Here is a 72,089-nt window from a genome sequence, read left to right as displayed (position 1 = left end):
AAAGATATGTTTGTAAAAGATTATATCGAAGAATTCTTCAAGTTGACTATTTGGTCTGGTCATAGAGAATTGTCAAAGGAAAAGATAACTCGATACATTAATGGTTTGAGATTCAATATTCAAGATGACATTGGGATGCTAAATATTTCTTTAGTTGAGGATTCTTATTAGTATGCTCTGAAGGTAGAAGATAAGTCGAAGAGGAAAAGTCAAGGTAATGCTAGAGGGAAGGAGAAGTAGGATAGCTCGATACAAGCTAAACTAAGTGTTGATGGTGAACTTAAATTTATTAGAAGGATAGGTGGAGGTGTGTTCAAAGATAATTGTTTCAAATGTGGGAAGGAAGGGCATATATCCTTTGAATGTCCACTCAATAGGACAACTAATCTTTTGAATGAGGATGTGGTTCAAGACAGTCAGATCAAACAAGGAGAAAGTTTGTTGGCTCGACAAGTATTGGATGGTGAGAGGATATTGTATTTTTTTTAGAGGACTTGTTGTAAGTTGGGTGGTAAATTCTGCAAGGTGATTGTGGATGGTGGTAGTACTAATAACCTTGTTGTTGAGGAGATGGTTCAAAAACTTGGTTTGGATAGAGTAAGACATCCTTATCCTTATGGGATTGGCTGGTTACAAGGTGAACATGCTTTGGAAGTGAGAGAGCAATGCCTTTTTTATTTCCAAATTGAGCAGTATAAGGATCAAGTGTTGTTTGATATTGCAGACATGAACAATTTTCATGTGTTACTTGGTAGACCTTAGTAGTATGATTGTAGGGTTGTGCATGATTGTGTCAAGAGTGTGTTTATTGTTGAGAAATGTGGCAGGAAGTTTTCCCTGATTCCTTTGCAATATGAATAGCTCGGTAGGAGGAACTTGAGTATTGGTAGCCAAGTTGAGTTAGCAGATTCTGAGAAGGTTGGAGATCAGCATGGAAAGAAAACCTATAGCACACTAAGGGTGGTTGTGAAGAAGCAAAAGAAGAACAAGGGAGAGAGTGTACAAGTTAAAGATTTGGAGGATATGTAGGTGAAGAACCAATTTGGGATTTATGTGTTGAATCTGAGAATTTGTTCTTCCAGCTACTAGAACATCTTTTTGAACCTAGGGTGTCTGATGCAAGAGCATCTTGGGCATTCTTGCAATCCTTCATGTTCAAGGAGTTTGGCTTTGGATTTGTGGACTCAGCCACCAAAGAAGTGGTGCTCAGTCACTATTGGGTATAGTTTTTGCCTGGGAGCTCAACATACTCTATGAGCTTGGCATACACTATGGAGCTCAACATGTTTTGGGAGCTCAACATACACTATGTTTCTCAGCATGGTCTTAGATCTTGGCATGGTCTATGGTGCTTGGTTTTCACTGCAAGCTTGACAATGCTTGGGAATTTACTGGTGATTGACTTGGTTTTGCTGACAGTCAGTTTGGTCTTGGTTCCTATGAGTGTCGAGTTATCAGTGAGCCAACTTTTGGCATTTGATTTCTATGTGGGTATTTAATTTAGTGTTGTAGCCAACTTGTGGCTCATCCTATATTTAATGTAAGGGATTTAATTTAGTTTGTAATAAATTGGGCTCACTTTTGGCTTGGTTTGGTATAATTAAGGGGTTTTGTGGAGTCTTTAGTCAAGAGAAGTAATGATCATCCAACTTTGTGAAGGGGATGAAGTGTGGATGTGGATTTTAAAGAGCTATGGCTATAGCTTGAGAACCAGAGGATTGTTTGGTAGACCTGAGGGTACAAGTGTGGATTCTTCTTGGTGTTCTTATCTAGTTGTGGATCTGGACTAGTTGAGATTGGGATTTGATTGTAAGTTGGATCTTGTTGACCTTGTAGAACTAATTTGTAGTTGTTTTTTGTATTTGGCCCTAACCCAAAAGACCTTACAACCAAGAATATTGCATGTAATAAATTACTCTATGAATAAAGAGTATTGAATTAGTATTAGATCTTTCATATTTGTTACATTGTTGTTGTGTTTCTATTGTGTGGTTATCTACTAGGGGCTAGGACATCTCCTTTGGGGATTCTCTTGTCTTGCATTGTATCAAAAAAACCATTGGTCAACCCACTCTTTTGATTCACATTCACCCCATAAAAGATGCATACAAGAAGAGAAAAAATATACAAGCTTTCTAGTATGAATAGCTAGTGACATTGCATTTGAACTTCTAAATGGATTAATGTCACTTGATCCTATAAGTAAATAAACATTTTACAAATTTTCAATATCAAGTTGTACGTATCAACCAAAAATATATAGTAGCCATACAATTACATGTATTACTTGATCTTATCATAAAGTTACACCATCGCACAATTGTTCCTACATTTTCTAATGTTGCATGACCTTTGTACTTTAACTTCTCTCTACTAAGAACTCTTTTCACACATGCTCTAGAACCATCATGATATCCCTTTCCATGTACTTCCTTAGTCGAATTCCAAAAATGTTGCACTCCACTTGTCACATGCATCGTACTCAACTAATAGAACATCCTTGCATTCTTGAATTGCATGGTGTAATTGCTAACCATATTTTGTGTTGATTATATCTTATATCTATTTCCCTTGAATTGAAAAAGAAAACTCTAAAACATCCTTGCACAAACTCCAATGAATTAATTTGATCATCATTGATAGAAAAGTGATACTCTCTTAAAACTTTTATGTCCTTCTCTATGTTATCATATACATGAATAAATATGTTATGTGTACAAAAATTGACACTTGTGTAGAGTGATAATACTTTTGTTACATTTCATTTTGAGGTTTTAGTGTATAGTTTTCAGAGAGGCCAACAATAAACACAATCATACCCAAGGAAAAAGTGTCCTTACACAACTTGAATTTCCCATCTATCCATCTAGCTCTATGAGTATGACATATGTACTCGTTAACTATTTTTTCTTGAATTTTTTCATAAAATCAGCTACAAAAAGATTATTTTTTACTAACTCACACCTCTTGAATTCTTTCCCATCTTTAACACCATATATAAATTACTTGTATTTTCCAAGAGAAACTAGTGTCTTACCAATTTCATGTGTGCTATGTAGATGTAGGTATCTATGCAACTTTTGCAAACCACCACATTCAAAGGAAAAACTTTTCAAACACATGGTCTTATAATAAATGCATCCATCATCTCATTTACATGGTACAATTACAATAAATTCTCTCACTAACTTAGGAGGTACTTGTAGACCAAATTTCTACAATATATTGTTAGTATACAAAGAACAACATATAATTATATAATAGTAAAAATCATAATGCATGGAAAACTTAACATGAACCCTACAACAACACTTTTTGCATGTATTATTTATCTTAACATAGAATGGTTTGGTTATCTCATAAAACCTTTGACTAATTTTATTTTGAGGGAATATTTGAAGAAACATTTCAAAATTTCTATTTGAGTCATATCCAAATATTGTTTTGCATGTGTTTCACATTTTGTTTTTTCAATTCATATTTTGATGACATATTTTTGTTTGGTGATGCCCTTGTGTTGTTACACCAAAAGTTTAATGTTCTTAGTGCATCAACAATAATCTTATCCTTACATAGGAATCTACCCTAGAATGACCAAAAGTATTGCTAGGATTCTCAATTTTCTTTTTCCTCTATAAGGCTTTGACTAATGTTGTTCTACTTATACTTAATGATTTACTTGTTTTTCTTATTATATAGGATTTTATCATTCCTTTGTTATTATGGTTGATGTGACTACATGTTGAGCAACACTAGCATCTTTGGTGCATGATATTGAACCAATGGATTGGTATACATTAGAGAGATTTCTAACAATGGTTTTTTCACTACTTTATTTAGACATTCTTAACCCCAAAATTCTTATTGTCTCTCTAAATTTTAGATTATTAAGAATGTCAATAACAAGTTGACATCTTCCACTTTGATATAATTTTTTAAAATAGTTATTCCAAATATTTTTAAGAATTCTTCTACAATTTATTTCTAACATTTTAACACACATTAGCTTCAAATCATATTTATCAATGTTGAAATTAGAACTTTTGTTTTCTATGAAATATTCTAGGAGATGTTAATGTAGGTGCTTGCTCAATATTTCCATTACTTGCATTATATGCATTCACCATTTCAAATTTAGATGCCACATTAGGTGCATTGGTTGAAGTAGGTGGATTTGTCATAATCATTTCAATTAGGGTATGTTGAACATTTTTTGTGAAATTAGGTGCATTTGTCACATCAATATCAATAGGTGCATGGTCATAATTTTTATTTTATGCATTAGGGGAAATGATCATGTCAATTTGAATGGTTATATTTTCATCACTTACATTATGTGCATTTGATGATGTATCTTGACGTAATCTCCTCATATACAAGCTCTTGTTTGTACCTTCTTTACCTCTCATTTTTCAATCGTTTGTCTCTTGTTTTTTCCCACTATACATCCAAATTTCCCTACAAAAAATAGCATGAACAAAATACACAATGAAATATTAAAAATAACAAATTTAAATCATTTTTATACTTTTAAGTAAAATTAAATAGTGAAAAACAAGATTAAATAATGTTGGATGACAAGATGCAAAAATAAAATAACACAAACATAAAAAAATAGACCAAATAAATCATTTCCAAGAAAAAAAAAGACTAAACATATGTAGACTTGTTGCAAAAAAATATGTAATAAAGAAATGGGACCTTGTGGGTAATAATGAATTAGTCTAATAGCCATTGAAAATATCATCTATTAACATTTTTCAATAATCCGATCAGAATTAGGAGTTAGAGAGAGATATATTAGGGGTTAGGAGTTAAATAGAGAAGGCTTAAGGGTTGTGTGTGTGTGTGTGTGTGTGTGTGTGTGTGTGTGTGAGAGAGAGAGAGAGAGAGAGAGAGAGAGAGAGAGGTGGGGGGGCTAGGGGTTTGAGAAAAGAGAGGGGAAGGGTTAGGAGTTAGAGAGATGTGTTAGGGATGGAGGCAAAGAGAGAGATAGAGACAAGGGTTAAGGATTAGGGGTTGGAGGGGGGGGGGGGGGGGGGGGGGGGGGGAAGAGAGAGAGAGAGAGAGAGAGAGAGAGAGAGGTTATGAGTTAGAGGGGAGTGGGTGTTAGGGCTTACTAAGGGAGAAAGAGAGAGGTTATGAATATATGTGAATGTATATACAAAATACAATTAAAATATATAATTATATATGAATTTAAGCTATCATTTTATTTTCTCAATTGGAATTTTCAAAAGAAATATATACTCATATATATATACACTAACATGAATTTAGTTATAAATATTTTGTTAACTTATAATAAATATAATTGAATCAAATTTTTCCTACAAAAATAACTCAATAGGGTTATTTGAAAATATAAAAAACCTAATTGGGTTATGGCTTGGTAATAGACTTGGTATTTGACATAAAGTCTTGCGAACTAATCTTCCCTCCAATTTCAATCCTTTCAATGTTTTTTCATCTTCTAAGATCAATTCTAATATTTCCCTTTATTAGGTTTCCAAACCATAAAATAGGTATCTTTGAAATCAACACCATAATCTATAGGTCTTCTTAGCTTTCTAAAAATATAAATTTTTACTTTTTTTAGACAAAATTAATGTTGTAAACTTCAATTAGTTTTACCATATATTTACAATCCTCATTGACCTATGTCTGAGCTTATATTAATAAATTTTAATATACTTAACCAAATTTAAAATAAGTTACATATTGTTATTCTACACTTTGTAAAAAAAATCATTTTTATTATTTTGATGCAAGTTATGCCCTACATACAGACATGTAGTGAAATTTTAGGGTACAGTCCCTTCAATAATTCATTAAAAAAATTACTAATAAAAAAATTACACAAAAATACACAACTTCTAGAGATCACTCTTAACTATCTCCCTACCAATGGGATTTGAAAAATATAGAATATAACTAGGTCTTTTGTGTTGTACATGAAAACAATGATGCTAGATTTTCTTTAAAAAAATAGGAACTATTTTTTGTGTGTACAAGGTTTGACCCACCTTATCTTATCCATTTTATAAAATCTCTAGTAGTTTAGAAAGTAGATTCATATATATATATATATATATATATATATATATATATATATATATATATATATATATATATATATATATATATATATATATATATATATATATATATATATATATATATATATATATATATATATATATATATATATATATATATATATATATATATATATATATATATATATATATATTACTCATCTTTTTATTTTGAGTGGATGACCCTCAAACATCTCGTCCAAGTTTAGGTTTACCTAATTTCATAAAAAGGGTATCCACTTATACCCCCTTTACATAAACCATCTTAGTGCATTTTTCTCGGTATAAAGTACCTAAAAGAACAAGAGTTAAATCTTCCACGGTCATGGATTTGAAATGAAACAACCCACTTGGCATCAATGAAACACTCATGCTTCTTTTCAACTTCCTCTTTTGGACACACCATTCTCATACCATGTCAATCAATGGTTTGAAGGAAATGAACCCTCCAACCAAATATAGCTACAAAGGCACTAAAATACTATCTACCACTCCATCTGGGAGAAAATTTTTAGGTCCCTCAAAACCTTGGCATATCATCAATTCCTCAAGTTGGGGACATTGGCTTGATTTTCCTACCAAGATCTCTTTCTATCCCTCCTCACCACTAGCTAACACCACCTTCCTCTGATTCTTATGAGAAATATTGGAGGATGCACCTAGAAAGACAAGATCATCTTTCAAGGAATCAACAAAAGGTTTAGAATGAGCAGAGTCAACCCCACTAATAAAGAAATTGGGCCCAAAAGCATCAAAGTCTACCTCACACTAACCCTTCTGCTTAGAAGTCAACACTAGGAATAAATCCAATCAAATAGAAGGTTCCAGATCAAAATTTAGTTTACCCTCATGGAACATGAAAGGCAAGGGAAAATTCAAATCCAAAATGGCCAAGAAACTTTTATTATAGAGAGCAATGTTATTTTTTATTGATAATACCTAGTATGTTGCATGTGCTTGTTGGTGTTAATTTTTTCACACAATGATTTCCATTGTGTGAGTCATGGTCTAGAGATATTATGGAACCTTAGTGATGATTCAATATTTCTAGAGGAGTCAATTAGTGCATCACATTATGTTTAGAATATATGGGATGTATTTTTTTCTCCATTAGGTCTATCTACAAAGGACTTCCTATTCCCAATTATGCATAGGTGTGGGATGGATTCTTGGTTTTGTATGCTTCTCTTCATGGAGAAACAAGTCATGTCTTATAGGGTTGTCAATTTTCTTCTCCAGTATGGTGACTAATTTGGGATATAGGTTAGATAGGAAATATTGTAGTAGTTGGCCATTGCATAAGTCTAGAGTAATAATATATTATAGATAGCTTGAAAAGTGAATGATCTTTCTCTTGTGTGATCTAGAAGGATCATTCCCATGAAAAATTATATTTTAGCGAGTTGATTGAAGGAGTTGGAGATAGAGATTGGTATACTAATGAGCTCCCATCATCATTTGACATTCTAGAGGTATTTAGGGTATTAGTTGGAGTGAGGTTTTTAGTTGGATTGAGGATGTTCTCATTCATGATAGTAGCATGTGTTAGGATGACTTGAAAGATTATGCATGTAGGGTATTTTGGGATCATAGATTCTACATCATTAGTGCATTTTTTTTTACAAAGCATGATGAGTTGCTTCACAACTTCAAACATGGTGTTCTTAGTGTTAGTATAGTTGAGTGAGCCGATGACAAAGCAATGTTCTTGGCTGATATGAGATCTATGCACTTAGTTGCAACATATAGGGGCAAATTTTTTGGGGGAAAGAAATGTTGAAAAAGGAGGATTACAATATCCTCAATTTTGGTAACTTCATTACTTATTTTAAAGTTATCCAAATAAAACTAAATAATAAAAGGATGAATTAAATTTTAATTAATTTAACTAAAAGTGACTTGAATAAAGATATATTATAAAGTCACTTTATTTTTTAAAACTTCTCCATCTTGTTAGGGAAGCAAAGCTAGGAAGAAATTTTTGGGAAGGTTGATGAAACTATTATAAAAGTAAGGTCTTGCAATTCATTTGGACATGTTCAAATATCATAGGAAATTTAAAGAAATTATCTAATACTTTCCATTAGATGGATTTGTTGAGATAAAAAAAAATATTCAAGAATTGATTGAAGTGTTGGACATAAACAAATTGATTGAAGTGTTGGAAAGAAACTAACTTCTTCTTCCAAGAGTAGATTTGCAATAGAATTTGCATTTGAATAAATAATTGTAAGTTTTGTGTTGATTTAATTTGAATTGAGAAAAATAATGTTCTCAATTTTGGTGAACTAATAACTAAATTACTTATTTTAAATTATCCAAATAAAACTAAATGATAAAATGATGAATTTTTTTTTATTAATTTAACCAAAAGTGATTTAAATAGAGATATATTATAAAGTCAATTTATTGTAAAAAACCTTCTCCTTTGTGTTGGGGAAGTGAATCTAGAAGGAAAAGTTTGGGAAGGTTGATGAAACTATTATAAAAGCAAGGTCATGCAATTTGTTTGGACATGTTCAAATATTATATGAAACTTAAAGATATTATCTAGTACTTTCCATTAGCTAGATTTCTTGAGATTTTTTTTTTTTTAATCAAGAATTGATTGAAGTATTGGACATAAAAAAAATTTGATTAAAGTGTAGGAAAGCAACCAACTTCTTCTAATAGTAGATTTGCAATGGCATAAATAATTGCAAGTTTTGTGTTGATTTAATTTGAGTTGAGAAAAATAAATATTTGATATATAGACGACATGTCTAATGTTTGTAGGGTTTTAATTTATTTTTAAAAATTTATTGATTAAATATGCTAGACCCAAATTCTATTGCGATGAAAGACAAAAGCCTACAACTCAACTGTAAATTGCGAGCCTCTTATCTTGGAGGTCTTAGATTCAAATCCACTCAATCTTAAAAAATAATAATAATAACTAATCTTAATGTTTAATAATCATTAAAAAAAATTCAATGTATAGATGACATGCATAATGTTTGGAGGATTTAAATTTATTTTTTAAAAATTATTAATTAAATATGCTAGACCCAAATTCTATTGTGATGAAAGGCAAGAGCCTACAAAGCAACTATAAATTGTGAGCCTTTTATCTTAGAGGTCATGGATTCAAACCCACTTGATCTTAATACATAACAATAATAACTAATCTTAATGTTTAATAATCATTAAAAAATAAAATTTATTAGGCATTTTAAGTAAAACTCATGAACAGGATAAAACAACTAGTGTATTAGTGTTGATAGCAAATATCCCACCACCTGAGTTTTGCGGGCTAGATAAAGTGTGCATAAATATGTATAATTAAGCCAATAGACTTATATGTGGGAGGTTGCTCCCAAATTTTACAATTTTCAGTTGGAAAAGTGTCAGCCCATGCCGTCAAAAGTTATTTTTGTTTATTTTAAGCTACTTTTCAATCTTTCTTTCTTTTTTAAATGCTTTTCATTTCTTTTTTATTTCGTTTAAATTCTTTTCTATTCTTATATGTCATATAATTTAATACTTTCTCTAATTGATTAATTGTAATTCACTTTTAACTTATTTTTTCCTTTTACGTGCTCAATCTTTTTAGATTGCTATGTCTTTAAAATTCCCTTCTAAGCTCACAATAAGGTTTATTAGATGTGCATGTTTTCTCAAATGTGTAGTTATTTGGAAAACTTACATTTTTTATAAGTGGTTTTATCAATTTTATTCAATTGTTTTTAGTCTTTAATTTCTTGTATGATCCACTCTTGTGTTTTCTCTATGGGAATTTCTTCTTCTTTCTATTTTGTACTATGATCTCTCTATTTTTGTTTCTCTTGGGACTATGTTTCCACATCTTTCCATGCCTAGATCATGTGTAACTGAGTTTACAAAAGGTTTGGTATACTTAGTATGAGTACTTGATTCATCCTTCGTTAAGGTATTTCTCATAAGTGGGCATTTCATCTATAACAACTATCTCATGTGGTATAGTTATATATTTGTGTATGCTATACACACCACTATAAGATCATTAAGATGGTTCTATGCATTTATATGCATTGCATGTATTACTGTATATAAGAGAACTAAGTTTAGTATGGTATTAATTCTTTAAGGAGCGAATTATTGTTAATTCATAGGCTTCTTCTTAGTCCCTTTAAGAGGTAATGACCAATAGAAAACTTCCTATTGTTTATGCATTCCTTCAAGGATAGCAATACACTTTATTCACGTTTTATCTCCCTTAGAAATGCTCTTTTTTTAAAGACATTTTTAAATAAATGGAACAAGTCATTATTACTTATGCAAACTGTTTACAAATAGTTTTTAATATATATTGAACTATTTGGTAGCATTAAAGTGATGACTATTGCTTGAGAGTGATTCACGTTTTGAGCTATTAAAAATGACATTACATATGCATAATTTCTTGTGTCACTCAAAAGTGATATTATCATCCTTTTCTTTACTTCAATAAAAAAAATATTGTTGTTGTTATTAAACTACTCAATGCTATTCAATGAATTTAATTTTTTTTTAAATTTTAATATTATCTCAACACACAAATTTATAGAAAAAATTTAAAATATTTTAATAAATCTTAATAGAAATATTTTATTTCTATCTAGATTTTAGTTTTAAATTTATTATTTAAAAAATATATCAATTTATAAATATATCTAAAGATATTTTATATCTATTTAGATTTTCATTTTAGATTTTTTGTAGAAATATTTTAATATATCTAGAAACTTATTCTATTTCTATCTAAATTTTAGTTTTAAATTTCTTATTTAAAAAAATGTATATTATCTAAAAGAATTTAAAAATATTTTATATGTATTTAGATTTTAGCTTTAGATTTATTCTAAAATTTAATGTTGATTAATTCAAAAAAATTATTTAAAAATATAATTATAAATTGTATAATGATTTGCATGTAAAGTTGAGAAAAGAAGAAAACTAGAAATTAAAAAAAAATGTTAATTTCGTTATTCTTATTCAAAATTAAAGAATATTTGTATACTTCAATTAAAATATATAATGAGTGTAATTGTTTAGAATCTTGATATACACAATGGTTAAGAATGAAAAATAGATAAACATCTCACAATTTAAATAAAATAATTGTCTTAGGAAAGGGAATAGTGTTAAACAAATGAACTTTCAAATAACTTTTAATGTTAGATTTTAATGTTAGGATTTATTAAGGCTTAACTTTAAGGTCAGTCTTCAAATTAGACAATAGATTATTAATTGTTATAATTAGAATAATAATTATGGGTACAATATAATTATTATAAGTGCTAGGGTTCAAATAGATTTGTAGGAGATATCTTTGATTATAATCTAATCATGATTAAGTTTTAAATTAGTTAGTTCAACTTCAAATAAAATTGGGTTAGAATACAATTAGTAATCAAAGATTTAATTAGAATTAAAGTTCCATTTAGATTAGAATTTAATATGTATTTTATTACGCCGAGAGGCGTTCTATACAATGGCAGTACAAATGCCCAACACAGGAATATGCCAAGATTCCTTGTCAATAAAAAAGAATTGGGAGCGGTTACAGACTTCCAAATTAAATATTAAAAAAGAATTTCTGAAATAATAGCTGGCCAAAATAATAGGAACCCAAATGGAGGCCAAAATAATAGGCCCGAAAAGTAGGGCCCGAAAAGTAGGACCCGAAAAAATAGGGCCTGAAAAAATAGGGGCGAAATAATTTCAATATGATTTTTTTTTTGTTAAATATAATTTTGCATGCACATTCATGCTTATTTTTTTCGGGGAGTGGGGGAATTTGAAACAAATTCGTGAAATGTGAAGAGACGTCTGTTGGGGGATATGAGGAGCCTCTCAGAAGTTATAAAACCAAGGCTCCTCATTTCATCTTCATTTTATGTTTTTGCAGGAAGGAAGAGGTGGAGGTTATTGGAGGATTAGATTGGAGTTTTTGAATAGGAGTAAATTGAAGTTTTGGAGTAACATTTTTGCAAGTGAGATTTCTATTTTTTATTTACATTTTCATTTAGATTTAGATGTAGATGTAAATTGAAATTCAAAATTAGTTATAATATTCTACTTTGATTTAGATTTCAATTTTAATTAATTTCATTTAGATTTAGAATTTTGTTCATAACTATTTAGGCTTGCATTTAATAGTTTAGTCTTGCATGTTTGATTTAGATTTAGATTTGTATTCAAAATCTATTTGATATATATATTTTATAATACTTTTCATTGTTAATGGTGCTTGATGGGAGTGTTTTAGGGGTGTCTTCTTTTCTATTTCTGAAATATTTTGGTCCAATATGTACTTTCCTAACCAGATCTATCCATTTTCTTCTGATTCATACATGGAGCTTCCTGACGCTATTAGCGCATTGCTGGGACTGAATGGGAATGGATTAAAGATAAATGACTGACTCTGGATCTGGATATACATTTGGAATTGGCTCTATTGCGGCTCCAATTTATAGGTTCCTTCCTGCTACCTATTCTATTGGTGGTTTAATCTGGTTAAGTGCGGATTGAGAGGTTTTGGCTCATTCCCACCGGTTTGTAATTTTGTCACGATGTCTAGTGTGTGGCATTCTGATGGGATTCTTCATTGGAAAATGGTGTGAATAATTATGTCAATACTGAACGACTTGTTCAATGTGATAATTGCTCTAGATATAGAATGTGGCCATGGTGATTTTCTTAGCAATACAATTGAAAAAAAGGGAAATCTGGTATTAACACAATGTTATAGGAAATCTTTGAGCATAAATGCTTATAAATACATTCAAATTTCTTTTGTAACTCATAATATCAATCTCACTTTTTCTTGTGCTCCTTTAGTCTAAGAAAGATAACAGATTGGAGTAACAAATTGCTTCTGTAACGGCAGTTGCAGGTGCAATTATTTTAGCAATTTTGGGCATTCTAACTGTTCCTGTGATGGGTACTTATGTTTTAGTTCTTAGATTATGTGATTTGGTTGTATTTAGAGTCTTTTTAATAATGTTTGAAACTACTATTAAATATAATAATAAAGATTAATTTAATGTTAAATATAACATGCTACAGCACTTATCAAAAATATCAAAAACACAATTGCTACAGCAAAACGAGAACGAAGAAAAAACTTCAATTTTTGTATTAATTCGTCTACTTAAAATATATTACAATTGCCATATTTTATATTGAGAAATGTCTCATATGGACTTTCACATGCTTATTTAACTACACTACAATCAAGACTAACTTTGTACTTAATCTAATTTTATTGAATGAGACTAGCCCAAGATTCCTATGTAACTGTTGTTATAACAAACATAGATAGTTGTAGAACTTGTGATTAATAATTTATAACTGCTTGATTCTCCATATTTCATGCATAAATTCATGATTCTAAAAACTCAAAGTTCAAATTGCATGTTACATTCTCTTCCTTATTCGGTGAATTGGTGCATGACTATTAGATTAAACAGTGCATGGAAGAGACAAAACACTGAAAGAAATTACTCTTTTCTTATTATTATTGTTGCTGCTATTTTTAATTTTTTTATAATTATTGTTACTCTTGATGTTGTTTTTAATTTTATTATTACAAATATTGATTATTAATATCTCTAAGTTCATCCAGAGGATAGTACTAAATCTAGAAAAACTTAGTAATAACAGTTTGAGATAACTGCAGAAAGTTTTTATTTTCACAAATATTCTCTTTCTTTTGAAAATCTGCTATTATTTTGGTAATGAATTGTAAAGTAGAAAGGAAAAACTTTTTGTAAATCTTTTTTGTTTACTGTTTCACTTGCAGTTTTTATTTTATATGAAAGTTTATTATTTTTTCAAATCTTAAAAATAAAGATTTTTATATATGTAATTTTATTTTATTATTAGAATAATAAGATTTTGGAGGTTGTAAAATATTGAAGTTTAGAAATTATTTTAGATTTTACAAATGAATTTTAACATAATATTTATATTAAAGAAAGAAAGGATAATAAAATTGTTACTTAAATCAAATATAAAAATTATAAAATTTTACCTAAATTTATTAATTGTATAAAAAACTATTAAAGATAATTAATTTCTATTAAATGTACTTGATTTTATATTATAGAAATACAAACAAAAATTATAAATTGGGACAAACTTTAGAAATGAAGTCAAATTTAAAGAGAGACAAATAACATGAGGTTATGTGTGTGTGTGTGTGTGTGTGTGTGTGTGTGTGTGTGTGTGTGTGTGTGTGTGTGTGTGTGAGAGAGAGAGAGAGAGAGAGAGAGAGAGAATTAACATGAGGTTACATGATACAGAGAAAGAGTGAGATAAATAACATGATGTAGTGTGTGTGTGTGTGTGTGTGTGTGTGTGTGTGTGTGTGTGTGTGTGTGTGTGTGTGAGAGAGAGAGAGAGAGAGAGAGAGGATAATCTTAGAGGGGGTAGAAGGAAAAGGGGAGAGGGGGAGAGATGAGTCATGGAGAGAAAAAGCATAAGAAGGGTCCAAAATAGATGGAGATGGAGATGGTGGAGAGAGAGAGGCCATGAGTGAGTGAGAGAGAGAGAGAGAGAGAAAGAGGAGGGGAAGAGGGTGAGAGACATAAGGTAGACATACATAGAGCATTTTAGAGATATATAAACATGAAGATGGTGTGTGTGTGTGTGTGTGTGTGTGTGTGTGTGTGTGAGAGAGAGAGAGAGAGAGAGATCACATGAGGTGATGTGGTAGAGAGAAAGAGTGAGACAAGGGGGAGAGAGTGAGAGACATGAGGTAGACATAGATAGATGTAGTGAAAAATAAGGAGGGAGAAAGAGCAGGGTGGGGGAGAGAGAGAGAGAGAGAGAGAGAGAGAGAGAGAGAGAGGATTAGAGGGGGCAGGAGATGTAGATATATAGAAGGGGAGTAGGGAGAGATGAGCTAAATAAGAAAAAGAATATATAAGGCCCAAAAGAGATGTAGACAATGATGGGGAGAGGAAGAGTATGACGGATAGTGATAGACAATGACAATAATTATGGAGGGAGAGATGTATATATGTAGAGAAAGAGATGGACAAAGAGAACAACGTAGGGGGAGTGGGGAGGGTATACATTATTGGTGGGGGGGAATTATAGAATGGGACATGTGAGAGAGAGTGTGATTACAATTAACCGTATCCCTAACCCTAACTCTAAATTATAATTAGAATTAGAATTTAGAGTAATAATATTTATTAATTATAATTTTATTAGCTATAATATGATTAGTAACCCAAAAATTATCTTAACAGTAATAATAACACAAACCCTAACTCTAACTCTAACTCTAACTAGATAATTCTAATTTTAACCCTAACCCTAACCTTAACCCTAACCCTAACTCTAACTCTAACTCTATCTCTAACTTTAATTATCCCCCTAACCCTAACCTTAACCCTTTATAATCCTAAATCTAATGCTAATTCTAACCCTAACCCTAATTCTAATCCTAATCCTAGCCTTAACTCTTACCCTAACCCTAAATCTAATCATGTAACTTTAACCTTAACCCTAATCTAACCCTGATCACAACTCTATCTCTAACTTTAACTCTAACTCTAACTTGAACCCTAACTCTAACTCTAATTCTAACTCTAACTCTTATATGAACACTAACACTAACACTACCTCTAATTTTAACTCTAACTCTAATTGTAACCCTAACCCTAATGCTAATCCTGACCATAACCCTAACACTAACCCTAACCCTAACCCTAATGCTAACCCTAATCATAACCCTAACACTAATCGTAACCCTATTTCTAACACTAATTCTAATCCTAACCTTAATTCTAACCCTAAATATAACCCTAACTCTAACTCTAATTCCAACCCTTAATTGAACTCTAATTCTAACTCTATCTCTAACCCTAACACTAACTCTTATTCTAACCCTAACATTAACCCTAACTATATTTGTAACCCTAATTCTAACCCTCACCCTAATTCTTACCTTATCCTAACCCTAACTCTATCTCTATTCCTAACTATATTTCTAACCCTAATTCTAACCCTAACCCTAATCCCAACTCTAACTGTAATTTTAAACCTAACCCTAATCCTAACTCTAACTCTAACCCTAACTGTAACTCTAACCCTAACAAGAACCCTAATTCTAATTCAAACCCTATCCCTTACGCTAATTTTCATCCTAATGCTAACCCTAACTTTAACTCTAACCCTAAGCCTAACCTTAACACTAACCCTAACCTTAATTCTAACCTTAACCCTAACCTTAACTCTAACACTAACCCTAACCCTAACTTTAACACTAAACCATAAACATTAATTTGTCCCTAACTCTAACCCTAAATCTAACTCTACCATAATTGGACTCTAACCATAACCCTAACCCTAACTTTAATCTTGGCTTAAAACTTTTCCCTAACCATAACTCTAGAACCTTAACCCTTACTCAAGCCCTAACCATAACCCTGGCCCTACTATAACCCTAACCCTAACCATAACCATAAGTCTAACCCTAACCTTAACCATGAGCATAACTCTAACCCTAAACTTAACCATAAACATAACTCTATGCCTAACTCTAACCCTAAATCTAACTCTACCATAACTAGACTCTAACCCTAACCCTAGCCCTAACTTTAATCCTAACTAAAACCCTAACCCTAATCCTAAACCTAACCTTAACCCTGACTCAAACCCTAACCCTATCCCTACAATAACCCTAACTCAAGCCCTATAATAACCCTAACCCTAACCCTAACCTTAACCATGAGCATAACTCTAACCCTAAATCTAACACTACCATAATTGGACTCTAACCCTAACCCTAACCCTTACTTTAATCTTGACTCAAACCCTAACCTTCACTCTAACCTTAACCTTGACTCAAACCCTAACCCTAGCCTTACTATAACACTAATCCTAACCATAACCATAACTCTAACCCTAACCTTAACTATGACCATAACTCTAACCCTAACCTTAACCATAAACATAACTCTAATCCAAACCTTAACCATAACCATAACTCTAACCCTAACCTTAACCATAAACATAACTCTAACCCAAACCTTAACCATAACTCTAACAATAACCATAACCATAACTCTAACCCTAACCTTAGCCATAACTCAAACCCTAACCCTAACTCCAGCCCTAACCCTAATGCTAACCCTAACCCTTATTCTATCCCTAAGGTTAACATTAATTGTAATGGTAACTTTGTCCCTAACCATATATCTATGTTTGACTATAACATTTTACATTACAATATGCCAAAAAGAAAATTACTTTTTTTAAACCATAATCCTACCCCTAACTCTAACCCTAAATATAACCCTAACTGTAAATCTAACTCTACCATAATTAGACTCTAATCCTAACCCTAATCCTTAGTTTAACCTTCACTAAAACCGTAACCTAACCCTAACTCTAACCTTAACCTTGACTCAAAACTCTAACTCTAACCTTAACCCTTACTTTAATCTAGATGAAAACCATAGCCCTAACCCTAACCTTAACCCCAACTCAAACCCTTACCCTAACCTTAACCCTGATGTAACTCTATATACAACCCTAACTCTAAATATAAACCTAACCTTAACCATCATCCTAAAACTAACCCTTTCTCTAACTCTAACCGTAAATCTAATTTTAACCCTAACCCTAAGCCTAATTTAAACCCTAATTATAACCCTAATTTAAACTCTAACTCTAGCCCTTATTCAAGCTCCAATTCTAACTCTACCTCTAACTCAAACCCTAACTCTAATTCTAATCCTAACCCTAACTATATGTTTAACCTAAACCCTTATTCTTACCCTCGCCCTTTCCTTAACCCTAACCCTAACTCTAATTCTAACCCTAACTATATTTGTAACCCAAATTCTAACCCTAATCCTAACATTAACTCTAACTCTAATTATAAACCTAACCTTAACTATAACCCTAACAAGATTCATAATCCTAAAAATAACCCTAGCCCTAACCCTAATGCTAATCCTGACTCTAATTGTAACTCTATTCCTAACCGTAACTCTAACCCTATCCATAACTCAAACCCTAACAATAGCCCCAACCCTAACACTAACCCTAACCCTAACTATAACTCTACTCTTCAATATAACATTTTACGTAACAATATGCTTAAAATAAAACTAAATTAAAGTGATGCAAATAAACACCATATATAGAATTAAAAAATAAAATATTCAAGAATAATTTTATAGTAAGTTTATACAATTGTATTTTAAAAGAAATAAATAATTCATCGCTTACCTTAAAAAATAGAAAAAAATTTAAAAATACTTTTCCTATTGCGCCGCGATTGCCACTAGCTTATATATACCTCTATATATATTACGCCGAGAGTAATCGTTCTCGAGGCACCTATTTTCATTTTTCATAAATCCCAACTGTGATTAAAATAACCTTGAGATTAAATGATTAAGTTTTAAATTAATTAGTTCAACTTCAAATAAAATTGGGTTAGAATACAATTAGTAATCAGAGATTTAATTAGAATTAGAGTTCCATTTAGATTAGAATTTAATATGTATTTTATATTTACATTCTTATATATGAGGAAATTGTATTACCTTTATCACTCATCGTTGTATGTATAAAAGCATACGACTGCTAGTGTAATAAAGTTTTGAAGCCATTATTTTCAGTTCGTCTTACCATCAACAATATGTTATGCCTGGAAAAAACAATAAAGATTGACGTTGCTTAATATTTGTCGTGGCGAGCCATGAGGAGCTGTGAAGCCATAGCGAGTGTTGGCAATACATATTCTCTGCGTTGTCTTCTGGGAGTGAATGGTATGCATTTACAGGTACAGTGGTATTCGGGTTTATAGTTAAAACATTATGGTCTGCCAAAAAATCTCCAGGTTTATCAAGGAACGGTGATTGAAGAACTCTGTTCTGTACCTGGCTAGGGAACAGAACTCAGAGTGAATGATGATTCTTTAATGTTCACATCTGGCTATCTGTTGTGATTCTGTTTAAGTAATTAACATAGTAATACAGATCTATGTTCAAAGTCAATTGCTTTTGCCATGCCTGAATAGTTGATGATTTAAAAGTCTTGTTCTTTTAGCATTGTGAATCCACTCATGCTATTATCAAACTTGTTCACTTTTAAAACGACGTCATACTCTTCCAAAATGAAACCCCACAATCATATCTCATGACAAGTGTTTGACGGAATGCATTATAGATAACCAATGAAAACTTGGTGAAGACTTGCAGGGATCTTACAAATATTTGAGGTTGTCTCATTTGATCACACAACTTGTATACACTGTTTTGCATATGAGCATCTTATTCAAAAGAGAGTTGGAGACTTTGTGATTCATTTAGAATACTAAGTAAACATTTCTAAATGTAGTGGCTTAAAATGTGCATCAACAAGTCCATATATTAGCTCTCTCCAGCATTACTCAGCGATGAAGATTATCGTACAAAATGCAGGCATGGCTTTAACTCACTAATTGACAAAGTTTAGAAGACATTTCAATCAATTTCTAGACACCTCTAGGAATTTCATTATTATAGTTATGATTCGAATTCTAGGAGGTCACACTCTTCCTCAGTCATATGATTTCAATATCAAGGCTGAGTAAAATGTTATAGCTGCTGAAAATTACCTTCCATGTGTATGCATTGCTTGCCTCTTCCACGAGGTACCTCTTTTCAAGCTGTCTTTCATAATCAGGTGTAATTTCAGTTTACTCCTTGCCCTTCCCATTGAGTTGGTCAAGCCTAATGTGATGAATGAAGCAAAATATTTGGTACAATATCACTCCCACAAGCTTATGGAGTTAACCCTTTAACAAAGTAAACAAGCTTCTATGCTTCCATACCTCCCAAAACAACTTTAATTGTCATTTCCTTAACAAAATCTTCTCTTCTTCTAAATATGCAACCCGTATATTTGACATATGTATTCCTTGTTTCTCTTCAATATCATAGCTCTCCAAACAAAATTTGAGCGAGTTTTGAGATCATTTTTTTTTGTCAAGTGAACATAGTTAACTGTCATAATGAGCAAAAGAATGTTGAAGTCCGCAACAAAAGCAAGAGGCTACTTTTGTTCATGTAATTTTTCCAACTGATTGAAAGTATGAAGTGGATGCAGAGTTTGAATTTCAATATTGAATCCTTTCATTTCAGCTTCTTCAAAATTCTGTTTATGAAAAAGATTAAAAAACGAAGATGTTAATTTTGAAGTGCATATCTCCAGGCACAAAAAGAAAGCAGAGACAAGTATCGTTCAATTCATGAACTTCTGTTTGTGTATTTACTATTTATTTTTAGCATGCACAATCAAAGCCAGAAGCTCATGACTTGAATTAAAATAAATTGTCGAAATCTGATAAATTTGATAAATACCATGTCAAAAACAAAATCAAGCATTGAATAACCCATAAATGATGAAGAAACGGAAGGACTCTGGCTGCAATGAAGGATGACTCTGCCTGTTCGGAGCAAATGGATTTTGCCCCATCTCATTCTGTTGGCCCAGCATAACCGGAGATCATTAATGACCCGGTAGAGCATAAAGAGGATGTTTTTCTTGAAAAGCTGCCTAAATTTGTAGAGGACAGCAATGCAAATGAAGAAGGTTCATATGCCAATAATCAAGTGTACCTTTGGTTTGCATGTAGAAGAGTTCCAGGTCAGATCTTAAGTCCCTTACTGTTTCAACTTTATTGTGAAAATGATCAAGCTTTTACACCCAAGGAATCAAAGGAAGACGGATTGTGAATTTTTAGATGCCATCTCAAGTTTTGAGCATGGCAAGGACTTTCTGAATCAATACTTTGATGTGGAAGAACTTGATCTGAAAACAATATCGTGACTAATACATCTTGAGATTCTGAACCATCTTAGGAAGCACAATCACTCTCAAGCCCAATATTGATAGTCTGTAGGGCCATGGAAATGATGATAAGCAGTAGTACGTGCAATCAATGATGCGAAGTTGTAAATTCCTGGTTACCAGCAAGAATGTGATCTTCAACTAAATTGTCACACGCTCGCAATCGCGTCTGCATGAAGAAGTTAACTTGCATTAAAGAAAATGGAACAAACACCAAAACATTGAAAGATGAAGAGTCAGCTTCTAAAGACTCGGGGGTTGTATTGCAATGCCGTCCCATGTGCATGCAAGGGAAAATTTGAACATGAACAAGCGTTATTCACGTCATCTTTAGTTTGAATAACTCTACCACCACGTTTCACAGCATCACTACTAGTCTACTACTAATCATTCTACACTTTCCTTCACGATATCCTAACCCTAAGCTAGATGGAAAAGTAGTAGTTTGAAGTCCTGGACTTTGGGAAATCCTCAACAGGAGTATGAGGGTCCTGATGGAAAAGTAACAAGTATCAAGTATGAATGTTTGGTCATATCACCAGAACCCCACAATCTATTCTGAGAGATTATTCCTTGCATGTACACATTTGCCTCAAACATGAAGGTGGTATGCATGAACTCTATTCCTTAAAATCTAGCTTTACAGAATGACATCTCTACAGCCTATCGAAAATTCTTCCAATGACTTGGAGAGGCGATCAAAAGTGGCACTACCAATAGAACTCATAGCCTCATCCTATCCCATCGTTTTTACTCAAATGTCTCAGGTACAACCCTATAGGCTCTGACTCTTGCTAAACCTCTTCATCATTTCTGTTTTGAGAAGTGGAACGTATAGTGACCCTATAAGGAATGGAAATTATGATAACTATGCATATTTAAGTGAAATCAATGCCTAAACCCCTACACGTTGTTTTTAAGGCTTTCTAACTGTTGTTTTAGGTTGTCTAACTACTATTTTATATAAATTCACCATTTACGATTCTATAAACAATTTTTTATGTAATTCTAAATTGAGAACAAAAAGAAGAATGTTGCTTACTCATTGATATAAAATTCAGCAATTTCGGAATCAACAATAAAAATAAAATACTCTAATTCAGCAATTTCGGAATCAACAATAAAAATAAAATACCCAAATCCCATTACATGAAGGGCCGTGGCTTACCTTGAAGAACTGACAGCTTGCAGCTTTCGCAACATGTTTAAATTTGAATACTAGGTACTTGTTTTTCTTCTTGCTTGTCCTCCCTCTCTAACTTTCTCTCACTCTCTATATGCCCTTCCAGCCTTAATCAATGCTTTGGAATTTTGATACTGATTGGGACTGAGAATGTGAAATGTAGTTATAGATTTTTTCTTGGAGACCTTAAGTGTGGACGGGGCACTTAAACTTATAATAATAGGATTTGGAGGACAAATATCATGAAAATGTCTGCTTTTATTTTCCTAAATTACTACGTGGAAGTGTTTGACACACACAGGAAACAGCCGGCGTGAGAGAGACCTGGGAGTTTCTCCTGTGTCCTGGCGATGTCTAGAATCACCTCTTTCACCGGGGCGATGTCACAGGGACATCACCTCTTTGATGAAGATCTCCCAGTGATGTCTCTTACAGGTTATGATGTTGGGACATTTACCATTCATCCCATAGTCCCATAGATATCTCCATCCCCAGAAAGAGTAGATTCAATACTGATTTACTTCTCCAATTACCTTCACCTCTGTGTTACCTTGAACATTTTCAATGTTGATATAAATTCAGTAACTTTGCCACAAGTTCTATGATAACCACACTAGTTATATTGAAAATAATTTTGATCTAAACATTCTATGATAACCTGATAGGCAACATTATTGCATGGAAAATATATACTGTCCTACGATTCTTTCCTCTTCCAACTTCTCTTTGTTTCCAGATTTCAAGTTGCTTAAGGGCATTGCATCCACAACTCATGCGATCTGTGTCGTTAAGAACAATAAAAGTCTCCTGACTCAGACCATTATAAATCCCTTCTGGAATGCTTAGGAAGTACCCAACTGTTGCTATAACAACTTAAACTCTTGACCGCCAACAATTGAAACACAACAATTATTCAGATAATGAGTAAATTTTAATATAGTTCTTTAATTACTCCAGACTATCATCTTCCACTTGCTACCCCACCTAAATTCCTCCTCTTCAAATGTTTCCCTCCCCTGAGGCCTAATGGAAACATAGAAAATGTAGTGATCGTTACAATACCATTAAGCATTTAAATGAAGATGTCTTAAATAGATAGAAAGTTACCCAAGGCAAATCTGGAGGAAAATACAATTCTCAAGGCACTGCGTGAACCCATTCATGAGCATTATAGAGTTATACTTTACGATCACAAGGAAAAGAACTAAGGATGTACTGCAAAACGATAACAGATAAAAAGATACGATGCCTTTTCCAGAGCCGCTAACATCGTACAATATCTCTTGCAACAGCACTAAACCGTATAACTTACCTGTCATCTACTGTTGAATGGCTGCAAGCATGACTCAATTAACTTATCATTTCCGCAAGAGAACCACCCATGACTCAAGTAGGAGCACTTGTTATTTTGCATATGGTATCTTGACTCTTACAAAACCCCACATATTTTTGAGAATGCACAACAGTTATATTCAGTTCTTATAAGAATGGATAGAAAGTAATTAATTCCAGATGTGATTCTGAAAATGATAAACTGAGAAATAATCTGAAAATATAGTGCTGTAAATTACGATAAGGATATTGAAATTGTGCACAAAACTAAAACAACAAATCGCATTTGTTGGCAAGAGTCTCGATGGCAAGAGTCTCGAAGTAGTGCAATTTATTAAAATTGGATGTCCTAAAATTTTTTACAATCAAATCATTCCATTAGTATTGCAAAAATCTTTAAAAAGAGAGACAGAAAGTGTTTACAGAAGAAATCAAATATGATAAGACAGACGTTTGCCTATTAATATGAGAAAAACAGCTAGCGCAAGAAATCCATAGAGAATAAAATGATTGTGGGAGGACCCAGCCTCAATTCTTTCTTCCTTCTGTTGGTCATCATCTGGATCTTGCTGATTGGCTATTCGACTTCCATAAAGAGCCCTGGCAGCACGGATATCATCAGCAGTGAGGGCGTGCCTAATGTATCCCGGCTCTAGAGTGGGATACATGACAGAATCTTCAATTTTGGAATGACGCAGTCCAATGACATGGCCAATCTCATGAACAGCAGTGCTCTGAATATCAAACGCTAAGGAATGTTGAGTTATGTAGCAGCTTGTTGTCCAACGCTTTTCAACGTTAAAGTGAAAACGGCCATCCTCCGGACCAAATGCATGTGCCACTGTGACAACAGGCCCTTCAAATGGGGTTCCATCACCGTGATCACGTGCCACAAACTCAATCTTTATATTTGCCTCGTCAAATTGATTTGTTTCAGAAAAATTAAGTGGAACCACTGCTGCCCAGCTGTCAAATGCAGAAGCCAGTGCCTTGTGGATGTCCTCCTTGGAGAGAATGGTTGACTCTACTTGGGTAATGGTGGAGGAAAAGGCGTATGTGAGATTATGGGTACTTTTCCACTTTTCCTTCCTAATGGGGACTGACCACAGCTCCTGGTCCCATAAACTGCCCTTAGAAGGTGCTTTAGAGAACAACTTTAGAAGTTCATCAGGTATATCTTCCCTGCTACATCTGGGGATGTGCATGGCACCCAGTGTCTCTTGGTCTAGGATGCCTGTGACAGTAAGATTGAAGTTATTCTGGTACATGCGGAGACCCTTTTCGAGCTGGTCGTCAAACAGGTCATCCCATGCGTGTTGTTCCTGTTTCTTATGCAAGAGATAGCCAAAAGCGGCCAAATATAGCTTAATACTACTTATCCCATCATGGCTGTCACCTTTCTTGAGGTCCAGGCCGCTCAAAAGATCCAACTCAGACAGTGTAGCAGGAACCTCCACCTTCTTTATATCAAGGCCCAATAATCTTCCGGTCTTTTGTCTTCCATATCTGTCAGAAGAGATGGTTTCAACCATTATTATGATCACAACAATTGCAAATACTACCAGACCTCTGCATTCGCTGAAGCTGAATTTGGCCATTTCTAATACACTCTATCCCAAGCACTCTTTCTCTCTATTTCAGCAATTTCTTAGTTTCCTTTAATTTCAGAATCCATGTGTGTCTGAACTTTCAGTCAGATCAATCCTGACAACATCAATTAAACAGACATGAAGATAAGCAACAATTTATCGGCAGATGTAATCCGAAAATACAACACCAGGTTTTCCTCGATGGAACTAATGACTGAAAACCTAAACTCGGAAAATCGGGTCAATGACCCTATCTCAATCGTAAAAACTGATCATAAATTATCACAAAACTCAAACTCTGGAAACCAACTTTAAATTGCAATAACCCTCTGAAACATAGCTATTTTAAAGATTACCATTTATCTTTGGCATGCAATGTTTGTAACTGTCTGAGTCTACCAATTATAACTGATCATAAATTATCGTAAACCTCAAGCTCTGGAAACCAACTTTAAATTGCAATAACCCTCTGAAACACAGCTATTTTATAAATGACCATTTACCTACGGCATGCAATGCTTTAAAAAATAAGTGAAATAAGTATGCCCTCTGATAAAATTAATCTACCAAGAGCTATGATAATCTCAGTTAAAGATCACTTGTATTGCAAGTTTATTAATAAGCTGAAAGCCAGTGCTAATCTACCAGAATTATTCCGAAAACTACAGGGCCCCTTGGCATAAGCCTATTTAATATCGAAAGATTGATAAATATTAAACTGGCAAAGGTAAAATTGGCATGGGTAACGAAACATGAAGTTTACAGTGGTTTACAGAAGGTGAAATTGGCGATGATAACGTTGGAATGGGTAAAGAAAGATTAAGTAAATAATGATAAAACTGAAATGAGTAGTTGCAATGGGTATAGAAGCATGACTGTTGGCCTTGATATATCTGAAAAATTGATATAATGAAGTCGTCAAGAATAAATTGAAAGGCGCAATGAAACATGCAGCTGGGAACGATATAAAGATGAATACATTGTCATTGATAAACTCGAATTGGGTGATGGAAGTTGGTTTTGATAAAACTTTAGTGCCCATTTATAGAATTGAATAATTATTAATGAAAGAAAAGAAATGGCATGCGTTTTAGAACTTAAACTTGATGATTTATCAGTTCTTGGAATTGCTCCAGAAGGATATGTTTTAAGGCTTCCGCATCTCAAATTGGCAATCATAAGTTCTTGGAAACATGCTGCTGGGAACAATTAAAGAGGCGGTACTGGGCATGATTAAAGAGACATTGATAAACTTGAATTGGGTAACAAAACAAGAAGTTGCTCCAGATAAAACTTAAGAGCCCATTAAAAAATTGAGATGGGTATTGATTAAAGAGAAGTAGTGACTTACATTTTAGAGCTTAGCCTTGAAGCCAATGTAGAATTTCTTAGCCTTGAAGCCAAGGATATGTTTGAAGGCTTCCGCGGCTCAAGAAAAAGCAGGAAAACACTCGAAGAAGTTCTTGAAATGCTGCAGCCTAATTGAAAAAAAATCAAACGCCGTAATGATCCCTGGCTGCTATGTCTCCAATTACAGTTCCATCCATATGGCTTGCCATGGTGGACGGTTAGATTAAATTATTACTTCATTCTTCTAATTTAAAGGCTAATTTCAGATTTTCTGTGAGATGAAATTAGGACTTTATTCTTTTAATTTAAAGATTAATTTCAGATTTTTGCGACCACGACCATGATATTTGTTAGTTCTTTCAAAACAAAGAAACTAAAAAGTATATAAATTTGTTATAAAAGATTTTGTATCGTCTACTGAAAACTTATATCTAACAGGAATAGGTCACTCGTGTGGTACTCTGCCAAACAACAATCTGAAAACAGATGTAATCGCCAAATCAAACATTGTTATGGTCCCTGCCAGTCATGTGAGCAATTTTAGGTCCACCTAGGATTGCAATGGTGGATGATGAGATAAAGTTGGGGCTTATTATTTTTACATAAAGTGATTTAATTTTTTGGTAAATTATAATTATGGGATTTGTTGATGTGTGTTTTATGATCCACTAAACAGTAGAACAAAACCTTTAGGTATCTTATCTTGTCTTAAATAAAGTTTCATGTATGTTAAGAGTGCAAGAAGATCGCACGGTGACTCTATGGTTACTTTAATGTCAAGTTTTGACTACGGATGAACTTCATGGTTGATGTAATTGTTGATGATCAAAAGGGGCCTTACATATTTTTTCTCAAATTCATTACTAGAATTGGGAGCTCTTCAAAGGTTTTACAATGGTTTTTTTTGTTTTTTTTCCGTCGGGGGGTGGATTTCACAAAATATGTGGAAATGAAAGGGGATAAGGGTTCAAAGATTTTATTCTTATCCTACAAGCAATGACAACTACAGATAATATTCTAATAGACAAATTCCTTAATTATCTAGCTCACTTCAACAAGTTATACTAGAACTACACATGAATTGGTGCAATCTTCAAGGGTTATGCAAATGATTTTCAAACCATCACATACACCATCATAGAGAATAATATATATGAATGATAGAAGTTAAACATACACATGAAAGGGTTTCAAGCTAACCTTGTACAACAATATAGAAATCACTAAAATGTCAAAAGTATGAATCAAATGAATTCATCAAAGCAACATCATCTTACCCATTGCAATCACAACACTTAATCTAAATGAGGGAATTAAGAGAACAAGCAAACACTAAGACACATCAAGTATTCACCAAACTTCAATGAAAACTATATTGTCTTAGTAGCTCATAGCAATAATCTCAGAAATCCTCTTCCTGCAAATAAAAAGTGAGACCTTTATATAGGTTCGCAAATACAATGGCCTAGACGAAAACAATAACTAATGGATAAGATCATGCCACATCAACCCTAATTAGGGTTAGGGAAAAGAAAAGGAATCTACATTAATGCAAGATGGAATTCACTACTAGATAATTGGAAATAAATGCCCACTTAGGAAGAGAGTGGGCTGCAATAAATGACCACTAAGTACTATATGCTATGAAATCTAGTATGGTAAGAACATCAAATCTAATCTAACATTTACAACTAAATATCAAGCAATACATACGATAAGACAAAAGGAACACTATGGAGGAAGGCAAACCAAGAATGGTAAGCTCTTCAAGTGTAACCTATGATAACTTTGATGTGCCCAACAATGATGAATGTATGCTCAAATGTGCTCAAGCTTCATGTGGTGGGTTTGTGATCAAACATGAAGATGGGTGAACGGTTCAACAATGAAGGTGTGGATGGATTTTGGCATGGTAAGGATGCAATAGCTATGATGTGGTGGCTAATGGGGCATTATAAGTTTGCATTAAAAGTTGATGATTTGTGAGAGTGGAGGGGTCTAATTTATAGGCTTAGGGGTAGTTAGATGGAGGGTCAAGATGCAAGGATGGGAGATTGGTGAGGAAGGGCTAGGATGCAATGAGACGGTAGCACATGGATTGTGCTTCTTCAAAGCTCTAGCCAAATGTCACAAGGGGATTGGATGATCAAAGTGGAGGGTCAAAGGGACTAACAAGGGAGGAGTGTGGAAGAGGGGTGTAAGAGGCTTTAAAGGGCTTTAAGGCATGTAAGAGCCATTAATACTCTTGGATAGGAATGTAAGAGGGTGAGGGAAGACTTTTGACTTTGGTTTGGGTTAGAAAGTCTAAACCCTTGCTTAAGGTTGTGCACATGTTTAGGAGGGCGATTAGGCTTACCTTACGAGGGGGTAACTAGGAGATAAGTGGTTTAGCATTGATGGGATGGGTTAGTTAGTTGGCTAAGTGAGGTCAATATGGGTGAATGGGTTGGTTTAGGGTTTTGAGATTTATTTATTAAATGTTTAATTTTAATAAATTAAGATGTGGGATTAAATTAAATAGATTTTTTACATTTATTTAATTTAATAGAGGAATAGGGATTTAATTGATAAATTGATTTTGGGTTATCATTTAATTTGATCAATTAGATTATAGTTAATTAAATGAATTTATTAATTAGGGGATGATGATTAATTAATTAAATATAAAATATTTAATCAATAATGTCCTAGAAGATGACTAAATAAGATTACCTAGTGGTGTAATTAGATTTAGGTGTTTACATTTTGCCCCTCTTTGACATAGTGTTGAGACAACACTATTTCAGAGAAGTTTGAACATAAATGAGATGAAGAAGATTTGTTTAAAGCAATAGAGTTGCCCCAGTCTTGAGTAGAAGAGGAGACACTGGGTTATATGATGCCCCTCAAGAAGACGATAGGGAGAGAAGACGAAGCTTGATGACTACTTGAAAAGGTACAAGAAGCTGGGGTGAGTAGGAAGATGCAAAATGATTGAAAGAGTGTTAAAATGGGGCTAGAATTTTCAAAAGAGCATGGATGGAGGAATTAGGGAAGCTAGAGGGGTCGAAGAGGGAAATAGGGCACCACAAGGAGTCTATAAGAGGGTCCAAAAGGGCCAGAAAGGAGTAATTACTTTCATATTGACATCAACATATTGTTTTTGGGAGCTCTTATTGGGATTATGTGATGGTTGTGCAAGGATGACCAGAGCACCAAGCAGATGTGGTATGGCAAGTGCGGGCACAACGGACACTAGATCAATTGGTAGGCACTAAAAACTTGGCTTTATGATTTTTTATGTTCATGTTATAACGTTCTCAAATTTTCAAAAAAGCGTTCTCGCAAGAACGGGTCTAGAGGGATCACTTTAGGGATCAGCAAGATCATGATCACGTGAAAGGGCAAAGGGTGAGGGGTAAACAAAATGGGTCAGAAGTCATTTTTGCAAGAATGCAAATTTGGCTCACAATTGTCACGAGAATGCAAACTTGCATTGTAGATTTAGCAAGAAAGCAATCTTGGATGTGAGAAAGCATTCACGTTAGCAAGATTGCAGTCCTGCAGGGAAGGGTGGTTTAGAGAGAGTCAATGCGAGAATGGGTTAGGATTGATAGGATAAGCAAAAGGGTAAGGCGCGATCCCATTGAAAATCAAGCAGTGGGAATGCTAGGGTAAAGATGGGTTCGCGGGAGTGCAGGTAAAGGGTAAGTTATTGAGTTGGTGGGAATGAGAAAAGGGGGGGATGAAACATAGGCAGAAATATTTAAAGGATAGTAGATCTGACATCGTGTTGTGCTATGGATGCAGTGGTCATTGGATGTTTTGATATCATGAGAGTGACGTGTTGCGTTGCTGCATGCTAGGGAGCAATTCACACCAGCAAACTAGGCAAGGATTGACATAATTGGGCTAGGATACCAAGCCAAACTACCCCACACATGGACATACATGGCTATGGTGATAGCATTGTGCAAGCGTTGGCACAGTAAGACCAAAACATTTCATCTACTAATAGGTGAGATGATAGTGACTTTGGAGGATGTCTACAGGATGTTCCGGCTACTAGTACACGAGACGCTAGTGATGGTAGCTAGGGTGTCATAGGAGAGAGGATTGTACAATGACTATTGGGACCCAGAGGCAAGGTTCATATCCAAAGGGGTCAGTTCACCCTAGATGAGCATTTGGATCAGGTGATCATAGATCGACAAATTTATTTCTATGTATGCAGGTTAGTGTTGGGGTATATTGCCCCAAACACAAGTGGTACAGGTGTTACTTTGGCATTGAATCGTACGGTCATTTGGATTGTAGATGAGGGAGTCTTGGTAGCATGGGGATCTTTGATGTTGGTTGAGCTATATTAGGACATTCATCAAATTATATACCATAGAGGATGCCACCAAGGGAAGAATGTGGGCTTCCCAACCCTACTGAAGCTGTGGGTATGGGAGCACATAGCAGCATTCAGGCTAATTGGGTGAAGAGATAGGCAACCAAAGGAGCCTACGGTATATAGTTGGGGTGATCCTCTCACCTACCATCACACAAAGGAGGCAGACTACTGGTGAGTCTAGTTAGATGAGATGTCAACAATGATATAGAGGTCATTTATGGGCCTAGCATCATTAGTAGAGGAGAGTTAGCAGTTGTTGTATACCATATCACCATGCTTTATTTTTGGGTGGTGGGAGTATATAACCGAGTAGTATTGGCTAGATAGGGTGTTGCAACAGTTCAGATTTCCGCAAGTTGTGTTGGGAGACACAATCTGGTACTAGAGGGTGACTAGAGAGTTAGTGACATTATTTGGGCCACCTCTTCAATGAGAGGAGTGATCTGGCTCCATAGGAATTGGACAGGTTTGGTGGGGTGGTAGATGTGGGATTCGTGTAGGAGTACAAGGATCACTTTCAGTGCCTTAGGTTGGTAGGTTGGACATAGCTCACAAGGGTGGTAATGGTGGTAGGGGAGATCGCCTGAGCAGTGAGGAGAGGGTGGTACAAGGCAAGGGGTTTGAGACAATGAGCCAAGGTCGCAGTATAGGGAGAGCTACCCCAGAGGAGGAAGCAAAGAGAGGGAGAGGATGAGAGAGGACAAGAGGAGGGAAGGCAAGAAGAGAGAGGGTCGTAGGAAAAGGTGAGACCACAGGCGAAGGGTGGACAAGGGGCTTGGTGGCCAGTTGCTAAAGGAGGAGGAGGAGGATCATCCTCAAAAGAAGGGGATGATGAAGGGTAAGCGGCGAGGTATGCATCCCTACAGAAGGCACATGATATCATGAGGTAGCTACTACGAGATACTCAGGCAAAGAGGGACCAGCTTAGAGTTGAGTAGGATTAGTTCTAACATGAGCAAGATGTGGCTTAGGGATAGGTAGATTGAGATGTGATTGAGTTGGGGACCTTGTCGTTGGAGTCGGGATGGTTGGAGGTGAGATTGGAGGTGATGGAGGGGGGGAGAGGGAGAGGGGGAGGGTGGACACTATCCAAGAGGATAGAGATAGTTTGGTGGTGGAGGTGGCCATGTTGAGAGCACAGATGGTAGTTGGGGGGGGGGGGGGGGGGGGGGGGGGGGGGTGTTTGGAGGAGCTGAGGCAGCTAAGGGAGGAGGTGGAGGATCTATGGGAGAGGGTAGGATTCTATAGGGGGAGTTAACATGCAACAGTGTTAGCAGACCAGATAGAGCATTATAGATAACCGACATGGGCGGACACAACTAGCATGCACACAAGCATACAGGGTGGGGGAGAGAGTGGATGAAGGATTGGGGGCTCACAAAGGATGGGTGGGTTGTAGTTGACAAAACAGAGTCACAGGTCTAGCCAGAGCCAAGGGCAGGAGAGGGGGATAGGTGGGAGGAGAGATGAGGTGGAGAGTTCGGGGACTAGAGGAGGGATGATGAGGCCACCACCTCCACCAACAGTAGTGGCAAATGCAAGGAGAGATCTATATGAGTCTCAGGGAAAGGAGGCAATGGATGAGGACACAAACAAGCAATGACATGTTGCAGTTTTGATGATGTATAGTGTTTTTGATGTATTTTGAGATGTAGTTGTATGGGCACAAACCCAGGTGTATTTGGATGGATTATATGTACTATATGGACATGAGGCTAGACTATGATGAACATTTTTATTCTTTCAAGGATGGGTGATGCATTGTTGACTCTTTGAGGATATGGTAGATATATGAACATTCTTTGGGGTGGGATATGGTGTAATGAATGTTGTGCCTTATGGTTTGTTTATTGTGCTATATATTTTAATGAGATGTATCTAGATATGGTTATGACTGGACTAACATGTGGTTAATGCAAGATGTGACATGGTAGATGATACACATGTTTTTGTTGACATGGTGGTGTAGGATGTGATAGGGTAGATGATTTATATGTATGGTTGTACTGACATTTTTGATGCAAGATGAGAGATATATCATGGTACGAACATGTTTGATGTAGGATGTGATGTTTTGTTTATGATTTATATGAGATGTATGAAATGGTAATGTGAAGAATTAATCTAAAACTATGATGATGTAAAATCAATCTAACACTATGATGATGAAAAGTGAATCTAAACTATGATGATGTAAACTGAATCTAAACTATGATGATGTAAACTGAATCTAAAACTATGATGATGTAAAATGAATCTAAAACTATGATGATGGAAAATGAATCTAAAATTATGATGATGTAAAATGAATCTAAAACTATGATAATGGAAAAGGATAAAAATGAACCTAACATGATGATGATGGAAAAGGATTAAAATGAACCTAAAACTATGATGATGGAAAAGGATAAAAATAAACTTAAAACAATGATAATGGAAATGGATAAAAATGAACCTAAAACAATGACAATGGAAATGGATAAAAATGAACCTAAAACTATGATGATGGAAAAGGATAAAAATGATCCTAAAACTATGATGATGGAAAAGGATAAAAATTAACCTAAAACTATGATAATGGAAATAGATAAAAATGAACCTAAAAATATGGTAATGGAAAGGATAAAAATGAAAAATATCATGACAATGAGGAGAGAGAGATGAGTGGACATGACATGAAATGGAAGTAGGAGGATAGGGAAATGCATGTGGATGTAGGAGGACAAATAGGATGGATTTGTAGCATATCACTAATCGACCATAGACTTGATTTGGGAGGGGGGGATAATGTACACAACCTTGGAATGTAGATGTTTATAGGAAAGCTATGGAGGGAGGATAGGTGTGGGGGTAGTAGAGAGAGAAATGGGGATAGGTGTTGGATTGGACCCATGTGTTGGAATGGGGAGATGAGAATAAGTAGACTAGGGATGCTTGGGTAATAGGAATTGTGAGAGAGGTAGGATGAATTAAGATGGTGAGATAGGAACATGTAGGATTAGTAGTATGGATGGTGGGGAAAAGTGAGATGAGGGAGATTTTCTAGAAAAAGAGATGAAATGTGGGGGGGAGGGGGGGCGTAAATTATGTTTTAATCTTCTTACCAAGAACATCAAGGCCTATACCCCAATATTACATAAGAATGACGCGAATAAGCATGCATAGATTGCCCTAGCATCACACATGAGTCCCAGAGGAATAAGAGTGGAAATGATATTGGGTAATCTAGAAGAAAATGATATTTCCCAATTGCACCATGTGATCCTAAATGAGCACATGTTTGGAACATGCAAGAGTCACATCTGACTGAATCACAAGTAGAAAAGGACGCTATCAAAACCTTGCTCTCTAATTGCCCCATTCATAGTGTTCCATGATATAAAAGATCATCGTGACCTTGAGGAGGAAATAACCAATTTTCTTGGAAAAAGATACTTCAAGAACTAACAAATAAAAATTCAATATCAAAAGAAAGGATAAGTCCATGAAAAGTAACCTTTTGCAAAAGAGATCGATAAGACTGGATACTGATAGTCCAAGATCAGACATGAGAAAGGACACATCCTATAAGAATCTATATGTCTAGTATATGGGACTATGACAAATTTGGAAACTATAACCTTCTTAGGACAACTCTTTGATGACAAGGGATTTTGCTACAGGCTTCAAAGAATGACCTATACTAGAGAGGATTGGAAAAGAGGATATATTACAAATAGACTAAGATATGTTCCAGGGTTTTTGTACAAAGGCAAAAAGGAAAGTGCCAGAGGTATATTTACAACAGAAAAAAGCTCAGGATGAGGAGGTAGCATGAATGATCTAATATAGTACATAGTTGTGATAGTTATAAGTGGTATGATACACAAATATGGTACAAGAGAGGAGCTATGTGCAATATGATGATACATGTGATTGATACATATGGAACATGAAATACAAGTTACGATTTATGTGATATGATACATGGATATGATACATGTGGAAAGAATCATGGTATAATACACTACTTTGTTTTGATGTCCAAGCTTAGGGATGGGGATAGTGATAGTGATAGTGAGGTAATGGGATCATTGGAACACCTTGGGGAAATGGGAGGATGGCCGATCAGATATATGAGGAGATGGTGATGATAGGTGTAGATCAATGATAGATAATGGGAAGGCTAAGTACAATGGTGCCTATCTGCTAGATTTTCACCAAGATACCTATCCAAGGTGCTTGAATTACCAAGTTTTCACCATTGGATGCTTATTTTTCTTCACTATTTTCTTTTCCTTTAGAAACATACACTAAGGAGCTTAGGCATAGAACTTCTTGAGGTGAATAATGTTTGCGGTATCATTTAGTAGTTCAACTTCAAGTGCGGATAGTTGATATGCTCTTGAGCCAAATTTGCAGTGACAACATAAGGACCAAGCCATGTGGGCTCAAACTTACCCTTCTTTTCTAGGTCAGTTTGGACTTTCATATTTTCTTTTAGGACCATATCACCTTCTTGAAACTGTCATGGGAGAAACTTTTTTGTTGAAGTTGCACTCGAGGAAATTTTGATAGACTATGAGGTGGTCATAAGCCAATTGTCATTTTTCATCAAGTAGATCTAGCTATGTGAGTCTCACTACTCTATAGTCTTCATCTCATATTTTTCATTGCAAAGATATGTGCAAGGATGGGAGTTCAACTTCAATAGGTAAGACTACTTCGGCACCATAGACCAAGGATATGGAGTTGTGCCTGTGGATGTACGGAATGAGGTGCGGTAAGCCCATAGGGCGAGGTTGATTTGTAAATGTCAATCATGACCAGAATCATTAACAACTTTCTTGAGGATTTTAATTAGGATTTTGTTAGTTGCCTCTGCCTGACCAATATCTTGTGGGAAGTAGGGGATGGAAAAATGGTGATGAATGTTGAGGGAGGTGAACAACTCTTCTACATTAAGGTTTTCAAAATTACCTCCATGGTTTGTAAAAATGGTAGCAAAGATGTTGAAATGACATATAATGTGATAAAGGATTATCTTTGATACTTGAACTCTAGTGGCAGTGACAAGCGAGACTTCTTCAACCCACTTAGTGAAGTGATCTATTGTTTTGATTATCCATTTGTGACCTTCTGAAGAGAGAGGTACAATAACACGTACAAGGTTGAACCCCCAGCATGGAAAGAACCATGGTGGTGCAATAGGTTGAAGATTTTGAGCTGGAGCTCATATTAGATTTGCATGTTCCTGACAAGTTAGAAACCTTTTGACAAAGTCACAAGCATCATGTTCTAAAGTGGGCCAATAATATCTAGCTCTCAGTATTTGTTTAGCTAGGACTACACAACTCGTGTGAGCACCACAAAGTCTGACATGTACCTCTTTGAGAGCCATGGCAGCCTCATTTTGGTCTAAACACTATGAGAGGGTATCATGGTAACCTCGACAATATAGGGTATTAGCTATGATGTTGTAGTGGGATGCTCTGCAAATAAGGTTTTGGCATTTGGTCCATGTGAGATGGGGAGATATGATACCAATTAGTAGATAAGCATGGATTTTGTGATACCACAAGGATTGGAGACCAACCAAGATGCATACTCGTATTGATTCATTGTTCTCATAAGCAAGCTTGTGTTGCTTCTCAACTAAGAATTCATACTATGTAGCTTCTTGAGGGATTTCCAAGAGTGAACCAATAGTAGCCATGGAATCTATAGATTTATTTTATAATCTAGGCACTTGTGTGAAGTGGATCTGAGTGAAACATTTATTCAACCAATTCTTTGTAAGGTTGGAGTTTGTCATCCTTTTTCTAGTATTCATCCAAGACCTATTTGACAATCAGTTGGGAGTCTCTAGAGGCCTATAGCTCTATGATGTTCCACACGACTGTTATTTTGAGCCCTACAACAAGAGCTTCATACTCTGCTATGTTGCTTGTAGATGGAAATTGTAATTTGAAACACTTAGGAATCTAGTCACCTTGAGGGGTAACCAATAGTATTCCTACTTTAGATCCATGGGAAGTATAAGATCCATCAAAATATAGTCTCCATGATGGTTTCACATTGATCATACAAAGGTGTTCATCTGGAAATTCCATACCCAGAGGATGATTATCAGGAAATTCCATAACTAGAGGATGATTATCTACTAGAGGGGCATCAACCAAGTGATCTACTATATCTTGTCTTTTGATTACCTTTCTGTCAACATATTGGATGTTGAAGTCACTAAGAAGCATAACCCACTTTTCCAGATGGCCTGTTAGTGTTGTGTGTGACAACACATATTTCAGAGGATTGATCTTGGAGACAAGTTACACAATATGGCTAAACATGTAGTGGTGAAGCTTTTGAGTGGCAAAGACCACAACTAAACAAGATTTTTTCATAGGTGTGTAGTTAAGCTCATAACCAACAAGGGTGCGGCTGATGTGGTAACTAACCCTTTCTTTTCCTTTGTCATCAAGTTGTGCTAGAAGTGCACCTAGTGTTGTTGGGGTAGTTGTGATGTATAATATTGATGGTCTTCCAAAAATTTGTGGAACTAGGATGGGAGGATTAGCCAAGTATTGTTTGATCTATGCAAAGCTGTGATGACAAATAGTATCCCATCTGAAATTTTGATCCTTTTTGAGAAAATGGGTTAACAACTGACATTTATCAATGAGTTGTGAGATGAATCTTCTGACTGATTGCAACTTGCCTTGAAGAGAGTGAAGTTGTCATAATGTCTTTGGAGGAGGCTTTTCCATGATAGATTTGACCTTTTGGTTGTTGATCTCAATGTCACATCATGATACAATGAAGCCCAGAAACTTTCTAGATGTGATGTCAAAAACACATTTTTTGGGGTTGAGCATGAGATGATACTTGGCCAATCAATCAAATATTTCCTCAAGGTGAGACAAGTGATCAAGGGCATTTGATTTGACTAAGATGTCATCAACATAATCCTCAAGGGTTTTATGGATGAGGTCATGGAAGATGACCGTCATAGCTCATTGATAGGTTGCTCCAGTATTATTCAACCCAAAGGACATCATGTTGTAACAAATTGTTCCCCAAGAAGTGGTAAATGTTGCTTTGTGTTGATATGCTTTTGCTATCTGAATCTAATTGTATCCAAAGACACCATCCATGGGAGACAAAAGCTTGTGGCCTATGGTGAGATCAACAATCATGTCTATATTTGGAAAAGAGAAATCATCCTTAGGACAAGCTTTATTGAGATCTTAGAAATTTGTGCAAATTCAAATATCAACAAAGGGCTCAGTGACAGATACCATGTTAGATATCTAATCTAAATAATGAATCAAGTGAATGATCTTTTTATCTAGAATTTTTTTTAACTCCACTTTGACCAGTACATCAACTTTGGGATGCATCTTTTAGAATTTTTTCTTCACAGGTTTAATTCCTAGATCTATAACCAAGTGATGCACCACTAACATAGGATCTAGTCCTAGCATGTCTTGATAAGATCATGCAAAGTGGTCGATATTTTATCAAAGCACCTCAATGAGAATATCCACTTGTTCATGGGGAAAAGTTGTGGAAATGTAGGTGATCCTTGATATCTCTATTAGACTAATGTTGACCAGTTTAGTGTCCTCGATTAGGATTGATGATATTGCAGGCATGTGATCTTGTGGGGAAAGGATGAAATCTCCATCCTCAAGTGCCTCTGAAAAAATTTCCCCCTTTGGATACTTCCTTTATTTTTATTTCATTTTTTGGATGATCCAATGGTCCTCTAGGAGGGTTTTCACCAAAGGATCCTTTTGCTTTTCTTTTTTTCTCTTTGTTTTCTTTCATTTGATCATTTTTGTGACTAGAGATTTCATCTCCCCAAATTATCCTTAGGGTCTAGTTTGTAGACATAAGTTGACAATGGTGGTGGCTTTTTGTGTGGTGTCTTAGCTCCCATGAATCTAAGGAGTACATAGTCCATAGAGAACTTATCAACATGAATAACACTTGGTTGGTCCCAATCAATGAGTTCTAGATGAGTGAGGGAGAGGTCTATAAGGGTAATTGGATAGTTGACAGAGCATAGAGGCTTCTAAGATAAGTTCTCAAGTTGAATATTTTTATAGGATTTCTTTTCAACTTCCTCAGGGATGTCTTCAACCTCAAAGAGATTGTTCTGGATATTTAAAAAGGCATGATCATCTTTTGTGGTGCCACTAAATGCGGGGAGTTCATATCTAAGACCTTTCTTTTTCTCTTCTTTGTATGCTTCTACATATTTTTTGATGCCAGACTCTTCATGGCCCAGGCCACCTCCTTAATAGTCCCACTATTATGTAGCAATGTGATGTGAATGTGGGTATTTTTGTTTGAATTAGTTAAGGAGCTCTTTACCCTTTGGAGGTGGTGCTCTATATAGCTATATACTAATATTAGGGGTGTCTTCCTCTCCACTGAGGGTCCCATTTGAAATAAATGTGGTGGGTCCAAGTTGTCTGAGCTAAGGAGTCATGTCTAATTTGGGCCCCTGACAGAACAGGGGCCCTAAGTATGTGGATCAAGTAGTAGAGCACCAATAGGAAAGGAGACTATATTCTCCACAACCTTGGTAGTTGATCTAAACTGTGGAAAGAGTTGAGGCTAGTATGGTATTTGGACTATGGCAACAACTGGAGGAGCTAGCCATGGTGTGACCAATCTCAATTTTGGGACAATGGTTGTCATATGAGGTGCCCATCGCATTCAATAAGAAAAAGATTCAAGATCAATGTGAATGGCTATCTCAGTGCCATTATGTGGAAATTTGATGTACTAATGATATGTGGAGGGAATGACTTCATAGCATGAATCCATGGTCAATCAAGGAGGATGTTGAAGGGTAGGTTAATATCAACTACATGACAGATTATTTCCTGAGTGGCAGGACCAACTCTGATGGGTAACAAGATAGTTCCTTTGATGGTTCACTCCAAGTTATCATAGGCTTTGATAGTGATGACCTCGTTTATAATATCTTCCTTAGTGTACCCTGCTTGTTTGATAAATTTTAAAGTAAAGAGATTTAAGGCCAATCAATTATCTATCATGACCATTTTGATAGTAAAATTAAAAAACCATGACAACTATGCAGAGTGGAAGGATATGATCTAGCTCAACAATAAGGATTTCAGAAGCTTTGAAGGATAATGTACATGAGGCGGAGAGATGGCCTACCAAAATTTGGAATTTGGTGGCATTGGTATAAGTGGGAACACAAGACTCATGAAAGGCACTATCAAGGATTTCTTTGTAAAGGGGACTAGTGTGCAGAAGGTCTAGAATGGAAATTTGGGTTGGTGTGTTCCCAAGGTGTTCCAAGATATTATATTGTGTGCCTGATGGGGTGGGTGTAGATGGTCCATCTATGTTGAGTCACGTCCTTTTGGTGGTAACCACACATTGGTTATTAGGGCCTTTGGTATTGATGACATTTACAAAAAGTTCTATCTAAGATATGCAACCAATTAGATTTCTATAGTCTAAGTAGGCCAAGGTATAATTCTATGGTTTATTGCAGTTATCATCTTGTTTGGTTTGATCATTTTTTGGTTTGTTGGCATTGTTAGAGGTGATATCATTCATAGGGGTTTTGCCCACATTTTTTTGTGTGGAGGAAATGTATTTTGATATATCAATACTCCTACATTGGGGGAAGTTTGTGCCTCCACTGTAATTTCCTTTTGATTGATGAGATCTTGCACATAATCTTGAGTTGCATACACTTGAGGATGGGGTGCTCTTTAATGAGGTGAAATTTGTAGAACTCATTTTCCTTATACAAGGATGCCCTCGATTGATGGTTTTCTAATGGTTAAGTCTATGGATGTCAGATAAGATTGTTTTTAGTCAACTTTTCAAATGATGACATCAAGTGGTTCACCCAAAATGGTGTATAATCAAGATTATCTCTGGACTTGTGGCCTTGACCCAACTGTGATGGTAATGGTGTTAGTCTGTTTTGGAGGATTTGGTGATTGTGTGTTGTTTTGAGTGTGTTGTGATGGAGGTTGCCAGTATGATTGTTGGTATACACTCTGTTGATAGGGGGGTTGTTGTCGTGGTGGCATTTTTTGATAAGGACCATTAGGCACACTTGGCATGACTCTCACCACATAAACCTGTTGTGTATCAATGGCACCACCAGTGACTATGTTTTTGTTTTTGTTCCAATAGTGTATTTTGTCATTATATTTCCCTCTATCATTGTCATGGTTTGACCATCTTTAATGAGTCCTTTCTCAAGGCCCATGCCCTTTTCTTTGATGTCTTTGTATGTTTGTAATAAATGTGTAACCATGTGGTGTGCAAGGCTAGGATGTGTATTATTAATGAACATCTTGACAAGGTGGCATTCGAGTACGGTGCATGAAATTTGAGTTGTGAGAATTTGCCACTGCTATAAGTAATCTATGAGGATTTCCCCTCCTTTTTTTTTGGTATGAACTAGATCTACTATAGATAATGTAGTATCAACTAAGTGAGCATATCGGGTCACAAAGGCTTCCAAAAGATCTTGGGAAAGGTTCTAATTGTGCCCTGGGGTATGTGACAGAACTATTCAAGAGTGGGGCTTCCTAAACTTTTAGGAAAAAGCCACATGAGGAATACACCATGGTAAGGTACTTCTTGGAAATGCATATAAAACTCTTTTACATGTGTGACAGGATATTCTTTCCCCCTAAATTTATCAATTTATGGGATTTCAAAGTGTTTAGGGAAGGGCATCATTGTTATAGTTTTGTCAAATGGATATGGACTGCCATTTTCAAACTTGAAGGTTTTGGACTTGTTTCCATCCTTGAGTGCTTGTAGGGAACTCTTCATTTCTTCCCACTTAGGGTTGATAGGAGTTATTGTTGGTGTCCCCAATCTCGATGCCCCCGATAAAGAGTATGTATCTGATTGTGTTGGTGAAGGTAGGAGGCTTTGGTTTGTATACTATGGTGGATGAAATGTGGTTTATGATACTACTAGGATGAGAGATATGGGTTGTTAGAATGGTGGTAGGACATACTGTTATTCTTTCTGGATGTAGCTTTGATAGGGCGATTGTTGTAGCAAAGGGTAAGTGAAAGATTGTTGTCCAGTCAGAGGATTTTGTATGGGAGTTTGAACATGGGATGATTGTAGTGGGATTTTTTGGAAGGGTGGAGGTGGTGGATATAGTGGTGCTATAGTTTGGGATTGAGTGTTTGGTTGAGGTGGAAACTAGGAGGTGTATGGAGCCAAATAGTTAATATCAGGTGATGCGCCTATCATTGGCACTGACTAGTGTGGTATGGTTTGGTTGCTTCTTAGAGGTGGCATGGAAAAATAATTCATGATGGTTGGTGTGGGGTTAATGGAGGATGGTGGTGGTGATTGGGAATTGGGCATGAATGGATTACTAGTAAAAAGCTTTGTAGGTGGTCCTTGTGGTGGTGTAAAATTCCAAGGGCCTAGCAAAAAAGAGGCGGTGGTGTTATGATTGGTAACAAATGGATTCCTACTAATGGTGGGAGGGATAAAAGGTGGATTGCTAGACCCTAAGGAGGGAATCCCTATGGTATAATGAGATGTTGATTGGTTGTGCTGCTGAGAAGGATAAACCATGGTGCTGGTAGATGTGTATGAAGTGGAATGGGAAGTTGAGGTGAGGAGGATGTAGCACTACTGAATGGGATAAAAGTAGATTGCAAAATTTGAGTAGTGATGGTGAAGGTGTGTGTAGATGCAGATGGTGTAGTAGCACTATGTTGGGGTGTGGTGTGGACTAATGATTATACAATGGTAGGTTGATAACTTTGCAGAATGGGAGCACCAAGCTGGGTTGACAATATATTTGGATCTGTGGGTTCTGGTTGTGTTGATTGATATCCTCTATTTGGTAAACAAAGTGGGTCATTAGGATTAGATGGAGTGATAGGTGGTGGTAGTCTGACATAAGGAGGGAGAGAATAACTAGGGCCAAAGGCACACCCAACTATCTAAACCGCCCTGTAAGAGTTAACACAGGGGAAACACAACACAAAGAAGCGAACACTTTATAGATTCTTCAAATGATCAAACTACATGCCCAGCAATAAGGCCTTGTAGGTTATAGCCAAATACAAAATACACTTCTCAGATCCAGGATCATACATAAATTCACATTTCCAGGCACATATCCTTCTTCTTCAAAACTCTCTAATTCCTACCACTCTAATCTACCTAAAACTCAATCCTAGACCTCATTAAATACTTGTGTGGCCATAGGTTAGCCTATCACAAAACTAAATCTTACATTAAATGCATGCATAGCCACAAGTCAGCTCACATCAGATATTAGCTACCTATAATAAAATTAAATATAAGCAAGGTCAGCCCAAACTAGAACCAAACATAGATAACTCAACAAACAAAGACTTCACAAAACACTAGCACTTAGAAAATACATAAGCTCGGCGACCAAAGGATCACTTGACAATCAAAGACCACTCAACAATCACACAAACTCGACAACCAAAGGATCACTCAGCAACCAAAGACCACTCGATAACCAAAGGATCACTTGGCAACCAAAGATCACTCGACAGTAACTATGAACTCTACATCCACCAAATGTTTGGCATCCACTGGAAACTCGACAATGATAGTGGCACTCGGTAATAACTAAAACCTGGTAGCAACTAACAGAAAGAAAAAAAGTGTAGGCCTATAAGGAGACCTGAGATTCTCTTGCATTAGACAACTAGGGTTTGAAGAAATGATTCTTCTAAATCATGCAAGTGTCACAACCTGAGATGAGTCCAACTCAGATTGAGAATTCCATGTAGCATCTTCAATTGGTCTATTCTTCCACTTCACTAGATACTCATAGTAATATTTTCCTCTTGTGCTCTTACCAACTCTATGATCCAATATTTATTCAACTTCTTCAATATGCTTTTGAGGATAATCATCTGATACAACAACTTCATCATTTGACTCGTGATACTTATATAAATTAGTAACATTGAATATAGGTGATATATCCATGTCATTAGGTAACTCAACTTCATAAGCATTACCACTATCAAACTTCTTCAAGATCTTAGAAGGTCCAAATTTCTTCAACTTCAGCTTACTGTATGTTTCAACAAGAAATCTTCCTTTCTTCAAATGAACAATCACCTCATCACCAACTTGAAAAATATGACGTCTTCTAAACTTATCAGCATTCTCCTTATACTTCTGATTACTTTGTTTCAACCTCAAATTCACTTCCTTTTGCAAAGACTCCATAAAATCAGCAAATGCTTCCTCTGCAACACTTCTCTTTTCTTCACCAACAACATCACTCAAATCTGATACTTCTCTAGGTTGAATTACAGTAACAATCTCAAAAGGTGTCTTCCCTATACTTCTATTCATAGAATTATTATATGCAAATTCATCTTGTGTGAATACCATCTCTCAATCACTTGGTTTGTCTCCAACTAAACATCTCAGAAAATTACCCAAGCTTCTATTCACAACCTCTGTCTATCCATCTATTTGTGGGTGAAATGTAGAACTAAACTTCAACTCAGTACCCATCTTCTTCCACAAAGTCTTCCAAAAATAACCAACAAACTTATTGTCTCTATTAGAAATAATACTTCTTGGTAGTCCATGCAATCTCACAATCTCTTTTAAAAAAAGTTCAGCAACATACTCAACATCTAATGTCTTCTTACATGGTATGAAATGAGACATTTTAGAAAAACTATCCACAACAACAAATATAGAATAATACCCCTTTATTGTTTTAGGAAATCCAAAAACAAAATCCATACTCATGTCACTCCAAGGTTTCTTAGGAACAACAGTAGATGTATACAAACTAGTATTCTGACTTACTCCTTTTGCAACTTGACAAACTCCACAACTCTTCACAAATTTTTGAACATCCTTATATATTTGTGGCCAATAATACTTATTCTTCAGCAAACTCAATGTCTTATCAATTCCAAAATGTCCAACCAATCTACCACTATGCTTTTCCTTGATCAAATTGACTCTCATAGAACTTCTAGGGATACACAATTGAATACATTTAAACAACATACCTTCTTGAATGAAATGCTCATCATATTTACTTATGCGATCTGGTGCTCTACACTTTCTCCATGCCTTAAAAAAATCAAGGTCAATTTCATATAACTCTATCATGTCTTCAAAACCAAGAACTTCAACTTTCATTTTAGTCAATAATGAACATCTTCTACTCAATGCATCAACAACTATGTTAGTAACTCCACTCTTATTTTTTATAACAAATGTAAAACTTTGTAAGTACTCAACCCACTTTATATGTCTTTGATTCAATTTATGTTGACTTCCCCAGTACTGTAAAGCTTTATGATCAATATATAACATGAACTCCTTAGGAATCAAATAATGTCTCCACTTCTTCAATGCTTGAACAATAGCATAAAACTCTTGATGATACATAGAATACTTCCTTTTAGCATCATTCAACTTTTCACTAAAGAAAAAAATAGGTTTACCATCTTGACTCAATACAACTCATATTGCACTACCACTTGCATCACATTCAACTTGAAATACCTTATTGAAATCAGGTAAAGCCAATAAATGTAACTCAACAACCTTTTTGATTTAGAGTCTCAAAATTGTTATCAGCTCCATGTGTCCACTTAAATTCCTTTCTATCTCCTCTCATTGTCTCAGTCATAGCATTACAAATATAACTGAAATTCCTTATAAACTTTCTGTAGAAACTAACCAAACCATGACATGGTCTCACCTCACCCACATTCTCAATTGTTGGCCATTCCAAAATTGCTTTAACCTTCTTAGGATCCATCTTCAAACCATCAGCTAAAATCACAAATCCCAAATACACAATCTCCTCTTGAATAAAAGAATACTTTTTCAAATTAATCAGCAACTTCTCCTCTTTTAACTGCTGCATTACTTGTCTAACATGCTCAAGGTGTTCTTCCTTGGTCTTACTGAATATCATAATATCATCCAAATAAAAAATCGCAAACTTACCCATGAATCTTTTCAAAACTTCATTCATCAACCTCATGAAAGTGCTAGGTGCATTAGTCAAACCAAAAGGCATAACCAACCATTCATACAAACCATCTTTTGTCTTGAAAGCAGTTTTCCACTCATCACCTTCTCTGATTCTGATCTAATGATAACCACTCTTCAAATCAATCTTTGTAAAATACTTTGTTCCACTCAAACAATCCATTATATCATCCATCCTCAGCATAGGAAACCTATATTTTACTGTGATCTTGTTAATAGCTCTAGAATCAGTACACATTCTCCATTCTTCATTCTTTTTAGGTGCTAATAAAATAGGTACAACACATGGACTCAAGCTTTATCTGATCAAACCTTTCTCCAACAACTCATGCACTTGTCTATTAAGTTCTTCATTCTCTGTAGGTGTCAATCTATATGGTGCTTTGTTCGGAAAACTAGCTCCAGGAATTAGATCTATACAATGACTTATACTTTTCATTGGAAGTAAACCATCAGGAATATCCTCTATAGCAATCCCTTTATACTCATTCAACAATTCTACAATTTCTTCTAGTACTTGGTCAATACTACTAGCTGTCACTTGGCCATTACTACCAAAACTTAATCCTCTAGGAATTATAGCAAAACAAACTTGGTTCCTTTTCATTTCTTTTTCAAAAAATTTCTCGTTGACCATGCAAACTTTTACTGCAGTACAATTAACCTCATCTGGACCTTCAATCAAAGGAAGCAATATTTGCTTCTTTCCAGTCACCCAAAGAGTATATTGATTCAATCTTCCATCATGTATAGAATATCCATCATATTGCCAAAGTCTACCCAACAAAATATGACAACAATCAATAGGCATAATATCACATAAAACTTCATCAAAGTAATGTCGAATCATGAACTTCACAAGGCATTGCTCACTTACCAATATCTTATGCTCATCTTTGATCCATGAAACATGATAGGGTTTAGGATGCTTTAGCCTCTGTAGTTGCAACTTTGTAACCAACTCTTCTAATGCCAAATTTGTAGAACTTCCATTGTCAATGATTACCTTACAACATTTTCCATGCATCTTACATCTGGTCTTGAAAAGACTTCTTCTTAAAATAGGTTCCTCATCACTTCCCTTATTACATAAGATTCTTCTCACCATCAAATTTTCACTAGCCTGAGGTCCACTTGGTGAACCCTCATCATCTCCTTGAGTCACATCATTTTTGTTACCTTGCCCACTTTTAGAGTATCTACATTCAAAGGATCTATGCCCTTCTTTACCACACCTGAGACAATTACCATGAAAACCACCTCTAGCATAAGAATTACCTCTTCCTCAGTAAGAATTACCACTTTTCCATTCAGTCTTGTTTCTGTCATCACTTTTCCATTTAGATTTTCCCTTATCTTGTACAAAATTGTCAGATTTGCCACCTTCACTATAAGATCTACCTCTACTTCTCTAGAATCTACCACCTCTACCTCTTTTTCTTTTTTCATGCTTCTTTGTCAAGATCTCCTCATCTTTCAAGGCATATTGGTATGCTTTTTCCACACTCTAATTTCACAAAACTTATTTCATCTTGAATTCCAGATCTCGATCCATTAGATACCTTGCAATCTTCTCAACATCATCATCTACATGTCCAAATCTGATGTCTAATCTATAGAATTCCTCAATATACTTTTTCACAGTCATGTCTCTTTGTCTCAAATTTTGCATCTTTCTTAGCAAGCTAACTTGGTAATTAGTAGGAAGGAATTTGTTCTTCACTTTGTTTACCATCTTCACCCAAATTTTGATCTTCTCCTTTCCTCTCCTTTGTCTATCAGTTTGCAAATGCTCCCACCATAGTGAGGCATGTCCTTTCAACCTAGTAACTACAATCTTCACCTTCCTATTATCAGAAGTGTTTTCATACTCAAAAAACTTTTCCATTTCAGAGATCCAATCCAACACAGCATTGGTATTGAACTTTCCATCATAAGGAACAACTTCTACAACAGCCTTTGAATTTTCCCTAGACAACACTCTCAACAACTTTATCAGGTTCTTCTTCAAGTTCTGGATTAGGGTTTGGTGCTACTGCTTTATCATCACTTATATCATCAAGATGTGCTTCTTTCCTTTGGGTTGTCTCTACAGCATCTAATCTAGAATTTTTCTTATTGTATCTAATATTGCATTATCAACATTTCCTCTGCCATGAACCATCTTTACAAATCAAGTTCCTATAAGATCATAACCCTCTACAAGTTATAGGTCAAATTCGTAGATCTGGAACCTACAACCAAATTTACTTAGGGTTCTACATGATCCAATCACCACAAGGACGAACCTCAAGCTCTGATACCACCCGACATAAAGAGGGATGAATTAACTAGGGCTAAAGGCACACCCAACTATCCAAACCACCCTGCAAGAGTTAACACAATAGAAACACAACACAAAGAATAGTGACCAAAGGATGGAGAAGCAAACACTTTATAGATTCATCAAATGATCAACCTACATGCCTAGTAGTAAGGCCTTCTGGGTTACAACCAGATACAAAATACACTTCTCAGATCAACGATCATACATAAATTTGTACTTCCAAGCACATATCATTCTTCAAAACTCTATAATTCCTACCACTCCAATCTACCTAAAATTCAATCCTAGACCTCTTTAAATACTTGTGCAGCCATAGGTCAGCCTATCACAAAACTAAATCTTACATTAAATGCATGCACACGCACAAGTCATCTCACATCAGATATTAGCTACCTATAATGAAATTAAATACAAGAAAGGTTGGCCCAAACTGGAACTAGACACAAATAGCTTGGCAAATGAAGACTTCACAAAACACTAGCACTTGGCAAACACATGAGCTTGGTAATCAAAGGATCACTCAACAATCACATGAACTCAACAACCAAAGACCACTTGGCAACAACTATGAACTCGACATCCACTAAGAACTCAACAGCAACAGAAAACTGGTGCTTGGCAATAACTGAAACTCGGTAGACACTGACAGAAAGAACAAAAGTGCAAGATTATAAGGAGACTTAGGATGCTTTTGCATCATAGTCAACCAAAAAAAGGATGTTTAGGATTAGTTGTGTCAAAAGGTGGCGATCTTCCAAAGTCGATGGCACCAATGTTATCTCTTAAGAAGTTTTCCATGATGGTTTCCCTATTTTGATCTATGATGGCATTAACAATAGTTACATGCCTAGGTTGATTCATAAAGACCTCTATATCTAGTGAAGGGTCAAATTCATCTAGTTTCTATGGTGGTGGATCATGCATGATTGTAGATATTGGTAGATATGGCTATGCACTAGTTGAACTACCACTAAGACTAGGATCCATGATTTTCTTCTTCCTTTTATTCTTGGTGAGATGTATGGTAGGTGGCATGAAATGATGATGTTCCTAAGGATGAAGTGTAAGATGGTAGGACAATGAATGCAAGGATAGATGGGTACGTGATTTTATGAAAATACTCTAAGGATATAACAACTATAATGTAGGGATTTTCTAGGATGTATAAAGATGTATGATAGATGTGTCAGAAGGAGCTTATGTCTAATGGTATGATGCCTGTGAAACCTAAGGATGAGTGATGTAATGTCAAAGTAATAGAGAGGACATTATCTTTATGGGTAAGCTCAAGATATGATGGTAACATCAACTTTAAGGTAGACTTGTGACCTTTTAGAAGACAAATCAAGGTGATCAGGGACACACGTGATAAAGATATATTACCCTAAACAATGCTTAGTTAAGAGGTAACAAAGATAGTGTGATGGATTTAGGATGTAGGGTGGAAAAATTCTTGACCAAGTGACATCAAATTCTTAAGGATGATGGAGATTTAGGATTTTGATATATGATGTTTGATTTGGATGGGGTTGGATTCCTAAAGTATGACCTAAAGATGATGGATCTATAAAATGCCTAAGTAGGATTAAAAAACTATATGGAAACCTAAATCTATGATAGATGCATAATATATGATTTGATGAGTGCAAAGTGTGTGTGGAAGAAGTAGATCCTAATCAAAGTGGGTATAACTAGTATAGATGATAAGGCTTTGATTGATTCCACATCTTAGGGTTAAGTTTTGAATTTTTTGATCCCACTCGGTTTGTAGAGAAACTTCAACATATTCTTTCTCAATCTAATCTATTTTGGCAAGCTTTAGATTAGGTTTATTCTTTTTGTGTTCTGCTTCTATTTGTAGATGCTTAAAAACATCCCAAACGCTATATTGATTTATTTAATACTTCTTGTGACATTATAATTAATTATTTATAGAAAGATGAGTATAGAAGCCCTTCTTTGATGACAAGATACACTATCATCAATGAAGGAAGCTAGATCACGAAAGGCATGGACATGGAAGATAGATGATGAAGTCCCCAAATGAACTCCTTGAAGCTCCCTAATTGCACCTTGAATGAAAGAGATCTCCTCTCCAATGGCTTGCAAAAATGCATCAGTAGGTGTTTGATTGCTTGAATGTGTGGATGTATGCTTAGATGTTTGGATGAAAAATGAGGCAAATGGATGGGCTTATAAAGGACCAAGAATAAACTTCTCCTGCTAGCCGATCAACTAGACACAAAATTAATGCCTCAAATTAACCCTAACATAAGGCCCAAGAAGGGGACCCAAAAGTGGATCTCAATCAATGATGCATTGTGTCTTTGATTTCTAGGTATAGAAACCGTTGGATTCCCTTAGGGTCTTAGAATAGGTCCCAATTTTGGGAAATCGGGTGCAAATCTTGAGAAAACTCAATTTCGGTGTGGAAAAGAGATTTTGAGTGATTGAAGGAGGAAGGGAGGATCCAAGTGGATATGTTCTACCTCGAGCTGTGTGTCATGAAATAGGAATACTAAGGAGGATCTATTAGTCCTACCCTAATTCCTTCTAGGAGGAATAAAGAGAGATGTAGGGAAATGAGAGAATGCAAATTAAATGCAAGCTTAACATTAAATCTCACTAAATAGATATAAAGCATCATTAAATTAAAGTGTTTCCAATTTAAGATGGTACAATTTCAAAATTTGACAACATTATGAGATGTTAGGCAACATTTTGACATGCTTAGCTTGAGATAAAAATTTAGCATCAATGTTTCAAAAGCCCTTGAATTATTATTGCAAAACTCCACACAACCTGCCATCTCATACACATTGAAAAGTTGTTGACTTTTAGTTGAGCAAATGGTGAAACAAATAGCCTATTGGCCAAGTAAAATCTAATGAGTGCAAACCTTTCTATTTTTCATTTTGAGAAAGGTGCATGCAAACTTCTTTGTATGAAAAAAGTTGCCCAAATTTGAAATTACTTTAAACTAATTTTAAAAAGCCCTAATTTTATCTCACCATCGACCCTCGCAATCCTGGCTGGAACTGAAATTGCTGACATGACAATGTTTGATTGAGCGCTTACATCCATTTTCACAGGGCTGTTTGGCAGAGTACCGCACGTGTGGACTATTGTCAGTTAGGCAGAAATTTCCAGAGGATGATATAGAATCTTTTATAATAATAAAAGATTATGCATCTTTTTATTTCTCTGTTTCGAAAGATCGTCTAAACAAATATCATGGTCAGGGTTGCGAAAATCTGAAATTAGTCTTTAAATTAAAAGATAAGTCGTCATTTCACCTCACCGTCCAGCCAGTGAGTATAGCAGTGTTCGATTTTCCCAGTCAGCCAGCAATTAACGAACTTCTTCAGGGGATTTTCCTGTGTTTTCTTGAGCTGCTGCAGTCTTCAAACATACCATTCCCAAGTACATTGGCTTCAAAATGTATGTCACTGCTTCTTTTCAATCTCACTTTTATAAATGGGGGCTTAAGTTTTATCAGAAGCAACTTCTTGTTCCGTTACCCAATTTAAGTTTATCAATGTCAATGCATTCAGTTTCTTTAATAATTCCCAGCAGCGTCTCTATAATTATTCTTTACCAATTTCAACTTATGATTGCCAATTTGAGTTGCGGAAGCCTTCAAGCATATCCTTATGGAGCAATTCCGAGAACTGTTAAAGTGGCATCAAGTCTAAGCTCTAAAACGCAAGCCATTGCTTCTTTTATTAATAATAATTTCAATTATATATTTGGGCACTTCAGATTAATCAAAACCAATTTCATTTTTCATCACCCAATTCGAGTTTACCAATGCCATTGTATTCATCTTATTATTCCCAGCTGCATGTTTCATTACCCCTTTCAATTTTCCTTGCCAATTTCATTTTACATCATCCAGTTTAACGCTATTAATGCTCATTTCAGTTTTATCAAGGCCAATAATCATCTTCTGTGCTCATTGCAATTAATTCGGTGTTCATTTCAGATTCACCATTATTAACTTCATCTTTCATTACCCATTTCGATTTTAATACCGCCAATTTCACCTTCCTTAACCCACTGCAAACTTCATGTTTCTTTACCCATGTCAATTTTACCTTGCCAGCTTAATATTTATTAATCTTTCAATAATAAATTAGGCTTTCGCCAATGGGCCCTGTAGTTTTAGCAATGTTTTTGGTAGATTAGCACGGGCTTTCTGCTTATCAATAAACTTGGCAAATAGAAGTGATTTTTAACTGAAATTACCAAGTTCTTGGTAGATTAATTTTATCAGAGCGCATACATATTTTATTTACTTTTAAAAGCATTACATGCCAAAGATAAATGGTAATTTATAGAAAACCTATGTTTCAGAAGGTTATTGCAATTTAAAGCTGATTTCCAGAGTTTGTGTTTTATGATAATTTATGATCAGTTTTTATGAATGAGATAGGATCATTGACCCAATTCTCTGAGTTCAGGTTTTCATTCATTAGTTCCATCGAGGGAAACCTGGTGTTGTGTTTTCTGATTACATCTGTCGATAAATTGTTCTTTATCTTGATTTCTGTTTTATTGGTGTTGTCAGGATTGATCTGACAGAAAGTTCAAACATCTGAAATTAAAGAAAACTAAGATATTGCTGAAATAGAGAGAATGACAGCTTGAGACAGAGTGTACTAGAAATGGACAAATTCAGGTTCATTGAATATAGAAGGCTGGTAGTATTTACAATTTCTGTGGTCATCATAATGGCTGAAACCATCTCTTCTCACAGATATGGAAGACAAAAGACCGGAAGAGAATTGGGCCTTGATATAAAGGCGAAGGTAACTACTACAATGTCTAAGTTGGATGTTTTGAGGGGTCTGGACCTCAAGAAAGGTGACAGCCACGATGGGATAAGTAGTATTAAGCTGTATTTGGCCACTTTTGGCTATCTGCTGCATCAAAAACAGGAACAACATGCATGGGATGACTTGTTTGATGAACAGCTTGAAGAGGGTCTTCGCTTGTACCAGAATAACTTCAATCTCAGAGTCACAGGCTTCCTAGACCAAGAGACACTGGGTACCATGCGCATCCCCAGATGCAGCAGGGAAGATATACCTAATGAACTTCTAATGTTTTTCTTTAAAGCACCTTCTAAGGGCAGTATATGGAACCAAGAGCTCTGGAAACTCCCCATTGGAAATAATAAGTGGAAAAGTACCCATGATCTCACATATGCCATTTCCTCCACCATTGCCCGTGCAGAGTCAACCATTCTCTCCAAGGAGCACATCCGAAAGGCACTGACTTCTGCATTTGACAGCTGGGCAGCAGTGATTCCACTTAATTTTTCTGAAACAAATCAATTTGAGGAGGCAAATATAAAGATTGAGTTTGTGGCAGGTGACCACGGTGATGGAGTCCCATTCGACGGGCCAATTGCCTCAGTGGCACATGCATTTGGTCCGGAGGATGGCCGTTTACACTTTAATGTTGATGAGACTTGGACAACAAGTTGCCACATCACTCACCATCCCTCTGCAATTGATGTTCAGAGCACTGCTGTTCATGAGATTGGCCATGTCATTGGACTGGGTCATTCCAAAATTGAAGATTCTGTGATGTATCCCACTCTAGAGTCAGGATACATTAGGCACGCCCTCACTGAAGATGATATCCGTGCTGCCAGGGCTCTTTATGGAGCTCGAATATTCAATCACCAAGATCAAGGTAATGACCAACAGAAGGAAGACAAAATTCAGGATAGGCCCTCCCACATTCAGCTCCTTATTGTTGGATTGCTTATGCTAGCTGTTTGTCTCAGAATCATAAGTAGACGTCTACCCTACAGGTTATATTTGATTCCTTCTGTAAACACTCTCACCTTTTGAAAATTTTTGCAATATTAGTGGAATGATTTGACTGTAAATGTTTTGAGGACATCCAATTCTTTAATAGATTGCACTACTTCGAGTCTTTGTCAACTGGTGTGATTTGTTGTTTAGTTTTAGTGCATAATTTCAATATGCTTATGGTAATTTACAGCACTATATCCTTTGAGATTATTTCTCAGATTATCATTTTCAGGATCACATCTGGAATTAATTAATTTTTATCCATTTTTATAAGAACCTGGATATAACTGTTGTGCACTCTCGAAAATATCTGGGGTTTCGTAAGAGTTAAGATATCATATGAAAAATAACAAGTGCTGCTACTTGAATCATGGGTGGTTCTTTTGTGGAAATGATATGTTAATTCGAGAGTCATGCTGCAGGAATTCAACAGTAGAGGACAGGTAAGTTATAAACTTTAGTGTAGTTGCAAAAGATATTGTACGATGTTAGTGACTTTGGAAGACGTATAGTATCTTTTTATCTCTTATTGGTTTATACTACGTTTCTTAAGTTTCTTCCTTGTGATCATAATGCATAACTCCATAATGGTCATGAATGGGATCATGCAACCTTGATAGTATAAAGTCGTCCAGATTTTCCTTGGGTAACTAGCATTTAGTTTCTTAATTAAAATGCTTAATACTATTGTAATGATCACATATACTATGTTACCATTAGATCTCAGAGGAAGGAAACTTAGAAGGTGAGGAATTGGGGTGGGGTAGTAAGTGGAAGATGATCCTCTGGAATTATAAAAGAACTATATTAGCTGTGCTCATCACCTGAAGACTTATAGTGTTTCAATTGTTGGTGGTCAGGATTTTAAGATTGTTATAGCAACATCTGAGTGCATCCTAGACATTCCAGAAGGAAGATACAATGCTCTTAATCAGAGGGGTTTTGTTGTTCTTAATGACACAGATCACATGGGTCTTGGATACAATACCCTTAAGCAACTTGAAATCTGCGAAAGAAGATGAAGAGTTGGAAAAGGAGAGAATTGGAGGATAGTAAATATTTTCCATGCAATAATGCTAACTACTATAAAATGTTTAAATCAGAAATATCTTCAATATGCTTGGTGTGGTTGTCATAGAACTTCTTGCGAAGCTACTGAACCTATATCAACATTGAAAATGTTCAAGGTAATGCAGAGGAGAAGATAATTGCAGAAGTAAACCAGTGTCAATTCTGCCTTTACTGGGAATGGGGGCATCTCTGGGACATCTTGCTCAAAGAGAGGATACCCCTGGGCATCTCTGGGACATCCCCTTTGTCAGTGATGCTCGCAGGGAGAGGGTGGCAGAGGGTGAGTGATTCTAGATATCACCAGCACATAGGAGAAATTCCCGGTTCTTTTTCATGCAATGTACAAGATTGCCCTCTGTTCTCTGTGTTAAACACTTCTAAAAAGCAATTTAGGCAGGGTAAAAAGAAGAAGAAGAAGAAGAAGAAAAGAAATTTTCATGATGTTTTTCCTCCCAATCCTAATTCTCTAAAAGTTTATGGGCCTCACCCGCATCTTAAGGGCTCCAAAACACCTATAAATACATTTCATTTTGTCATTTTAAATCAGTATCAAAGTTTGAAAGCATTGAGCAAGGCTGCAAGAGGCATAGCAAGAATGAGAGCAAGCTAGGGAGGAAGCACCACGAGAAGAACAAGTGCAAGTGTTCAAATTTAAATACATTGCTAAAGTAGCAAGCTTTCAATTCTTCAAGGTGAGCCATGGCCCCTCATCTTATGGGATTAGGATATTTTATTTTTATTGTTCATTCCTAATGTGTTGAATTTTATGGGATTAGGATATTTTATTTTTATTGTTCATTCCTAATGTGTTGAATTTTATATCAACGATTAAGCGATTAAAAAAAATTCAATTTAAAATTACATGAAAACTATAAATTGTTTATAGAACTGTAACTGGTTATAAAAAAAAATTTCTAAGATAAATTATGGTTATAAAATGTTTTTCTAAAGTTCGTTGAATTTTTGTTTTTAGTAAAAATAGCAATTAGACAACCTAAAATGATAGTTAAAAACTTAAAAGCCTTAAAAACAACATTTAGAGGTTTAAGCATTGATTTCACTTAAACATGTATGGATATCCTCTATAGTGACACTACAAGAAATCAAATTTATGATAGGCCTATAGAGGATTATGATGGGGAGGAAAAACATCATGAGAATGTCTATTTTTTCCAACGTTATACTAGCACTGGGCTATGTTGTGGGGTTTTTACTGTTGGATACAATTGATTAATTGTGTGTTGTCTTTGATGTTACAAAAATGTCATATCAGTTGATAATCAATGCATAAAGAGCTCACTTGGTCAGTGAAGACAATTTTCCTAGTCTATCGAGCATTCCTAAGTTTACTCTGTACAGAAGGTAGTATCTACCAAGCTCACTCGAACGTCGAAGGAAGTTATGCAGAAAAGAGTGTTAACCAAGCTCACTCAGTTAACAAAGGAAAATTGAATAGAGTTCGTATTAACTGAGTTCACTCGATTACCAAAAGAATTTTGTAATTTTTTAGTGTTAACTAAGCTCTTGTTGGTTAACATAGGAAATTGTTTCAGAATTAGTTTTTACTAAGCTAGGTCAACTACCAAAGGATTTTTCTTATTTTGGCATGTAAAGCTTAATTATTTTACCTATTGATTCTAGCTGACTATGGTAATGAATATTGGTTATTCTAATTTATATTTGAGCCGACTTGACAATCTGGAAGGTATAAGTAAAAGGTCAAGTTGTAATTTCAAAACGTGTGTCATATGCAAGTTGAATGAGTTGAAAAAGAGATAAGAAGAGAGGAAGCAAACTTGAAGGATAAGCAGGTATCCTCGTGGAGCAAAAAAGTGTTATTCGATTAGGAAGGATCAAGTATGAACTAGAACAGAGATCTGTAATTAGCAATTTAGTTGCATCACAATTAGGTCATTTCATTGTTACTCTCTAACCATTGTAGCAGTGAACCAAAATCTCTTAACAGAGTTGGCTTAACAGCCATTTATAAATCCTCTAACAAGGTGGCAATTCCATTGAATTGTTTCAAGACTTCTTGCAAGGCCACTCCTAACAGGATCACACCTAATAGTGTGTTTTTTGACCTTTAATAGGGTTGGCTCCTAACAGGGCTCATTTTAGAAGAGTGAAAAACAGTAATTAGTTACATTGGTGGTTTTTCCCAAATTGGGTTTCCATGTTAAATCTTGGTGTCTCATGTGTTCGTGTTATTTCTTTCATGTTTGCAAGTAATTACTAATAACATCTTAAAATTCACTAAAGTAATTCACACTTTGCATTTATCAAGTTACAACAATTTATGCGTGTTTACCGAGCATCAGCAGTAATCAGTTTTATCAGTCTAAATTGTATAGTTGACATCTAAGGGATCTGGGATTTATTTTAGTGGTAACTAATTCACCCCCCCTCTTAGTTACTCCTCTTATATGTTCCAACAATTGGTATCAGAGCTTTTGGTTCTTGCAGAGAAGGTTTCAAGGACCTAAGCTAAAGATCAAGATATCTTACAAGAGAGAGATTCCAAAGCTGAACAGAGACAGCTTTGCAATATGGCAAGGACTTATGAGGCTTCATCTGGCTAGCACCAGTGATTTAGGTTGCAAATATCTTGATGAAGAATATAAAACTCTCACTGGAACATTATTGATTGAAGATATTGCTAAGAAGAAGAATCATAACATTATGATGATTGATATTCAATCTGCTCTTAGTTATGTTGAATTTGGTGAGGTCAAAGACTGTAAAATTGCTTTTAATATGTGGAACAAGCTGAAAGAAATATATGGAGGAGATGACAATGTAAGAAGAGCCAAAGTAGAAATCCTTAGAGAACAATTTGATCAAATGAGGATGAGAGAAAATGAAAATGTTGCAAAACATGTGGAAAGAATCAAGGTCAATGTTAGTGCAATCAAAACATCTAGAGGAGAAATCAAAGAAGAAATTGTTGTAAGTAATGTTCTCAGAACTTTTCTTCCCATCTATGTAATCAGAGTGTCTACTATTCAAGAAAAGAGATGTGATCCAAATAACAAGATAGGCTTGGATGCCTTAGTAGGAAGACTAATATCTTTTGAACTTGACAACTTTGACAACTATGTTCTTGCTTCCAAGAATATTGAGACTACATTTGAAGCTAAACTCTCACTCAAAGAAAAAGGTAAGAAAATAAAATATAATCAATCAGAAAGTGAGGAAGAAAATGAAGAAAGTTCAGATAGTGATCTTGAAATTGTTGAAGGTCTACTTGCAAAGAAATATTCCCAGAGCAGAGGAAAGTACAAAGGTAAAATCCCTCTAATCTATTTTCCTTGTGAAGAAACTGGTCATATTGTTGCTAGGTATCCAAACAAAGAAGGCAAGGAAGAAAAGAAAAACCACAAGTACAAAGGCAAGAAGGAATTCAAAGGTCACAAATCCTACAAAGACAAAAGTAAGAAAACTTGTTTTATGGCTAAAGACTCTAATAACAGTGAAGATGAAATAGTGTATATTGATGTAAAAGATGAATCTAATGATGAAGGAGATAAGATGGCACTTGTCTCTCATGTTAGCAAAAATGACACATGGATCATAGATAGTGGATGTTCTCACCATATGACTAGAGACAAAACTAAGTTTGAACATTTTGAACACTATGATGGAGGTAGTGTAAGGTTTGGAAACAATGAACCTTGTTGCATAAAGGCAAAGGCCAAATCACATTAACCAATAAACTTGTATGTGACAACGCCTATTGGGTTGAAGGACTAAAACATAATTTACTGAGTGTGGCACAACTGAATAACATTGGATTTCCTAGAATTCATGAATGGCAAAGCAAGACTACTGGATAACCAAGGAAATCTGATTAGATCAGGCATGCAAAAAAAGGTAACTTGTTTTATCTTGATCTTGGTGATTGCTCATGTTTTATTGCTTGAGTAGAAGAAAGCTGGCTATGACACAGAAGACTATGTCATGTAAACTTTTATAATATGGTCAAGATAAGAAAACTTAGAAGAGTAAGAGGTATCCATAGTTTGAAGATATTTGATGTTGGATTATGCAAAAATTGCCAAATTGGTAAAATGGGAAAGACTAGTTTAGTAGAGCAAAAACTATCAGTCAAAAGATGTGTTGGAAATTGTGCATACTGATTTATGTGGACCCATTGGAATAGAAACTTATAGTGGAGAAAAAAAATTTATTCTTTTTGTTGATGATTATTCTAAAATGATGAATGTTATGTATCTAAAAGAAAAATTAGAAGTTTTTGAGAAATTCCAATGGTATCTCGCTAGACTAGAAAAATAAATTGGAAAAAGATTGAAATGCTTAAGATCAAATAGAGGTGGTGAATTCATCTCAAATGAATTCAACAATTTCTACATTGAAAGAGAAATCAAAAGACAAGTATCAACCCCTGGTACTCTAGAGCAGAATGGAATAGCTAAAGGAAGAAACAAATCTATCATGGATTGTGCAAGGACACTAATGATTGAGAAGAATGTTGCTATCAAATACTGGAAGGAAGCTATCAGCGTTGCAGTTCATACTTTGAATCGAGAAGGACTCAATCAAAACTCCCTATAATGAACTATGGTATGGCTACAAACCCAATGTAAGTTATTTGAAAGTATTTGGCAGCGAATGTTATATCTTGAAAGAATCTAGAAAAGGCAAATTTGATGTAAAAGGTGATGAAAGTATATTTTTAGGATATTCCTGCAAAAGTAAAGCATACAAATGTCTGAATTTGTCCACTCACAAAATCATAGAAAGTGCACATGTGAGAATTGATGAGTTTGCAGAAAAGAGTGAAGAAGAAAGCAAAAAGGAGCTAGAAGATTACAGAAGATTTGTATGCTATGAACTTGATACATTTTCAAACACATTTGACAAAAAAGAGACTTCATCTCCTGAGCTCTCCGAGTCTCCAATAGTTACCGAGCTACAAGAAGTGCAAACCGAGTCACGGGGACCTGAGTCACATTCAGAGGCTATTGAATTAGTGCATACCGAGAGTGAGGAACTTGAGCCACAAATAGAAGGACCTGAGCCTAAAGTTGAGATTCAAAATGAAGACAACACAATTTATTCAAAAGTCAAAGAACCTGTATTAGCTAAATATGTCAGAAGGCATCATGCACCTGATTAGATCATTGGAGACAAAGCAGATGGAACAATGACAAGAAGCAAACTAAAAGTTACATGTTTACTTGTTGAATTTGAACCTAGAAGTGTTAAGGATGCACTTGAAAATAAAATTTGGATTGAGGCTATGAATGAAGAAATAGAAAAGATAGAAAAGAATAAAACTTGGACTCTTGTTCCTAGGCCCAAAGATAAGAATGTGATTGGTACAAAATGGGTATTCAAAAATAAGCTAAATGAAGATGGAAAAGTGTCAAGAAACAAAGAAATGTTGGTATGTAAAGGCTATTCTCAAGAAGAAGCTATTGATTACTGTGAAACTTTTGCCCCTATTGCAAGATTAGAAGGAGTTAGGACTTTACTAGCTTATGTAGCTCACAGAAGATTCAAAGTATATCGTATGGATGCTAAATCTACATTCTTTAATGGAATTATTGATGAGGAAGTATACATTGAATAAGAAGAAAGTTTTGTTGATCCAGACAAAAGGGACATGGTCTACAAATTACATAAAGCCCTATATGGTCTTAAACAAGCTCCTAGAGCCTGGTGTGAAAGACTACATAACTATTTGATACAGATTTATTTTCAAAGAACAAATGATAATAACAGCCTATACATCAAGGAAGGACCAAATAAGAAGGTTGTATTGGTAGAAACATTTGTAGATAATACTCTATTCACAGGAAATGATGACCTATGCAAAGCATTTTCAAAACAAATGAATAAAGAATTTGAAATGTCCATGTTTGGTGAAATAAAATTCTTTGTTGGATTCTAGATACGGCAGAATAGAAATGATATCTATATCATTCAATCTAAGTACATCAAAGAGATACTCAAAAAATTTGGAATGGAGGATTCAAAACCAATTGGAACCCCCATGTGTACTAGACTCAAGCTTACAAAAGATGATGACTCCAAAGAAGTAGATCAGACCTTATACAGATCAATGGTTGGGAAATTATAGTATGTGGTACATACAAGGCTTGAAATTTCCTTAGCAATTGGAATAGTTGCAAAATTCTTAGCTAAACCCAGAGAAAACCACATGATGGCAATAAAAAAAATCCTGAGATATCTGAAAGGTATTGAAGAATATGGCTTATTGTACAAACTTGGAGGCAACCTTGACCTAAAATTATTTACTGATGTTGATTGGGCAGGGAATCTTGATGATAGAAAGAGCACTAGTGGTGGAGCATTCTTTCTTAGTAAAAGGTTGGTATCTTGGACAAGCAAGAAGCAAAACTACACATCTCAATCCACAGCAGAAGTAGAATATGTAACAGCAACAGTAAATTGTTTTAACATTGTTTGGTTCAAATAGTTGTTGGAAGGAATGAAGGTTGAAATCAAAGAGCCAATAGTGATGTATTGCGATAACACTAGTGCAATCAACATATCAAAGAATCTAGTGATGCATTCCAAAACAAAACACATTGCTATCAAATATCACTTTGTAAGAGAATTAGTACAGGACAAAGAAATCAAATTGGAATATGTGCTTACAAAAGAACAAATTGTAGATATATTCACCAAGCCATTACCTAAGGATGCATTTTTGTATCTAAGAGGTAAGCTAGGGGTCATTCCCCTATCTAAAGCTCACTAAATAGAGTTTAGTGATGCATCAACAAGAACCAAGTTGAAGATCAATCAATTGATGCAATATTGACAAGGACATATTGCAGATGAATCTGTACTCAAGGTACATTGACACTAATTAGAATTTTCTTTGGCATGTGTTGTCAAAGAGGGAGAAATTTGCTGCCATATTTCTCTAAAAAAATTTAGAGGGAAAAGTTAAGTAGTTCCTTCATAGAGGGAGAATACTATAAGAGAATTTTTCTGTATAAAATCAAAGAGGGAGAAACTTTTTGACAAAGGGAGTCTTGTTCTCAAATTTTCATTGTGCTATGACATGTTTTGTTTCCATCAATGCCAAAGAGGGAGATTGTTGGATACAATTGATTAATTGTGTGTTGTCTTTGATGTTACACAAATGTCATATCAGTTGACAGTCAGTGAATACCGAGCTCACTTGGTTAGTCAAGATAGTTTCCCTAGTCTATCGAGTGTTCTTAAGTTTACTCTATACAAATGGCAGTATCTACCAAGCTCACTCAGTTGTCAAAGGAAGTTATATAGAAAAGATTGTTAACTGAGCTCACTAGGTTAATAAAAGAAAATTGGATAGAGTTAGTATTAACTGAGTTCACTTGGTTACTAAAGGAATTTTGTAAGTTCGTAGTGTTAACTGAGCTCTTGTTGGTTAACATAGGAAATCATTTTAGAATTAGTTTTTATCGAGTTCAGTTAGCTACCAAAGGATTTTTCTTGTTTTTGCATGTAAAGCTTAATTATTTTACCTATTGATTCTAGCCAACTATGGTAATGAATATTGGTTATTCTAATTTGTATTTGAGCTGACTTGACAATCTAGAAGGTATAAGTAAAAGATCAAGTTGTGATTTCAAAGTGTGTGTGATATGCAAGTTGAATGAGTTGAAAAAGAGATAAGAAGAGATGAAGCAAACTTGATGGATAAGTGGGTATCCTTGTGGAGCAAAAAAGTGTTATTCAATCAGGAAAGACCAAGTATGAACCAGAACAAAGATCTATAATCAGCAATTTAGTTGCATCACAATCAAGTCATTTCATTGTTACTCTCTAACCATTGTAGCAGTGAACTAAAATCTCTTAACAGAGTTGGTTTAATAGCCATTTGTAAATTCTCTAACAAGGTGGCAATTCCATTGAATTGTTTCAAGACCTCTTGCAAGGCCACTCCTAACAGGGTGATTAAATCCTTTAATAGGGTCAGACATAATAGTGTGTTGTGTAACCTTTAAAAGGGTTGGCTCCTAATAGGGCTCACTTCAGAACAGTGAAAAATAGTAACTAGTTACATTGGTGGTTTTTCCCAAATTGGGTTTCCACGTTAAATCCTAGTGTCTCATGTGTTCCTGTTATTTCTTTCATGCTTGTAAGTAATTACTGATAACATCTTAAGATTCACTAAAGTAATTCACACTGTGCATTTACCGAGTTATAGCAATTTTTGTGTTTAGCAAGTATCAACAACAATCAGTTTTATCAGTCTAAATTTTATAGTTGACATCTAAGGGATCTGGGATTTATTTTAGTGGTAACTGATTCACCCCCACTCTTAGTTACTCCTCTTATATTTCCAACATTTTACACCATCACCCCACTACAAATAGGGACCCCCTCTTTTTTCTCTTGGTCTTGTCCTTTTAGCTTTAGTTCTTGGTAGGCTTGGGCTCAATCTTCTATGGCCCCCTCTTTCAAAAGCTAATTGGTAAAATTGGCCAAGTTTGAAAAGTGTTGTCCATGTGGCTCCTAAAACAAAAACTATTTGTTTGTTAGAGAATAACTTGCTTAATTTTTCTATATTGTTTGTACCTGCATTGTTGCTCATCTTAAGGAGGGGTATTAGAGTAAATGATTAACTTAATCTCATTTCATTAAATTACCTTTACTCCCTTAAGATTTTCCTTTATGCACGTGCATTCCCATTTAATAATTAAATATTAATTATTAAATGTCATTTACCTCTTAGGGTTTCCCTTTTAGGTTTACAATCTCCTTCTATAAGGATTGATCAATTGTATAATTCAATTCATTCTTTTAGTTTGATAATTATATATTTTGAGAGCCAACCCTTGCTTTCTCTTGTCTTTTTTTTTCTCTGTAACATGTTTTTTATTGGGATTTGTTCTCATCAAATCATTCAATGTATGTATTGGCATAGACTAGAAAACATGTCTTCCTTGTATTCTTCAACCACATTAGCAGGCATTCTTTCTCTTTTATGCAATATGGACTAAAAATATTTGAAGTATCCCAATGGGACACTACATAAATTATCTCCCAAATCCTTGATGAACTCATTTATTTGCCTTATCACATGCTTATTCTTTGACCATTTAACCATACCTTTTCTAGGGAAGGAAAATTTTCAAATAGAAAAATATACATACTAGGATGGCTCCAAACCCGAATGGTTGCCTTTCTCTCTCTTTGTTTTATCCCCATTTTCAAATAATTGGCCTCTTAGCATTTCACTCAAATCATAAACTACATCTTCTTTCACCATTTTGTATGTTTTGTGAATTCAATAAGGCACATTGTTCAATCTACTTGATTGATATACTCTGTAACCTATCACCATTTTTTATTGCCTCACCTCTACATCTTTGATGTTACTCACCCTCATGGCTCTTCAATTAGATTTGGCCTTAGTTAGCCATTTGACCAATCTTCTAGCTTTTGTTCCTATGTAGGGTAATTCATCGGTTGTGCATAGCACAGTTATGAAATGAATGATCTCTTTCTTTATCATATTTGGTCTATCTAACAACATAATATCTTCATAAGATATGCTTAGTACATATCAAACCCATTTGTATTGCAAATTATTTGGAATTTTGACTACATAAATCAAAACTTTTACTTATAAATGCTTGTGTTTATTCTTCAATTTGTTGTTCATGCATAATTTTTCCAAATGCTTCATTTATTTATTTTTCTCCTAGTTCTTCAATTCTAGAATGGAGGCATGACCCAACATCTTCAATTAATAGCAATCCACAAGGTATCATAGATAGAGCTCTTGTTATGTCAATCTTGCTTGACTTCAAAGGATGTAGCTTGAAAAATGGTTTGGGCTTCTCAGTTATGTTGATTACAATACGAGTATCCACTTCTTTCTCCATGGATCACTCCAAATCACCTTATCACTAATCACAATGACATTTCTAGCTTGACATGTGCTCTTCACAACTGAATTCTTCTTACAATTCACAAATTTTGACCAAATATGGTAATAATCACAATGTTGCAATAGATAGCTTCTCAAGAGTGTTTCTAGATAGCAATGAGATAAATGAACTCACTTTTCCCTTATTTATTCTCAATCTTAGTCATTGCACCTCTTCCAATGGTAAACAATACTAGTCAAGGATATCAATCATTATAATCTTTCTCCTAACATCGATTAAGTGCCTATCTTTCAATGCTACCACTTTGCAATTTCTTAACAACCATACATCTTATCACTCTATGGTTTAGTCATCACATTAATCTTTCCATGCAAATTTTAAATGATTTTCCATACCTCTAGGAGTTTGGTTAATGATATTCCTTTACGTACTCCCCTAAGCCAAGTATTGACTTTGTTTAATGAAGAATCCACCAAACCCAAGGTTGCTAAGTGTTGATTCTCTATCTTGACCTCTTCCTTGCTATCTTGTTTATTTTTCCACATCTTGTTCATTTTATTTCTTATTGTTTCCACATTAACAACCTAAATATTTATAAAATGTCCCAATCGTAGTGCACAAAGGAGCAAGACATGAACCATAAAACCTAAAAGACGAGCGATTGTTAAAACATGTATGATCAGTTATTGGTATATTTTTTATCATTTATGGGACTCCTTTAATAGTAGCAATTGGGGGGTCAATATGAAAAAATAAGCATATGTATTGGATCCCTAAGGGTTATTAGGTCATTTCCCTAGGCAAAGAGACCTAGTAACTGATAAGGGGTCCAATAACTGTGATTGTTTTGTCATAGACAGCCCTCAATAACTATTGTTTAAAGAGTGCCAAAAATTGCGAACACATGTGCTAACAGTTTATCACACATGTACTAATAGTCAATCATTTTTTAGCTTTCTTGGTTGGGGATTGATCAATTTATCCACCATAGTTGGGACATTTCATAATGACTCTTGGGACATTTAACTACAAGTATTGGTGTTTTCTGAGTGAGCGACTGTTGGTGCATGAACATAGCATATCAGGTGCATCTTTTGAAATGATACCTTTTGATCACTTTGCACTCCACAATTCCTACAAAGAGATCTTTAAATATCCAAAAGCCAAAACCTTACAGTTTAGAAATTCTAAGTGGATGAAGTTACCCTAAGGGTCCGTTTGGTTGTAGGAATTGTTGAATGCAACATTCGTCAGTGCTAGAACAAACTCTCTTCTGAAATTTGTGCAATCTTAAAATAACTTTTGGAATAACATTTGAACATGTTTGGTTGTCTTGGAAGAGGAGTCAGAAAAAAAAAATATATATTATGTGTTTGGTTGCAACAATTAAAATAGGAATTGGAATTAGTTTTTTTATTTTTAATTTAATTAAAAAAATTTGAGGTCTGGTTATATTTTAAATAAAAATAAATAAAAATTTAAAAACTTTTTTTATATATTATTATAAAAGCAAGTATCCTATTTTTTTAAAAATGACTTTATAGTTGATGTATAACACATTAAATAAAATTATTTTAAATTATATTCAATGTATTATATAGCTACTTATAATTGATTTTTAATTATTTTTGTTTATTGTTTTTAAAAATCAAAAAGTTATTATTTTAAAATGTATAGTTTTGATAGCATTAACGTGACATTTCAACTTAGTTTAAATTAAAATATTAAAATCAAAACTTAAATATTTTTTAAAAATACAAATAAGTCATATTTAAATGATCTTTCAACATGATTATAATTAAAAACTAGAGACAAGATTTATTTGTAAAGATAATTTTATAAAGTTGATAAAAGATCTGAAATCTGATATGAGTCTTTTTTGTCATTTTAGAAAAATCCTATACAAGTTCTACTTATGGACTTTTTTGCATATGGTCCCATCAAATAAATGCAATTATGAGGCAAAGAAAACATCGTAAAAATTAAATTTCAGCCTTCTGAGATTTGCAACACTTGCACTCTATTCCTCTATTGTGCATTATACTTGTTGTTCCTTCATCGTGCACCGTACTTGTTTGCGCATCATTGACCCAACCATTGAATCCACACCCATCGTGTCCCTAGAACATAAAATCTTTATTAGTTCTTAACATAATAATTAATTATTCATTACACTAATTTTTAAGAAAACTAATTTTAATAACCATCTTTTTCCTATTCGAACAACACAAAATTTACGCCAAAGATTTTTTGGTGTATTAGAGGTCTTTAACAAACATGAGCCAGCACTACAGTGACATGTTGCACATTCATTAAAGCCATCAACCCTACAATGTCAAAAGTAAATTTGCTATATATAAATACACCCTACAAAACATCAAATATATTAGCATAAATCAATGTTTAAAAATCTTATTTCCTCTTTACTTCATGGAATCTATACCAATAATACTCAAATCTAGTAAAAACGCAAAGCAATTATTCAAGAGTTGTGGATGCCCAAAAATACCTATAATAATGAAAACAATTAGAAAACACTATCATCAAGAGATTACTTGTTTATATTATGATACTTGCTAAAATTTCTCTGATTTGCAAAATAGCAATAGGATATTTGAAGTTCTAGAAATTCTTATTTTTTGAAAGTGGAATCATGAATAGTCCGATTGTTTGACAATATGCCTCCTTGCAATCAAGCAACATATTGAAGGTATAGTGCACAACAATCATTTGATGAAATGCAAATCCTAGTCCATAAAGACAAATTCATATTAGTATTCTTCTTTATATGAACATCGCAGATTTAATTGAAAAGTCTTTGAGAACTATCAACAAAATATAGTTGATAGGTATAATGTCAAATTCAATAACCTTTGTCAACATTTATACTATCTATGCTAAAATATGAGTAATTTAAGTCACACTAGCCTACACTTGAGGCAAAAAACTATATTTGACATCAATGCCAGATTTTTTTCTAAAATTTTTGTAACATGAATCCACTTGCCTTGTGGAAGACATAGACCTTTGTTTTCCCCAATTTGAAACCCCTGGTAATTTGATATTTGTTTTGAGTTTAGTGCAAGCTTCAATTTGACAAAATAAGAAAATTTTAGAAACTAATTCAAGCATGTACTTATTTGAATAAGGTTGAGAAACATTTCCAAATGGATGTTCTAAATAGAGAACAACTTTAGAGCTAGATTGTTTAAGAATCATAAATCTTTATAACAATCTGCTTCATTGTAACGGTGATACAATTTTGGCTACTGAACACAACCATATATAGAGGAGAATGTGGTTGTTCCTACAGGTTAGAGAAATTTATTCTACGTTTCTATTTAAAAACATGATATCAATATAGGAGGAATAAGTAGTTCTGGGAGACTCAAGATTATCCTATCAATAAAATTGTAGAATCAAGCAAGTTTGCATGGGTTGTATGTGATTTCTTTAAGTATGAGACAATAAATTGAAAATATACAATTAAAGTTGTGCCATTCAAATTTAAGTGGTGAAATTCAGAAACATTTTTCCTGATATCATATTCTAATAAGGAAACAATAACAAAATTCAAATGTCATGAGCCATATGATGTGTTGTTGTCTCAAAGTTCTAATGGAATAGTGTGTTGAGTGGCCTTGGCATTGCTATTGGGACGATTTAGTTAAATTCCTCAATGCAATGCCATTTCATTAACCACCATGATTGCTAGTAATGCATGAGCTTGGAAGGTGTTCTTATAAATTTAAAAACCTTTTCTATCATATGTTTTGTTCAACATCAAGAAAGTGATTCAAGGTGAATAATCTCAAGAAATGTGATGCCTATGTGTGATCGATGCCATTTCAAAGATGTTTTTTATTTCAATGTGCCTTCAAAAATAAGAATTTCCAAAACTTCAAATATCCCATTTTTTTGTTTCTTATGAAATATTAGAAGCTGGTAGGATGCACATATCACTATATGAAGAATAACAAGTTTGAGTCACAACTCCCTATAGCATTTTATTCAGATTTAAAATCCTTTTTGCAATTGGTATCACTTAAAAAAACCCCTATATAGGAAAAACACACTGTTTTCAAGAAAACTAATCTTATCAAGTTCAAATTAGTATAGATTTGTTGTCAAAACAAACATACCTTACAAGTTGATGGTTTAGAAAAGATGCATTTATGTAAAGGAAGGCAATTACATAAAAGACATTATGTATGATCATTTGGCTTTGGCATAGCTACTACTGGTTGTGTCAAGGTAAGGTATAGTTGAAGGAGTCTACCCTAATATTTTAATCCAAAAAAATGATTTTCCAAAAGTCCTTTCTGAATTTTGTAACACTAGAACTGAAGCTCCTCCCCTTTCCAGCCATTTTGTCCTCTACCCACACACTTAAACATGATTAAACTACATCCATAGTAGGAGTTGCATCAACACAAATTCTAGTAGAAGCTACTATAACCATAGTAGGAGCTACAACCATAGTAGGAGCCACTTGTTCAACTTGTAATACCACTAATGACATAACATAGCAAATATACAAAATGTTCATATAACATAGCAAAATGTAAGGCAACATTTATATATAACATAGCAAATATACAACATAGTTCAATCAGCCATAGTTTGAAGAAAACCATATTCAAAGCTGATTCATAATGTATACAATCATGGAGTAAGAAAGGAAGATGTATTTAATGATAATTAAAATTATATAAAAATACCATAAGACATGCTATCAAGCAGCCATAATTAAAGGTGATTAGAATATAAAAATGTCATGAGGCATGCTATCAAGCAACCATATTTAAAGGTGACTGTAATATAATCAACCATTACAAAATTGGTTGTTATGGTATCTAATCGAAATAGTTTTAACAAAAATTATATATATATTGTGTTGTTTCTAGACTCTAGAGTCCTCCATACTTAAGTAATATGTATTTGATTCTCTCCAAGATAATCATTCTTAGAAATCCTTTTTCGCTTGTTGTTTCAACTAAAAATGCATCATATGCCCTTATCATTGTATCTTTAGTAAGCCTAGGAATGACTTTGAGGGCATCATACATTTTCTTTGCAACTAAATCATAATCTTCTTGATCAACTTTGATAATGTAAGGCTTTGACATGCCCTCGTGGATCTTATTCAAGGCTTTATAAATGCTATCCATGGAATCAACCATGCTCACCTTCTTCCTCTTTCCCTTCCTTGATGAGGATGGTGATATTCTTTGTCTGGTAGTAGTAGTTGATTGGTGGGATTGAGAAAAATAACCATTCAAGTTATCATCAACTGGTAAACATAAATCTCCATCATCATCTAGATCGATGGCCTCATCCATCATGTGCCCTTCTTCTGTTTCTTACAGTGTTGTAGTAGTAGTACCTTTTGCCATGTCATTTCCTACAATAACGGCTAACTCATTGTAGTATTGGAATGGTTTCCTTCTATAGACTATTGCATTTTTGAATTCCTTCCTCTAAAATGTTGGCAACATGAAAGAAATGGTTAATTCACTTTCAATACTAACTTTACAAGATAAAATTTAACTTAAACTCAAATGAGCTTCAAATAACATTTTACCTTCAAAAGGTCATTCCAAAACACTATCTTCAACATCCACATATTGTGTGGCTTCATTCCAAACAAACCCACTAATGTTTCTTAAATCTTTTATGGTTCTAAATCCCACCTTCCACATTTTTAGTTTATTCTTCAAATTATCTTTGCTCAAATTTTGCTTCAAATCATCATTGAAGCACCGCTCAATGGCGGTCCAAGCTTCTTTTTTGAATCCGCCTTCACCTTTTTGACCAAGTTGGACTTGCTCCTATAGAAAGTCAAGGAACTTTTGTTCCATCTCTCTTGACCACAACCCCCTATTCGAAGATGAAGGTACATTGATGATTTGCATATCATCAGCCATGCTATTGAACAAAACATATTGTTATAAATTGCAGGTCTCAACAGTAACATACATACAAGAAAATAAAAAATAGCAACATAAAAGATATTTATATGAATTCCATGATCAAATTATTGTTATAATTTCCAGGCATGTAATATACAATCTATACACTATGCTGCAACTAAGATATTTATTCAAGATTCCAATTGAAATTGAATTTCATAAATGGACAAAAACTAATTTGAGAAAATAGGGGTTGGAAGATGGAAATCTTGAGGAGGCTAGGAAAAGGTAACGTAGCTTTTACATTTAGATCCATAGACCATGTTCAGACTATTCAACTAATCAGCTAGATGAAAAGATTAAACTAATAGGGCCAGGCTTTAAGTTTTTATGACCTCTTGTATACTTGAAGAAGCCAAATGCATTTTTTTTTTTTGTATCAATACCTTATTAGAGATTGTCACATAAGGAGGAATACATTTTCTCAAGCCACAATGGTTGTTGTCACTAGTATGACATTCAGAGGTTCATGGTGTGCTTGTGCTTTCTTTGTTCCATCAACCTCAACCCTTTCTATATATACATATATAGATAGAGGGCCTCTATAGGCTATAGCTTGGCAACTAAGTCACCAAGGCCCTCGTAAATTGGTGCCCCCCCTGCATACCCCTATACACGATTTTATCTAGTAGGGAAATAAAAGAATCTTCACTATTTTTTTGAAAATCATTTTCAAAGGTTTCTTTGCTATGAAACAATGTCACAGGACAATAGTTCAAGAGAAACTAGGCATACAAAACAATTGGAAAAGATGGAAAGCATAGTTTAAATAGGGACATGGACAATTATTTAAACTTTAAACAACACAATTAATCACAATCATTTCCATATTTATGCTTCTATGGAAGTAACAATTCTTAGCTTCAAGACAATGTAGGAATCTCATAGACAAAATATTTCATTGAGAGGAGTTACTAAGATATTAACACTTCTTTGATCTCTTTCAAAAGCCAATAATCAGTTAGAAGATAAGAGGTTAAATATTAAAATCCTCAAATTTGAACTAATGAAATTTAATGAGCACAATCTACAAACTCAATGAATAATGGCTTAAAGATTGAAATTGATTTTCAAGGTTCACTCTTTCATCAAATCCCGAGGGACCAAGCTGGCCTCAAGCAAAATTTATAATATAGTCAAAGTGACTTACAAATAAGCATTCAAGAAG

The 72,089-nt window shown here is 34.7% G+C and overlaps 2 protein-coding genes across 3 annotated transcripts; one reads left to right on the top strand and one right to left on the bottom strand.

Moving 5' to 3' along the window:
• The first annotated feature begins 18,703 nt into the window (after positions 1–18,703).
• LOC149545976 (metalloendoproteinase 1-like) lies at positions 18,704–54,117 on the top strand. 2 transcript variants are annotated; one of them, XM_089794522.1, is made up of 2 exons: positions 18,704–18,895; positions 52,737–54,117. In XM_089794522.1, the coding sequence occupies exon 2, from the start codon at positions 52,834–52,836 to the stop codon at positions 54,028–54,030; it is 1,197 nt and encodes a 398-aa protein (XP_089650648.1). In that variant the 5' UTR covers positions 18,704–18,895; positions 52,737–52,833; the 3' UTR covers positions 54,031–54,117. The 2 variants fall into 2 exon arrangements, with proteins under 2 accessions (XP_089650648.1, XP_089650646.1); XM_089794520.1 differs by lacking the exon at positions 18,704–18,895 and adding an exon at positions 51,273–51,607.
• LOC149545977 (metalloendoproteinase 1-like) lies at positions 23,788–26,759 on the bottom strand. Its single transcript, XM_089794523.1, has 2 exons — positions 26,416–26,759; positions 23,788–25,179 (listed from the first exon to the last, which is right to left on the bottom strand). Exon 2 carries the CDS (start codon positions 25,071–25,073, stop codon positions 23,907–23,909), a length of 1,167 nt encoding a protein of 388 aa, XP_089650649.1. The 5' UTR covers positions 25,074–25,179; positions 26,416–26,759; the 3' UTR covers positions 23,788–23,906.
• Positions 54,118–72,089: the final 17,972 nt, after the last annotated feature.

This window comes from Cupressus sempervirens, chromosome 7 (assembly GCF_028749045.1).
Source record: "Cupressus sempervirens isolate cs-2001-9-10 chromosome 7, ASM2874904v1, whole genome shotgun sequence".
Taxonomy (NCBI): domain Eukaryota; kingdom Viridiplantae; phylum Streptophyta; class Pinopsida; order Cupressales; family Cupressaceae; genus Cupressus; species Cupressus sempervirens.
The sequence above is the reverse complement of the archived record's forward strand: the minus strand, read 5'-3'. Positions and strand labels throughout refer to the sequence as shown.

Coding starts and splice junctions, on each gene's coding strand:
- LOC149545977 (XM_089794523.1), bottom strand. CDS start 25,073: ATGGCCAAATTCAGCTTCAGCGAATGCAGAGGTCTGGTAGTATTTGCA.
- LOC149545976 (XM_089794522.1), top strand. CDS start 52,834: ATGGACAAATTCAGGTTCATTGAATATAGAAGGCTGGTAGTATTTACA.